Genomic DNA, 72,089 nt, shown 5'->3' with positions numbered 1-72,089 from the left:
TTTTCCTCGAGCATTGTGAGTATTCTCACTTTCTGTGGGGGTGACGCCACGCGTCCTTTGTAGCTGAAACTATTGTTGCTCACGAAATTGAAATGATGGTTTCTGAATGCCTGTTTTTGATTCGTGAGTTCAAACTTTCGAACCATCTCCAAATCTCGACCGTTGATGTTGAATCCATCTCGATCATACACGTCCTCGAACACTCATGCAAGTGCTTAAAAGTGGTTCGTTGTCTTTGTAGGTTTCATTCTCTTTGTCTTGAATTTTGAAACCTCATCGTCTTCTTCGCACCCTCACGATCTTCTTGCTCTCGAGCATTCTGCTTCAATGATTCAGTAAGTCTACTGACTCCTTTGCAAAGTTTACTTTTGTCTCTAGGTTTCTTTTTTCTCTAGAAACAACAATCAGACTTTTTAGTAATGGAGGGCGGTAGGGTTTCTTCTGAAATTCCTCCTGAACTTAACACTGGTAAAGGCGATATTGGTGATGAGGCCTTTGCCTCTGTCCCCTCTGAACAGTCGGATAGTGAGAAGAAAACCCTAACTGTCTCTGGTGTGACTTCACAGAAGTTAGCCAACAAAGAAAAGCAGAAGAAAATACTGAGGTTTCTTCTACCCTTCCTGAGTCTGGACCATCCAAGACTCCGAAGGCGACTGCTGAATCCTCTGGGCAGTCCAAACAACCTATCAAGTCCACTGATGGACCTGGCTCTATTGCCTCCTCCTTTACTGAGGAAAACCTTCCTTTAGCCGTCCAACGTTTTGACTTTCCTTCCTCGTACCAACTTAGGGCTCCCACTTTTGATGAGAGGGTTGATTCGATCCTTCCTGGCGAATTTTCCCTGTATATAGATACTCTGGAAAGCGGAGTTCGCTTTCCCTTCTTCAATACTTCGTTTTCTGCTATTCTAAATCATTGGGACATTTGTCCCGGAATGCTTCTTCCCAATAGCTGGCGTCTCATCGTCGGCTTCTTGGGTTTATGTTTTGAACTCGGCATCATACCTTCTCTTCCTCTTTTTGTACATTTTCATGTTCTTTCTCTTTCCCATCCTCCTAGGCTGGGTTGTGCTTTCCAAGTGCAACAAAGTTGAGCTTGACTGGTCGGGCAACATTCTTGCCAAGGGAACCTGCCCTTCCAATCACAAAGGGTGGCGCAAGCGGTATTTTTTATGCCGAGCGCCTCAATCAGATCTTAACTTCTCGACCACCTGGAAACTGTATACTTCTTACTCTGAGGGCAACTGGGTCCCTCAACTATCCAAAGAAGACAGAGCTGCTGTCAGGAAGATCAAGTCAATTCCATGGTATCAAGAGATACATGGGCATGAGATGAAATACAACTCCATTCTTTAATATTGGGGGCTGGCTCAACGTGAGCTTTCTAACTACCACGCTTCGCTTTCTTGAATGTACTGTGAACTTTTTCAAATTTCTGACTTTCGTCTTTCTTTGTAGTGCCTCCAAGAATGAATCCAGACAACCTTCTGGCGAAGGCTGCCAAGGCCGTTGTGACTGCAGAGCAACGGCCTCATCGAGCATTGACTGCAGCACAGGTGGCCTCTGTGCCACCTCTAGACCTTTCTTACAAGGGTATTAGAAACCTGAAGGCAGTGGTTGAGGCTTCGGGGAGAGGGAAGAAACCGATGGTGGAAGAGGTCAAAATTCCCTCTCCCGTCCGAACCAAAAGGAAGCATGACTCGGTCGATGCTTTTGCCCCGAAGAAATCCAAGAATAATAAGGATTCTGAGGAGATCTTCGTCCCGCAGTGGTCTTTGACGCGGACAGACCGAGTCACGTAGAATCCCGAGAAGGCTGTCGAGTGGAGCTCTCTCGGCCTTATGCCTGCTGACCGTCAGGCCTTTGAAACCCTGCAAGACTATGTTCTCGTTCGTCTTTCCACAAGGTATAAAGATTCTTGAGGTTTTCACTATTTGCTTTGTAATCTCTTCTAGGATCTTTGATAATTTTCCTGCCTTTCAAGAATGCTGTGTTAAGCTTCTATCAACACATGGAGGCATTGAGCCTAGTTGGTCATAGCGGCTCCTTGCTGCAGACCTGTGAAGAGAATTTGGCAAAGGCCAATTCTGAAGTAGACCAACTGAAGAAAGCAGCTGAAGTGTTAAAGGAGGAGAATGACGAGGCCATGAGTTCTTTGAGGAAAGAACTAGACTTGTCGATCAATCGTGCTGCTGCTGCTGAGCGCGAAGCCAAGAAGCAGAAAAATGAGGCTACCACACTCGGTGAGAGCCTCGAGCTTAAGGCCCTGGAGAACGAACGCCTAAAGAAGATGGAAGTTCCTAGCAAGCCCGAACATCTTTCACAAGATCTTCGGAGGGACTGCATTCGGAAGTATATGAACAGCGTTCCCTTCACTGATCTGATGGGCTCCTTCAACCTTCAAGCTTATCGAGAGGGGCAGAATGATGTTTGGAAAAAGATTCTTGAATCTAACCCTACCTTTGACACAACTCCCTTTCGTAGCGTGTGTCATAAGGAAATCTTCGAGAAGCTTGAGCTGCCTTTCCCCGATTGGGTTTTGAAAGAAGAGGATCCTTATCTAGCAGATCCAGACATCGAGAAGTATCTTGTTGATTCGCCGCCTCTTTCCGAAGAAACTCAAAAGCCTGCCTCAGACAACGATCCTTCGGCCGAGAATGTAAAAACCAATAGGAAGCTATCTTCTAGAACAATGCCTCCTTTTTCTTGAACTCTTCCAGTGATTGCCACAATACTTTCTCATATCGTACCCAAGGAATTGTATATTCCCTCACGTAAGAGATATTTAAGAATGAGATAAGTTATCATGTCGATTAACTTGTACCTTAATTGAAGATGACGCTCAGGACATCAGAGAGATGCGTTCGGTCAATTTGATTATTCCGAACCTTTTGTGACACTTGAACCTTATCTCCCAACTGCTCCTTCTTTATGACGAAGCTCAAATGTTTCCTTGTATTCGCGTACAAGTTGCTTTTCCCTAGGAATTGGAAATACTCTCTTTTTTAATACTGGTGAGACGGTTGGTATTTGGTAGTATCCTCGTATCAGGAGCACATTGTTCCACGTGGAAACCTAGGTCAGCCATCAAGTTTCGCATTTGAAGCGCCGTTATCTTTACCATTGATCCTGCATTTTTCGGAATTTGAAGCGTCTCTTCCATGCTATCCCTTGATTAACTTTGGGCCTTCAACCATCGCATCACTCCTTGAGGCTATTTAAGTTCCTCAAGGGGGCTTCATTTCTATCTTCGCTATCCACAAGCTATCCTTGTCTGCTAGATTTGCAAATTAGTATTTTGTCTTCCTTTGCTGTCTCTGTACTTTTGTCCTCCAACAATATCTTCTATCAGAACCTAAACAAGTAAGTTTTCTCACTTGTTATTCAGTTTTATCACAAACTTCTTTCTCTCCCTGAGTAATCTCCACAGTATTCATACTTGGGGTTTGCTCATTACGGAAGTTCCCCGCTGGGTATTCGCTGCTTCATCTGTTTGACAGAAATCTAGGGTTTTCCTTTTTCTGCTATATTTTGTTGGATTTCTCGTATTGATGATGATTGCTTTCATTTGTAGTGCCTCCAAGAATTAACTTGGATAATCTTAGGGCAAAATCTTGCAAGAAGACTGCTCCAGTGCTGACGAAGGTTGTTCCCTCTGAAATGACTATTTTTGGTGAATCTTCTAAACGTGGGGAGATTGTTGTTGGTGGATCTTCAGAACAGATTCCCACAGTTTCTGCTGGTACTTCTCCCACGCCTCCTTTGCCTAGAGAGACCGTTCAGTCTCCTAAGGGGGATGTGACTCCCTCCGTCGTTGCTCGCACTACTCAAACCCCTGCTGGCACTACGTTGGAGTCCTCTTCCATTATGAAGACCCTTCGGGCTTCTAAGGAAGATGTGGTCCCCGCAGTCATCGTTCGGACCTCCAAACCCAACTCTAGTGCTAGTTTGGCATCCTCCTCCAATCCTTCCAAGGAGGTTCTCCAGGAGGCCAAGGATTTTGCCACTAGGAAGCGCCCTCGGCTGGCCGATGATGTGTTCCATCCTTCCTGGTCGTTGAAGAGTTCTGACTTGGTGACAGGCAATTTTGACAAGGCGCTAGAATGGTGCACTGCTGTTCAAATGCCTACTGAGAGCAGAACCCTCTCTATGGTCCCAGATAGGGAACTTATGAAATCACTGGTGATGTAAGTTTCTCTTCATTACCTTTTGTTCTGAAGTTTTTTTCTTTTGCTCTTGACTAACTCTTAAGTTGTTGCAGGAGTCTTACTGGTAACTTCCACAACCAAGTGGAGGCAGCCTTTAGACTCAGTAGACTGAGTGATGAGCTTTCCAGGCTTCAGGAAGAATCCAAAGACAAAGATGCCGAGATTGCTCATCTTGGAAACCAAGCTTGGGAGATTGCCCGAGAGAAGAATTCCGAGAACGAGCGTCTTCGTTTGGATTTGGATGGTGCCAGGGAGAAGATCCGGCAGCTGGAGTGGGAAGTAGGAAAACTTTCAGCAGGGACGAAAGGGTCTGGAGCTGTGTCAACGTCCCAAAGGCAAGCTGTTATCCTTTTGCCCGAGTCCCTTTCAACTGATGTTCGCAAGGCTTGCATCTTCAAATATTTGCAGAGTAAGCCTTTTGTTGACATGCTGAACGCTTATAACTTGCAAGCATACCGGGATGGTGAGAACGAGGTATGGGAATCGATACTAAGGAGAAATCGTTATTTCAACACGACTCCCCACCGCGCCAATTATTATCCTGAAGTGTTTGCAAAGCTGGGACTTCCTCTTCCTGCCTGGGTCAAGGATGTGATGGACCTTCCACCTCCAGATCCGGATATAATGCATCATCTTGACGACTCTCCTCCTCTGTCTCCTCTTAGAGGATTCAGCTATGAAGAGCTTGCCTTGAATGCGAGTTTGATCAAAGATCAGGCTTCTTCCAGAAAAGCTGGATAAAGAGTATGGAATTGCGGAGGATTTTGTTTTCTCAGAATGCTTCGCAATCCCCGAGGGAAATAAACAAATGATAACATATGTTTTCCCGACTCTATTCTTCTTCTTCTTTTTGAATCTGTGTTGCTTCTGACAAAGATGCTTCGATCTTGTTTGAATTCTTGACGATCACCGATGATGACCTTCCTTTTTGACCAAACGAAGATTGTATCTCAACATTTGTTATCTCATATGTATATTTGATGTAAAGGTTGGCCCCTTCTGGTCGTTTAAAGGAATAAAGAATTAACTTCATCTTTGAACTTTATCAATCACTTGAGTCTTTGTTGCAGTAGGTCTTAGTTGTTTCAAAACAATGCCTTTACTTAGAGATTTCCGTAGAAATTCAATAAGTTTTGAGAAGGAACTCACTTGGTTTTAAACCGATGCCTTGTAGAATGTCCCACACGGGTTTTAAACCGATGCCTTTACTTAAGAATTTCCTGAGAAATTCAATAAGTTTGAGAAGGAACTCACTCGGGTTTTAATCCGATGCCTTGTAGAAGGTCCCACACGAGTTAAAAACCGATGCCTTTACTTAAGAATTTTGGGAGAAATTCAATAAGTTTGAGAAGGAACTCACTTGGGTTTTAATCCGATGCCTTGTAGAAGGTTCCGCACGGGTTTTAAACCTATGCCTTTTGATTTTGTCGTTGGATCCGATCTTGAGTGTTATATGATGCCCCCAATCAAAAGACAGTATGTTGAAAACTGAGAATTGTATTGATTGAGTTGAATTTTGTTACATCATGAATGAAAATGATAATCTCTTCAAGGATAATATTTCTTCAGGTGCCTGGCATTCCAGGAACGATCCAACTCTTTCTGGGTTGTCATGTTCTTTAGCTTATAAGCTCCCGAACCGACCGGTTTAATAACCATATATGGGCCTTCCCATGAAGGGTCCAATTTCCTCTGATGGCGTGGATTTGAAGTTAAGGTATTTCTCAATACCAAGTCTCCTGCTATGTATCGACGTTTCTTCACTCGGGAATTATAATGTGATGCTATCTTTCGTTGATAATGTTGAGTTCGTGCTATTGCTTTTGCACGAACTTCATCTAACAAGTCAAGGCTATCTAGCAATCCTTGTTCGTTTGCTTTTTCTTCGAACTCTCTTTCCCGTAGTGTTCCAGTCATTACCTCAACAGGTGCCAACTCTTCAGATCCATAAGCCAGTTTAAAAGGAGTTTCTCTTGTGGGTGTTCAAACCGTAGTACGATAGGCCCACAGTACGTTGTGCAATTCTTCGACCCATAAGGCTTTATCAGCTTCGAGTCTTCTTTTTATTCCCTCAACTAATGTTCGGTTTGTAACCTCTACTTGGCCATTGCTTTGGGGGTATGCCACTGACGACATGCAATGCTCGATCAAATAAGTTCATCAAAATTGTTCAAATTGTGGGTTATCGAATTGAGTGCCATGATCGGTCAAGATTATTTTTGGCATCCAGAACCGATATATGATTGACTCGAGCACGAACTTCTCCACCTTTCTTTCAGTGATGGTTGCCAAGGCGCTAGCCTCGACCCATTTGGTGAAGTAGTCAATCGCCACTATGAGATATTCCCTTCCGCTTGACGCCTTGGTGAATTTTCCCATTATATCGATTCCTCACATAGTGAAAGGGATGGGGTCTAGAATCGAAGTCAAGGTTTCAGCTGGGCGTTTAGATACCGTAGCATGGATTTGGCAATTGCTACACCAACGAACATATTCCATAGCAGCTTGTTGAAGCTTAGGCCAATATAAACTGAGCCTCAAAATTTTGTGTGCCAGGGCCCGACCGCCCATGTGAGCACCACAAATTCCTTCATGTACTTCGGCCAGAGCTAATTCCGATCCTTCGGGACCCAAGCATCTCAAAAGGTGTCTGGAATAAGATCTTCTGTATAGCCTTTCGTTCTGCATAATGAATCGTGCTAATCGCACCTTGATTAATCTTGCTTCTTTCGGATCTTCTGGCAGTTTATCATCTCTCAAATATTCTACAATCGGATCCATCCAGCAACGCTCTGCTTCAATATAGGATATCTCCTTTTCCCGATAACTTGGGAAAGTTACTTCTTCAATGTAGACCAAAGGGTCTAAATTCTTTTCTTTGGCATTGGCTAATCTTGATAGCTCATCTGCCATTGTATTTTCCTTTCTTGGAATCTGACATACTTTTAGATTCCTGAATTCTTTCTGCAATGCTTGCACAATCTCTTGATACTTTTGTAATCGGGGTTGTTTAACGCCATACTCCCCTTGTACTTGATTGACAATAAGCTGTGAATCACTAAAAATAGTCACATCTGCTATCGCCAATGCTTTTGACAATCGAAGTCCAGCTATTAGGACCTCGTACTCTGCCTCATTGTTACTTGCTTCGAATGCGAATCTTAATGCATATAGAATAATAAAACCTGCTGGACTTTTTAGAAGAATTCCAACTCCTGCTCCTTGCTTATTAAAACCATCCACGTATACCTCCCAAATGGTTGGAATAGTGGGTTCGGCAATTTCCTCCATCGGTGCAGTAGTCTCTACTACGAAATCGGCTAATGCTTGGGCTTTAATTGCCATTCGAGGCTTAAAGCTTACTTGGAACTCGTTGAGTTCGACCGACCAAGCTACCATTCTTCCAGAAAAATTAGGTTTACGAACTTTACAAAGGGGAAAAGTAGTAAATACCTCAATTGGATGAGCCTGAAAGTATGGCCATAGTTTTCTAGCTGCTATCATAAGAGCCAGAGCCTGTTTTTTGATCTGAGAGTACCGTGTCTCCACGTCAAGTAGTACATGGCTGACATAATAGATTGGCCACTGCTTTTTGTCTTTTTCCCAAATGAGTATTGCGCTTACCGCCGAAGGGGATGCTGCTAAATATAGCTGTAAGATTTCTCCCTTCTCGAGTCGAGACAATAGCGGTGGTCTTCCCAGTGTTTCCTTCAGATCTTCGAAAGCTTTCTGACACTCCTCAGTCCATTTTGCCTCCTTACTACCCCTCAAGTCTTTGAGTGCTTTGAAAAAAGGTAGGCACTTTTCTCTCGACTGTGAGATGAAACGATTTAATGCGGCTACTCTCCCCGTTAAGCATTGCACATCCCGAACAGTCTTGGGGGCTTCCATATCAATCAAAGCTTGCATTTTGGCTGGGTTAGCCTCAATACCTCTTTGTGATACCATAAAGCCCAAAAACTTGCCTGACAATACTCTGAAGGCGCACTTTTCAAGATTCAGCTTCATTTGATATTTTCGTAGTACTGAAAATACTTCTGCTAAATCTTCAATGTGCTTTGTTCTCACAGTGCTTTTCACTAGCATATCGTCAACATATGCTTCCACGTTTTTCCCGATCAAGTCTTTAAAGATTTTGTTGACGGCCCTCTGATAAGTAGCCCCTACATTTTTCAGGCCAAACGGCATGACTTTATAATAAAAACTTTCACGATCAGTCATGAAAGCCGTAAACTTCTCATCCTCCTTGTTCATGAGGATATGGTTGTATCTGGAGTATGCACCCATGAAACTTAATGTTTCATATCCTGCTGTTGCATCTATCAACAGATCAATCATGGGCAACAGGTTACAGTCTTTAGGGCAAGCTTTGTTGAGATCTGTGTAATCTGTACACATCCTCCACTTTCCATTCGCCTTTTTGACCATTACCACGTTGACCAACCAGATTAGGCATTCACTAGGTTCAATGAAACCATAGTTCTTCAACTTTTCAACCTCACCCCGAACGGCCTTGTACTTTTCTATGGAGAAATTTCTCCTCTTCTGAATTACTGGTTTCACCTTTGGATCTATCCAAAGTTTGTGCTCTGCTACTTGCCGATCAATTCCTAGCATGTCGTCAGCAGACCACGCAAACACATCGCTATTTTGTTGAAGAAAAAACTTCAACTCCTTTTTGAATTCTTCAAGCTGCTCAGATCCGATATAAGTAATTCTTTTTTCATCATCGGGATACATCTGGACTTGTTCAACTTTTCTACCGACTCGGGCCTCTACATTTTTGCCTCGTCTCGATCATCTCGTACTTCTATTGGTAACGCAGTTACCTTTCTTGGGCCCTCCTTATCCTTCAAATATGCTACATAGCATTGTCAAGAGATTCTTTGGTCAGATGAGACTTGAACGATCCCCATCTCTGTCGAGAATTTTACTTTTAGATGCTTTGTTGAAACAATAGCACCTAACTTAGATAAGGATGGCCTTCTGAGGATGACATTGTAAGCCGGAAGCTCTCGAACCACCAAGAAGTTTACCCGAACAGTAGCCTCCTTGGGGAAGCTTCCAATTGACAGGTCCAATTGTACCTATCCTTCCGCTATTGCGGACGATCTCGCAAAGCCATACAGATGTGTGGATGACGGCTCCATCAAGTCTTCATCCACTTTAAGCTTTTGATAAGCTGCATAAGATAAAAGGTCTGTAGCAGACCTGGTGTCAACTAACACCATATGTACTTCACGGCACACAATTTCTATCTTGATGACTATGGCATCATCATGAGGTAAACAGACGCCTCTTTTATCTTCCTCGCCGAAGGTGATCGAACCCTCACCATTCGGCCTTTTACGTGACCGAGTGGCATCGATCACCTCCTTACCTTTCTTAGATTTTGGAGCCTCCGTCGATTGTTCTGGACTAATCGAGCGGTCCCTTTTGTTACATGTGTCTCGTTGTTCCGCTCGTCTTCCTCTGACAAAATTGGACAAGTGTCACATCCCCCCAGCCGGTACCCTATCTGGCATACCCGAGAGTGTGATCCACAGCCCAAAAGATCAAGTTTAGGAACGATCATATCCATTTCGCACAATAACATAATCAAAAGCAAGAACAAATCATAATGTTCAAGTAATTTATAATAAAAGTCAAGAAAGGATCTCAGAAGGATCACTATAGAATATCAGAGTGCGGAATAACAAGATACCAATTCAAAAGACAACTGTAGAGTATAGCGGAAATATACCCTACAAACACATGCGGAAGGTAGATCGAAATCTAAATAAAGCTCTAAGCTAATACAAGTAAAGTAAAAGATAAGTCTAGAAGAATGTAGAGAAAACTATTCCACATCTTCAATCAGCTCTTCTTCTCCTTCAGTCTTCATCTTCTTCACCTTGCGCTTCCTCATATGGATCGTCAAAGAAATCCAAACCTGTAGAGAAGTCTAACAACAGATTGTACAAAAAAGGAATGAGTTTCGAAAGAAACTCAGTAAGGCAAGTTAATCCATAACAACATAAATAACATGGAAGCAAACCATAACAAGATGCAATGCAATATGAAACAAGTAATGTATGTATGCATCTAAACTCTATGTATGCTGGTCTCTATGGCAGACATGCTTTAAGTCATAGCACCGTACTTCTTTGGGTAAGTCCGCTCACATCCTCAACCATTTAAGATATCTTGGATTCTCTCACGGATCATTTCACCGGTCTTGAGCAGCCGGTTGGTAATGGGTAAAGTCCACATCAAACCATGGTAAGGGGTTAAGTCAACACACTCTCTCACAACCGTTTGGCATAAGTACCGGCGCATGTCAGGGAAAAGCCTAGCCCAATGCAAGTCATCTACTCAGTTACATCAACTTAGATCCAGATACTTCCATTCCTCGTCCCTGACGATCCTTTCCGGTATCCTTTCCACTAGAGTCCTAATAGTCCCTGACTATGGACTCATCAACCCTATTGGTTATCCACATATGGTAAACGGGAAGCTCTCATGTCCCCTCACGGATCATTTCACCGGTCTTGAGTGCCCATGAGCCCAAGTCTAGCCATATGCAACCCTCCAATAAATGGCCTCTTTCGAGTATCCACAATGTGATCCATGTCCTCTCACGGATCTTTTCACCGGTCTTGAGCGCCCACGAATCCCCATTGCTACCACGGGTCGTTCGGTCTCAATACCCTTCCGATTCGGGTCTGATATAACAGGGGTATATCCTAGCCAAACACTGCTAGACAACCCTAGGTATGACATCCATTGATTCGGGAAAGCGTCGATGGGCATCTTCAGAGAACATCCCATACTATTCCCTCGATGTCCAAGGACAGAAGTGTCAAAAGGACAACTTCCCAATCCCAAACCAAACTTAAGCAAACACATTCTCAGATCAGTCATAACATATACAACCAACAGTTCATCATATACAAGAGAATGTAAAAGCAAAATTAGATTAGGCAATAATAGGTAATTCATATAACATGAAAAATGAAAAAGATAACATAAACAAGTGCTACTGATCTCACAGTAAGAGATCAGAATTAAATTATAATAACAGTAAGTAATCTCATAGTTTCACAAAGTAGAAACCAGAGAACAAGCAATCTATGTAGTTAAGGAATTAATTGTCCTTACCTGATTATCGAAGAATATGATCCAAAACCGAAGAGAGCAACTCCAAACTTAGCAAATAGACTCCTAACAATCATAGATACAACATTAGGAAAGATGCCTAAAAGATCAGAGAGCAAACGAATCAATTCGGGCAAAAAACGAAGCTACTGACTCCTTTGGTCGAGTGCTTGGTAGACTGGCCCAGTCGACCAAGCAAGTCTGTACGGAATTGTACAGATTGCTTTGGCCATAACTTCCTCGTTTGAAGTCGGATTGATCCGAAATTCGAAGGGGAACTTCCTAGGATGTATTAGAATCATATGGGAAGATAAAATCATCAAGTCATGGGGAAAATATGGGTTCTTGATCTAACCCAAGAAATTAGGGTTTCAACCTTATGGTTCCCATAAAAAGGTTGAGATCACAGAATGAAAGAAAATTAAATAATTGGCCAAAGGCAATAAGAAAATCATAGGAAAACTAATTTAGGTTACTAGAAATATTACCCATGAGGTTTCCCTCGCATGGGAGGTTAACAAGAGTTTCCAGAACTCAAGCAAGGGTTAGGGTTTCAAGAAAATCTTCGGCTAGGGTTGAGATCATGATGATGATCATAGATCTCAAATAAATGAAGGAGATCACGAAGGGATGGTTGCAAGGATGCAGCATCAACTTCCTGATCTCAATCAAGAACAAGATCAAGAAAAGAGAATTAATAATTCAGAAGAGATACTAACCTTGAATTGTAAGAACAGAGAAGAGAGGCTTCAGATCTGCAGAGGAATCTTCGAAATCACCAGAGAGAGATTCGAAGAGGTCTTCTCACGTTCAAAAAGTGTTTAGGAGGCTGCCGTTACTAAGAAACTCGAAGTAGGGTTTAAATAAGAGTGAAAAACCCTAATATTACAATTTCTCGGATTTCACCTTCCTTTGGTCGAGTGCTTGGTCGAGTGGCCCACTCGACCAGTCAGTCGACCAAGGCAGAACAGCAAGGTTCAAACAGGGATTCGGAGGGCTATACAGGGTCAAATTGAATGAGGTTTTCTTCTACGAGTCAATCAAGAAGTCTAGTTTCGGGAAATATATTCGGATTGAGCACAGAAATTCATTAGGTATTTCAACTAATTCACCCCTCTTCGGTGCGTAGATTCAGAACAAAACTGATGGCTCTCATGGCAAGGCTAGGGGTAATCAAGATTCACCCTAGGAAAAGAGAAACAAAGAATGCACAATATGAAAAGGTGTTGGGAAGTTTCCAACAGATAAAAGAACATTAGGGTCTCAGATATGGTTACCTCTCAAAAGAGTTGGTTACCTCCCATGAGAGTTACCCATAATTAACTCTCACAAAAACAACAACCCAAGATAGATAAAGGAACATCTCATTAATATTTCAAAATCAAGAATGGAATTAGGAAGGGTCTACCAATGAGAGAAAAGAATGTAAATAAATTCAAAGGAAAGAAATCCTAATATCCCATGGGAAGACTAGGGAGAATAAAGATTCACCCTAGGGAATAAAGATAAAGAAATCATAATAAAGAAAGTCTTGGGGAGGATCCAATGAATTAATAGAAACTAGAAGGGTTGCCAATTGGTCCAAGGAAAAACAAGGATTAACTCCTCAATCATGAGGACACAAGGGAAGGTCATGGTAATAGTATGAGACCTTCCCCACAATCATAAAGATAGGTAGAAAATTCAGGGAAAGTATCATCAAGTTCGTTGGTGGAATCAAATTCAAGAATCATCGCCATATGGCTTCAAGAACATAGAGTGAATTGGGGAATTCACTCTAGGGCTAAAAGAATTAGAGAAGAGGTTATTACAGCAGTGTAATAACCTTCTCATAATCAGAATATCAGAAGTAGAGAAGAAAGAATGAATTAAAGAAGAAACGAATTGAATACCAACCTCGATGAAGAAATCTGAACAGATGTTTGAGGGTCTTCCTTGGCTTTGAAGGAGAGGATCTACGGCTCTTCCCACGTTCTCCAAAGGTTTAGAACATATTGGGATTGAAAAACATGGAGTTCCCCCTCTTTAAATAGCACACAGAGTCCAAGAATTACTAGGATTTCACCAAACTGACCAAACTGACCCTGTTGATTGATTGGTTGCCAAAGAGGAAGATCTAAGGTCCTTTCCATGTTCCATAGAGAGTTAGAAACCTAGTGGGATTGTTTACCACGAAATTAAAAGAAATAAAGCTTTTAAAAACCTTCAAAACAGAAAATTACCAAAATGCCATTGCCTAGACAGCTTGTTCAAAAATAGGGATTTAATGGGCCTAACTTCAATATTTTTGGATGGGCTTCTTTCAACGCATCATACTACTTAACTAGTATGGAGGGATGTCTTCAAACCAGGTCCAACTAAGCTTTAGGTCCATCAACCGAGTTCTTCTTCACTAGTGAGTAGTTCAATACCAAATCAATTAAGGTTTCCATAAGGAAACACCATCATCAATATCCATGGGTTTTGGGTCAAACACCATATCTTCTACTAAGATGGCCCACGAAGACATCATCCCTCATTTTGGGACATTGGATCAACCCTAAGAGAAAGGTCTGACATGGCTTCCTAAGATTTTCAAAGATAGTAAAACTGAAATCACGGTCAAACTTCAAAATCAACATTAACAAAACTGAAATCACGGTCCAACTTCAAAGTCAATAATTAAACTAACCCTTCTTTACCCAAAACAGATAGGGTGACCTGGCTAGGTTTGGGTCGGGTTTCACAACAAGTGCCCTTGAGATATCAATCACTCAATATCTGCCTTTAAATGTCTGCAATCATTGGTATAGTGACCGTAATCCTTGTGGAAACGGCAATACCTCTCTCGATCCTGCTCCCCAGGCTTGGTGGGAAGCTTTGGAGGCCACTTCAAGATATTCTGTTTCTTGATAATATTTAAAATATCAGCCCGAGGAGTATTTGATGGAGTATACTCACTTTTACCGAGAGATCTTTGGCGCCACGCCTGGTGAGGCTTCCCGACTCGATCACGAACATTCTGTTTTGGCTTCTGCTTGTTCTCAGGAGCCTTTTGCTCTTTTGTAAAGGCTTTATTATCCCCCTGGCGTGCGTCTAGGATCTCCGTAACCTCTGCCTACTTTTGGTATCTTTGCACTAGCTCAGCATAAGTGGTAGGCATATCTTGAAGTAATAACTCCAAGAGTCGTCGGTTAGTGAGTCCAGTGAACAAAGCAGTTTTAGCCACTTGCTCATCTAGATTCTCTATCTCCATTGTAACCCTGTTAAATCTTTTTAGGTATTCCCGAATCGATTCACTTTTCCCTTGTCTGATAGTGAACAAGGTCTCTTCGGTCTTTTTTATTTGGATTCCGCTTTGGAATCGCCCTATGAATTTGTGCGCCAATTTTTCAAAATCTATGATCTTTCCCGACGAGAGATTCGAAAACCATTTTTGTGTTGCTCCAGTCAAGGATGAACCGAAAACCTTGCAAAGGATTTCATCGGAATTACCCGCAACAGCCATAGTCTGCTGATAATAACTGATGTGAGCGGTGGGATCTCCAGAACCATCGAACGTGGAAAAAGTCAGCAAGTGGAAATTGTGAGGAAACTGATATTCAGCTATGGGGCCGGCAAACAGAGTTTTTCGAATGACCAAATAAATATCATCGGTTATCCTCCCTCTCACCAATTGTCTGAGCTTTTGATTTATATTGGCCAATTCTTGACCAATATGTGCTGACCGATCTCCGACGACACGATCATTCTCTTGAGCAGCACGATCATTCTCTCGAGCAACACGTCTAATAGTTGGTGAGTGAGTTCATACTCCTGCACCCAACCTTGTATTTGAATCGGTCGTATTTCCTTGCGGTCCTTCGAACTGATCGTCCCGCCTAGGAAGTTCTCCCGTTCTCCTAGGTTCTCTTTCTCGCCACCGATCGCCTTCCCGGAAGTTTTGACCGACATTCTGTTCATCTATCAGTCGTTGCTCCCGCCGTAATGTGCTCCTTTTTGCATCACAATGAACGGGCCCTTGCGGTGCCACCACTTGTTTGGTTAGCACATGAAGTGCCTGACTTACCTCCAACATCTGGAGTTTCAGTTGATCCAGTTGATACTGGAGTGGATTCGGAGGATTATTACCTCCTTGACCACCATCTTCCAGCACTTCATGGGGTCGACTTCCCTCTGGAATATCTGGATTATTTACTCCGGGAATTTGGACGCAAGCATCTCGTTGGGCCACAACAGCCACTGGCACTGCAGCTGCTGCCGATGATCTAGTCACCATGGCTTTCTTAAACGTTTCCCGCAAACGGCGCCAAATGATGCGTCCAAAATCTGCTCAACCCTTAGATCTCCTGAGAATGACCTGCAAAAACGAACGTCAGATGTGGCCCGACCGCTGGGATTGGGAGTCCACCTCTAAAGGCTAAGTCAGTTGATGAACTTAATCACAAACGGCTCTGCTAGAGCACATAGCTAAGGAATGAATAACGAGAATACGATTCAGATTGTATCCGTCCTCCTACCTTGTGAGTAGGTAATGTCTTATGTAGAGTGTACCTTCGAATCTCCTTCGTTGGATGTATTTGAGCCTTCTTCGGATAGTCGTTGGATCTTAACAGATAGATCCGTTGAGTGATAAATCTCTACTAGGTTGGACTAGTAGATGACTCCTTTGATAATACGATCGTCATATGGTAGTTATCCATATAATAGCGATGAGTGACAGCCGCCAAATGCTGCTAGCCGTCTCTAGGTTGATTAACCTAATCCGATCGTATCGAATTAGGGCGTGCTTGTGACTGAGTTAGTTTTCTTCCTCAGCAAGCTATCTCCCGGACCCGACTCGCTTGGAAGCGAGTCGATTCCTTTCGTCCCGACTGGAGTCGAGGATTGAACCAAGTTCAGTTATATTTTCCCATATCACACATCAAGCAGTCAAAGGTGATCCCTAAAAGCCCACGGTTAACACTTTGATCAGGTGGAAAGCACCGAATTTAAATTCAGTAAAGCTCAATGTTGATGGCTCCTTTTTCAAGGAGAAATTGGTATCAGGATATAGTGGAATAGCAAGGAACCATCAAGGGAACATGTTATTTTGCTTTGGGAGAGGCTGTAACTCGCATGATGGTTTCATTGTAGAAACTCTTGCCATGCGACAAGCACTAATCTAGGCAAAGGATTTTAAAGTAAAAACAATTGAAGTGGAAAGTAATAACCAAGCACTAATAGAAACACTGAAACACGACCCAGCAGATGCAGTATGGAAGGTTTTCCCTATTATCCGTGATATTCTAACGCTTGCAGACCACTTTGATGCCATTTCTTTCAGCCATATCCCCAGATAAGCCAATTTAGCGGCTGATGCATTGGCCAAAGAGGCTGCCTTAAGTCAAGAAGCCTTCCTAACTCTCAAAAATCGACCTTTGTATCTCACCTGGATCCTTCTTTATGACAACTTAAGTTGTGGTTGTAATCGTGGTTTTCATCTATAAATAAATAGAAGTTTGTTTTCTCGAAAATAAAATAAAAAAGTATATGCCCCATTTTGAGTATTTGCTCTTAGGGGAAAACCATTTCGATCGTCCGACCTGGATTAAGTTTATCAAAGAGGCTCATCTTATTGCGTCATGTGGAATCATTGTGATAATTCTTATCGTTGAATCGATAATACATGTATTGAATTTATCAATCTTATTTTAATGAAGTCTAATTTGGGGGGTGAGCTTTGATGCAATGGTCAATGGACCATAATTTTACCTTGCTTTGGGCATCAAAGCAAACTCTGTGAAATGACTGCTAAAACAATTGACTCTCAAATACTGCATGTGTGAAAGCCCTCAACGCTAGGTTTGATTATTTTTGGAACAAAAATTTTAATTAAAAAAATTAACAAAGTCTAATTTGGCACGCATTCCCATGTACATGATACAATTTTAATTGGTTATGGAACCTTGAGGGTCTACCGTATACATAATTTAAATCCCGAGGATCTTCCATATGGTATATATTTAAAACATTTTATGCTTATAAAAACCGGTCATTGCGATCATTTTTGCTCCTGTTCTCATGAGTCCATCCTGTGTTATGAGAAGTACTTGCTTATGTCTCTTCCATTCGACAAATCTACGAGTTTGCTTATAAAACAGGTCATTCTGATCATTTTCGCATTTGGTCTCACATTGTGATCAATCCTATGCAATAAGAAGCAATTCCTCATGTTTCTTCCATTCAACTGATCCATCAGTTCGTCACTACACCTGGTCCAGAGAAAATCGGACGACGCCAACAGGTAGCAAAACAAGGGCCTAGGGCTCATCCTTCCTTGGGCAGAAATCCCCATAACACAGCATTTTCCCACTTACTGTTCCAATTAATCCTGAAGGATAGCCACTTTTGTGTCCCACTGAATCTGAAGATTCATTTGCATTAACAATCAAGTTGGAAGCGTTCTGTGCTGAAGTCCAAAGACAATGTCCTTTTACAATCTTATAATTCTACCATTTTCATTTAGATAATGATATTACAACTGGAGAAGAAAGATGTAACACTGATATCACGGAAACTGAATTTACAAGTTTACTCGGATACCATTAATCCTTATCTTGACTCTTCCTTATCTCGTATAGAATACAAAGGGGACTGCAAGTAAATAAAGGGGAGTTTCAGTATGTTTTCTAACAATGTAGAACAGTATGAATAGGAAAATAAAGAAACAAAGAAAACAAAGTTGGTGGCGAAGGTCCCTCATCCAATTCGACCCCTCCCTCTCCAAAAAAAAAAACCTTCTTTTTCTCTCTTTCTCCTCTTCTTGCTCCCAAGAAAGAAAAGAAAAATTACTTTTCACGGTTATTATGTAATGAACCAGGCAAGAAAGGGTGAGGAGTCAAATTGAAGCTATGAGGAGGCATCCACAACATGAAAAGATAGTCATTTAGGACACCTTCTGCACTGCACTGAAAAGTAATCAAATTTTAATTCCATCCCAAATGAACTCAACTTAAGAGTAAAAGCAAGAGAACTTCCATGTTGGGACTTCCATGTTGGGAGCCAAAGACTAACCTTGGTGAGTTAGTGTCATTTCAGCACGCTTTTATCCTGTTGGCTTTCATACAAGCATGAGGGTTTCAGTTAAATTTTGTAAAAATAACATAACAGAGTGAACTCGCTGGGACTCACAAATGGGTCTTGGTGCAACAGTAATTCTGCTCTACTGTGACCAAGTGGTCATAGGTTCAAGTATGAAAACAACCTCTTGTGAAAGCAGTGATAAGGCTGCATACGTTATGATCCTCCGTGTCCTATAGTGGCAGCAGCCTTGTGCACTGGGCACATACATGTAACTGATATTATCGTAACAAATCGTATAACTATGAAGAAAAAAAAAGGCAGGTGCAAGGCTGGGCAGAGATTATCTTAGTACTACTAGAGCCTCTATATTTCCACTTTAGTTTTAGAAGCCAGTTAAGATTTTCTTTAGCTGCCTCCCCCGTGCCCCCCTCAACCCGATGGTTGTTTTGCTTCATTTTGTTTTATATGGGTTTTACACCCCCACCTTACTAGCATCCCAGCTTTTGGAGTTTCTCTTTCGTTACTTCAATATACCATCCATTCACCAGAAGAATTTGGAAACTGGAATGAAATAAACTAGTTTTAGTTTATGTTAACCTTGTATGCTGAAGACAGTTCTACTCCTGGCTTCTTCCTGCTTTGTTTCCCTAAATTCTATTTTCCCTTATTGGGCTTCTACGTATTCGCTTTCTTGTTCTCTCATATCCTACTGCTCCTCTATTATGGTTGTTCTTTTTGACCACCTGTTTAATCAACTTTTCTAGCAGTATAGGCTGGAACATCGTTTTGATCTCAATCACTCTCCCCCTCCATTCCTTTTTTTCTTTTAGGATTAATATCCTTACCCATAGGCACTTCAATAAACCCAGTTTGGTTTCATGACATTACCTACAGACTGAAACTAGAACCCATCTTCAGAATATTTTAGCTATACTGCTGCCAGGACCAAGTTCAAGGGACTAGGTTTATCTCCCATGATTTTCTGACCTTCCATCAATTGGATCCAGAAGAAATGATGCAACCCAGGGTTCAGGGTTAGATATCCTGGGTCTTCTAAAGTAGAACCAGCACACGATTAAGGGCCTTAAGTGTTTTGGCCAAGGAATTTAGAGGCCAATAATGCTGCTGGGAATGTTATTTCAGATCTAAAATGTATAGGATTTCAAATTTCAAATTTGAAACTCAAGTCCTAGGTGAACTGGGATTCGGCTAGGGTTTGGGGTGTGGGAAGGTATCCTGCAGTTCAGAGCTGATAATATCTCTATTCTGTAGTTTAGGGACTGTTCAGAGGAGGTCGGGGATGATGTGTAAAAGTTTGAGAATTTTCTGGAGTTTATTAATTCTGCAGCTTCTCAAGGAAGACCATGAAGTGCAGAAAATTTCAAAAACTCAAGAAAGAAGGCTGGTTTGGGAAAACAGAGGTTAGATCTTGGTTCAGCAGGCTTAGGCAATCCTAAAGAGGGTATAATGGGGATTTTTGGGGCTGGAATGAGGGATTCCTAGTTGAGGTGGGATCTGAAAACACGGGAAGGAGGAGATGGGGTTGGCTTCTAGGGTTTGAGAGAGGGGCTGGAGATGCTTGAAGGGGTTGGGGATGTCTTGGACTTACTTGCGAGTTGGTGTTTTGCTGGAATTCTGCCGATGTAAGCTTTAAGATGCTTGATTACTTGAGTTAATGCTGCTGGAATACTTTGAAGAAGATTAGATTACCGCTAGAATTTCTAAACTTGAGATTTACACCCCAGCCCTGGCCGTAGGGGTTTCCTTCCCCACCGCCCAAGCCGCTGTTTAGCTCAAATCAACCAATTTGCTTTATTCATAATTGAAAAGCTATTTATAGCCTGAATACAAGACTCTTTGACTTGACTTAGGATTCTTTAAATCATAAGGATCCCATTGTTGACTAACTATTGAACTTGGACTCTTAACTAATAGGGAATTGGACTCAAGGTGGGTCTTCTTTATAGTTTAGGATACTACACTTTACATAGACTCTTACTTAAATTAAACTCTTGCTAATTTAAACAAAACATGGACTCAAATAGGACTACTTTAAGGTAAGGTTTCCTAAGGTTAAGAAACCCTATCCTAACAACTCAACCCTAACTAAAATGAACTATGAGTTTGTAACTCTTAAACAATTAACTCAAACAGAAAAATAAAGATAGATCCCTGACCCTTGGATCAAGGGATTCTATCAAGACCCGTATCAAACCCCAAAAGGGGGGCTTGGAAGATGTTCAAATTGCCCCTGGGGTATTCCGCCAGCTTTGAATGCTTTGTTGGCTATAGTTTTTGGGCCCAATTTTAGGGAAGCCCAACCCAAGCTACATCAAGAAATCTGAGTGGTGAACCTCTACTAAGATTTCAAACTAGACCTGTTTGAAAGAGTATTATCCATCCAAACATGGTAGCTTCCCACCTTGCAGTGTTACAAGGCGATGATTACCCACCCAACCTGCATCAAACAAAAAAAAAAAAAAAAAGAGAACTCACCCTTCCCCCACCCCCCCCCCAAAAAAAATGAAAAACCGAGATCTCGACCGTCTCGGCGAGATATACAATTTTTTTGTATCAACTCAGTGGCTCATCTAGGTGGATTTTAGGGTCCCAATTGAGTTGAAACTTGGTACTTAGCCTATTTAAGGCCTTTTGAACATATTGTTGACCTTGGATTTGTCAGAAAACAACCCTATGTATGATTTCTAAGTCTACCCATAGTGTGAAACCGAAATGTTGAGGGATTAGGGAATGCAAAGTTATACAACATGTAATATAGAACCTTTAAGGCATATAAATGAAAAGCAAGCATATCAAATGTATCAGCAACCTTAGCGTTATCAAAATTCCATCCATATGAGTATCACAATTTCAATTTTCAAGAATAGAATAATAAAATTATACAACCATTAGAAGTTCTATATAAGTTATTAAATCAGAAGTTATAATACAAGTAGAGAATGATTGATCTTCTTTCGATGTTGTAGACGTGCCAAGAATAGTTGCAAGTGAAAATTCAGCCAAAATCCACAAAAAAGGGTAAAAATTGAGAGTTTCAGCGAGATCCAAGGCGAGAAATGGCGAGATACGGCGAGATATTGCGAGATATGACGAGATCTCGAGCGAGATATCCCAACTCTCTGCTCTCGACCTCCATCTCGTCTCGCCAATGTCAAAAAACGAGATCTCACCGAGATCTCTCACCATGATTGGGAGATCTAGAAACAAGGGTTTGTCGAAGAAGGGATTCAGTTTTTTCGGGGGTTTCGGGGGTGTTAGTGCTAAGCTTGGGATCGAAAGCTAGGCGAGGGGGTTAGGCTTCCTAAAGGGTATGGGATTGGGAATTATTGATGTTTAGGGTTTGGTGAGGAAGAGGAGGTGCTGCAGGGATGGGGAAAGGAGAAGAAAATGGGTGCAATAGTAGGGGAAGAAGAGCGGGGCTGGGGATGTTTACTTACTAGATCAGGAGGTTGTAACTGAAGGCTGAACGAAAAAGAAACAGTCAACCTAGATGCCATAGGCCCTTCCTATGTTGGAACTCCCAAGGATGCTATCCCAACCTCAAATCTCTTTCAATGAATTTTTTTATTCAACATAAAATGATTTGTTTACATGCATTGAGTGTATTATGGCCTACATTGAAGGACTCATACCTGGACTCAATTTTGAAAGCAAAACAAATAAAGACTTCCAAAATAATCACCTCTCCTACTCCAATTAGGACTCTTCCTTGTCTCAACCTAGAATGATTCAAATTACACAATAAGAGTAGGAATGGACTCCTAGTAAAATTTGGACAACTAAAGGAATCCCCCTTTAATTAGCACTCTTACCTAGACTTTACTCTTACTTAACCAGGACTAATTTAAATAACAAAATAAAAATAGGACTAGACTCCTATAAAATTCATCCTCTAACAAGACCAACTTGGACTGGACAAGGGCTGTTCAAAATGACCAAAATGCCCTTGTTGATCAAAAGAATACTCCATGTGGCCATAGGGTGCTGGGTTCCATAAATCTTCTGTCAGCCCTTGGGCCACTCTTGGGATGTCCTGGCACTTTACATCAATATGCCACACACACAGTCCATACAAGCCCTGTACACTCCTGTATTTAACTCAACCCATTGAAAGGATACTAATGCAACACAACCAGAAGTTACTGTCACGCTACAGTAGTATGAACAGTAACCTAGATGATAATTTCATATTTGGTGGGCCCCAAGTCCAGCTTGCATGGAAATAGATTCAAATTTGGTGGGCCAAAATTCCAGCTTGCAAGGAGATAAAATAGGAACTGTTTTGTGGGAGTTCTAGAGATAATTTAGAATTTTGTTATTTATAATTGGGATAATCATGTAATCAAAGTTTTTTATTTGGGTAGGATATCCAGGATAAGTTTTAGTTAATTTTAAATTCCTAAGAGTCCTAGTGGGATCAATCTTTTGTTAGTTTTAAATTACCAATCGTCCTATTATAGTTGTTTTCGTATCAAGTATGTTTGTTTTGTTATTTAAACACTTGTAATCAGCATATTGAGGATGGAATAGAAAAAATGAATTGAAGCTTGAGCTTTGTGCATTTGCAGCCTCCCCTTCTTCTCCTCTTCTCTTCTTCTTATGAGTTTTCTTCTCCCTCTTCCCCTTCTTCAAGACTAATTCTTTTAAGATTTCCCTTCTTCCCCCTATTTTCTTTATCCTTCTTTCTTCTCTATTCTGTCCCCCATTAATTGGTATCAGAGCCCAAACCTGGATAGATCTCTTCTTTATCTCATCGTTTGTTCAATCTTCTTTTCTCTCTTCCTTTGTTTTCTTCTCCTCCTTGAGATCTTTCTACTCTTCATCCTTTCTTTATTGCCCCTAATTTCTTTTCTCAGTATTTGTGAACAATGCTACAACAACCTATCAAATCCTTTTTTGTGGTGCCAATCGTGAGACAGATTTTTTCTATGAAACTCGAGGACGAGCTTTTTTTAAGAGAGGGAGAAATTGATGCAGCATAACCAGAAGTTACTGTTCACGCTACAGTAGTATGAACAGTAACCTAGATGATAATTTCATATTTGGTGGGCCCCAAGTCCAGCTTGCATGAATATAGATTCAAATTTGGTGGGCCGAAATTCCAGCTTGCAAGGAAATAAAATAGGAACTGTTTTGTGGGAGTTCTAGAGACAATTTAGAATTTTGTTATTTATTATTGGGATAATCATGTAAACAAAGTTTTTTATTTGGGTAGGATATCTAGGATAAGTTTTAGTTAGTTTTAAATTCCTAAGAGTCCTAGTAGGATCAGTTTTTTGTTAGTTTTAAATTACCAAGAGTCCTATTACAGTTGTTTTCGTATCAAGTATGTTTGTTTTGTTATTTAAACACTTGTAATCAGCTTATTGAGGATGGAATAGAAAAAATGAATTGAAGCTTGAGTTTTGTGCGTTTGCTACCCCCCTTCTTCTTCTCATGAGTTTTCTTCTCACTCTTCCCCTTCTTCAAGACTAATTCTTCTAAGATTTCCCTTCTTCCCTCCTTATCTTCTTTATCCTTCTTTCTTCTCTATTATGTCCCCCATTAGATACTATTGAGGTTTGAACAATATTAAATAGATGACCCAACAAGAAGGCACTTGGCTTAAAGTTCCCGGGAATTGTAATCTAGAGTCCCATTTAAGTTATGAATATGTTGACTTTCCACTTAAGCATAAACATGAAATTCCCAGCCATTTAAATCCTTTAAGTTGCAAACAACATACTATCCATAAAAAGTGGGAAATTGGCAATATTGTGGGTGAAAAAGTACATTTACAGAATATGAACAATGAACTCCCAAGCATTTAGGTGTCATATCCAGGATCTGAATGTTACTTAGTGTGATATGGATTTTCTGGAATGTGTGCAAGGGCCAGTAAGCTTAAGAGACAAGTGTTAGATACTTAGAAAGATGAACTACCTTTCTTGTCAGAAGTTACACTACCTTTGCCAAATCTGTATGAAGTTTGTCCTAAATCCCTCCCAGAATTGCACCAACCCAGCACTGGTATCTCCAAAAACTAAAAGTAGTAGTGCAGGATCACTAAAATCCTAAAAATATAAAGTCGCCCCAAGTACGAGCACATTCCATAAAGTCCAAAGTGAGTTACAATGATGATTAACTTGTCTCTGAACATAATTAATTGATTTTATGTTCTTCACCGGACCCAAAAAAATGCTCAAATAAGAACTCCAAAGCTACTGCACAAGAAGCCAAAACATGTATCAAAACTGACTCAAAATATACCGATTTTATAGGACTAAATAACTCAAGACAGCTTCATTTTATTGATTTCTTTTTATTCATATTTTCACAAAAAATCTCATAATGTATTTCTTACTGCCGATCAAGTTATTTGCCATGTTTCCCTTTTTCAACTTGAACCATGTCATTCCCATTTAGATGCAGCTCAATGCACACAATCATGCCATACTATGATGCTCTACTCTAGGCAGTTCGTACAATTGGTTGTTAGGAATTAGGATGCTTTCCATCTGTATCTTTTCAAGTTTCAGAAACCCATAACCCGAAACCAATCCACAAATGGAAAAGAGAAGAGGACAAAGAAGTTTTTCATCAATGGAGGTTTCGATTGACTAATTCTTGTTTACCATTGTTGACTATTATAGCATTTTCATTAATTCAAGCAATAGGGATCATGATCATACCAAGTAAGAAAAAAGCTAGTACAATCATAAGCACAAGCCGAAGAGAGGTAAACTGCATATGCTGTGGGCCTTGGATTTGTCTCTGAGATCCACCCACACGTCCAAATATCTGCAAAACGTTGCACAAGTTAGATTTCTCTGGAATCTATTATAACCACTTTAGACCTAGCAATTAAAACCTGTTAACGATAGCTATGAGATACATGACTCATACATACCCGCACAGTACACATCGATCATTTATAGTTTTTTAATGTCCCGAAGAGTTGTGATTTAAGTTTCCAATGTAGGTTTAGATTGCTTCTTTCTTTCTTTCTATTTTTTCCTTTATTTTTTCTATTCTCTTTAGTCTTGTCTTTAATACTTTCAATTAGCTTAGGTAGGATATTTTACCTTAGATGTAGCATCCCTTTTATATATATTTGTGATTTGTGAGGGGAGAGAGATTGCTAATTCTTTGTTCTTGTTTCTAGTTAACCAGAAAGTGTTACATGGTATAGCATGGTATCAGCAAGGACTGAAATGTCGCTTGGTGTCGCCGTGTCGGTGCTCGGCGCACAGGCGATACAGGCAACATTTCGGTCGACTTTTTGAGAAAAAATAAATCAAAATCGATGATTTATATGTGTGGCCGTGTGGGAGAGAGATGAAGTAAAACTGTAAAAGTTAAAAGGGGTTCGTTGGAGATTTTTGCAAAAAGAGAGAGAAGACGGTGCAGAGTTAACATGTGTAGAGAGAGATTTGCAGTGGGAGAGACCGAGAGCGGTGTAGAGAGAGAGATCTGCAATGGGAGAGACCGAGAGAGAGATCAGAGAAAGAGAGTGGGAGAGAGTCATGAGGGTGTCGAGAGAGAGAGATCTGCAATGGGAGAGACCGAGAAAGAGATCAGAGATCACAGGGATGAGAGAGAGCACGAGATTAACGGCTTCTTCAAGTCACCGTCACGCTATGGTTTCCGTCATCGGCTTCCATTCTGCAGAGAAAGAGAAAGGAAAGAAATAGAAGAGATCGCAGTCATCGGCCATTGCATAGATATTTTAACATTTTTAGATGAGAGAGAGAGTAGTTAATGCGGTTTTTTCAAATTTTAAATTTTTTTGATATTTTGAGAATTTATCGCAATATATCGACCTTTTGGCGATATATTGCTATATTTCGACTATTTATCGTCGATTTTAGAAAAAGTCATATCGCTCCGGGGTTTCGTGTCGCCCCCAACGACACCTCGATTTATCGCCGTGCGTCGGCAATATATCACCGACACACGGTACCATGGGTATTAGAGCATTAATAAAGAACACAGAAACAGCATCTTCTACAAGTTGTTTTGTGAGTCTTCTTCAAAGAAGCCTCTAGTACTACTTGAAGCTGTTTCATGCTGCACATTTGACTGCTGGTTCTCTACTGTTTGTGTTCTCCTATCAGTTAGACATTTTGCTTGTCAAAGCTATGAAGGAATAAGGATTGAATCTCATTATACAAAATATCTACTTGAAATATGTTTCTGGGCAGCTTTCCAGATTTTTTGAAGTTCAAGGTATTACCAGCTATTGATGCTGCTGCTGTTTTGAGAGTTTATTGTGATTAACTGAAGGAAGACACTACTCAATTTTGGTAGCAAATTGTTGTCCTGAATCCCAACAGTTACATGCTCTCTATTCTATACTTGTGGATGCTATGTTTTGAAGCCTTCATTGTGACTGCTAATTCTGATCAAGTTCACTGTCATTAAAGTACTTGATCAGTCTGCATCATTTCAAGGTTATTTTTCTCCCCAGGTACCATGGTACAAATACCTATTCAATCTTGTATAATATACAGTCTGTAGGTTTACAAAACCCACTCTTCCTGCTTTTCACAATCAAGAGTTAATTCTGCCGCTACCTATTCAGTCTTCCAGCTGTTGCAATCAAATGTTAATTCTGCTGCTATCATGTGGTTCTTCTTCAGATTTGTTGGTGATTGTAAGGCATTCCAGTTACTTGTTTTGGCTTCATGATGACTGGATCAAAACCTGCTGCTGTACTGCATCTTCAGATTAAGACTATCAAATTAAGTGGTGTCTAACCATCTCTTACGGGCTCAAGCAGTCAAACATTATTTTCATGTAAAGGAGAAGTTTCTCCTAAGTCCTAACCCTGTGATGTAACCCAGGGTTTAGGGTTAGCTTCCAAGATCTTCTAAAGTAGAACCAGCACTCAACTAGCGTTTCTTGGAGAGTTTCAGCTAGGATTTTAGAGGTCGATAAGGTGCTGGGAACGTTAACTCGTTTCTGAGATTTTATAGGATCTCAAATTTCAAAATTCGAAAGTTTCAAATCCTAGGTTGACTGGGATTCAGCTAGGGTTTAGGGTTGGGGAATGGGTGCTATCATGCAGATCAGAACTCTTACGCTACAAACCTGCAGTTCAGAAACAGATTCAGAGATGTAGGGGCTGAAGTATGGTGGGTGCTATGGTGTTGAGGACTTTCTGTAATGTTCAACTCTGCAGATTTGCTCCATGAAGAAGATGAATTGCAGATTTATTCTTTTTTAGAGAGTCCAGAAACATGGCAGCTTCAGGGTAACAATGTTAGGACTATGATCTATAAGTTTTGTGATTCTGATGAGGGTAAAAGGGGGTTCAAACAAGGCTGGGTTGAAGGTTTCCTAGTGGAAGTAGGAAGTGGAGCTGTGGACAAGGAGGGATGGGACGGGATTCTAAGGTTTGAGGAATGGCTGGGTCTTACTGGGGAATGAAGGGGAAGGTGCTGTAACTTACTTGAATAAGGCTGCAGTTGATGTTTGAATGCTGGAAGTAAGAACAACTTGAAAATTGCAGAAAACACTAGCTTAACCCAGCCACAGGTCACCCTCCCAGGGATCCCGTAAGAACAACTTGAAAATTGCAGAAAACACTAGCTTAACCCAGGCCACAGGTCATCCTCCCAGGGATCCCACGACTTCTCTCAAGACTTACTTCAACTCATAATTTTCATTAACTCAAACTGAGAATTACAATCTGGAAATAGTTTATTTGTAGCCCATAATTAAAAACTGACTCAAACTGGGATCTCCTTACACATGAGATCCAATTACGAATCAAACTGGACTCTATCAACACTTAAAAAAGGAATCAAATTACTACGAGATCCCAGCCCTTAGATTGGAATCTCTTTCAGACAAATTATTTGTGACTCAATAAACAACTTTTAAACCAAACTAGGACTTAACTAAAATAGAACTACTTTAAGATAAGGTTTCTAAAATTAAGGAACCCTATCCAAGTGACTCAACCCTAACTGAAACAGACTGTAACTCTTAAGCTATTGACTCAAACTGAAAAACAAAGATAGATCCTTGACCCTTGGATCGAGGGGATTCTATCAAGACCCATATTCGACTCCAAAGGGGGCTTGGAAAATGAACAAAATACCCCTGGGGTACTCAGCCAGCTTCGAATGCCCTATTGGATCAGTTTTTTGGGCCCAATTTCAAGGGGCCCGGCCTAGGATACATTAGCCTCCCCTTCTTTAAAACATTCAATGTGATTGTCATGTACTTCTAGGTCAACTCTCTGGAGGGCTTTCAAGTGGACTCGACCTTTCATCTTGTAGTGAGGAAGTAACAATGCATGGGTGCTTGCACCTTTCCTTAACAGTACCTTGGTGGACTTGGGCTAGTGGTAATGTAGTCTTCAATCCTAAGGGCCTGAGTATTAGGAGCCCTAGGAGGAACGGTGGAGTCAGTGGCCACGCCTTTGGAGCCCTTTTCTGTCTGCGCTTTGATCATCATTGTTGCTATGGCCCGTAGAAGGTTTATTGTTTCTCCTTCGAGAGGTGGGAGACTCAAGGGAGGTCTAGTTTCCCTAAAAATGGATGCTGGAAGGAGTCTGGTATCTGTGGGCAGCAATGCTCTTCCTATACTGTATAGAACCCCGGGAGGAATGGCTGCCTTGACTCCTTCCTTAGATGCTATGACCTTGTTAGGCTCTTCTATCACCTTCCCTGTAAGAAACTGTAGGATTGATGAAGAGGGTTCACCCTCTGGTTGTGGAGCCTTGGAGTGGGTGGTGGTGACTTGGTTGATCTCTTGGCTGGGTCCTTCAGGTTTAGGATCCACCAGGTGCTATGTTTTGGTATTGGAGTCCTTCTGACTTGTTTGAGGGTCTGCTTCTTCTTGATCTCTGTTGGTAGTTTCAAGGGTAATAGTACAATCTTCTGACCTTTGCACCAGAATTTACACTTGTTTTTCCTCTCCATGACGGTTACATCATTATCACACAGCTAGGGACTTCTAAAGTAATGTCAGTCAATCCCATAAGCATCACACCATATATCCTCTAAGAAAGAATGGATCCTAATGGGAACTAGACACCTACGAGTGACTTTTAACTCTTCATTGTCTACAAGGGAAACTCTGTGGGGTTAGAGATGCCTCTCTGTCTTAAAGTAGCTCTCTTTACAAATTCTTCAAACAACAAATTAAAGTTACTACCACTATTGTTATGCTCGTGAGTCAAATTCTTGTAAGATGAACCCACACCAACATATTTTGGGGGGCAACCCGAATGACCCGTTTTCGGAAATCTGTGGTGGAAGCATGGAACAAAATTCGATCTATATTTCGACCATATCGATCAAAATGTCTGCAAATTTTGAAATCAAAACGAAATACAATTGTAGGAACAAAAAGTGTACATATCATTTCGTATCGACCGATATATCGGTCGATACGAGTCGAAATATCGGCCCGATACCATATCGGGCCGAAATGTTACTTATGCAGGTTATAAAGTATCCAAACCAAGGCATTTTTCAACCTACCGAGAACATATCGTGATTTCGAGCCACATCGCCAAAGCTATTTCAACCTCATTTTGAGATTTTTGGAGACTTTGCTTTCATCCCCTTCTACACCTAATTTCTAGTACTCCATTTCCTTCAAACACTTGATTTGCTCCTCATTTGTGCATTTTCTCAAATCTTGCAAGGTGAGTAACCAACTTCCTCATTTTTTTATTTTTGTTTCATTTGTGCCTTAAATCATGTTAGATTGCTTCCAAATTTATGTATGTTTACTTTAGAGTGTTGATCTTTGAATTTGTAGTGTCAAAATTATTTTTTGATTCTTCCTACTATTAAATATTTACTAAATTATGTATATTGCTAAAAATGTATATGTATAGTACATGTATAAGCTTCAAATGAATGTATGTGAGAGTTGAGACACCATATTGCTGTGATGGTGTTGAATTAATTTTTTTTCTGTTAATTATGTAATTTTACTGTATTTAATATATATTTAAATAATTAAAAAAATATTTAAATATTAAAAAAAACTAATTAATTTCTGTTTTAAATTTTAAATAGCGGAGTATTAGTGGAAGCATGTATGCAATTTTTGGAGCATGTTGCGGATATTTTTAAGATTGTTTGTGTGTATTTTATATTTTAAAATTATTTTTATATTAAAAAATACTTATATAGTTATACATTTTATTTTATTTTTTTGTATTTAAAAATAGGAGGTTATTATTAGAAGCATGTATGTCATTTTTGGAGCATATTATGGAGCTTTTCAAGATACTTAGTGTGTGTTTCTTGTATTAGGCACTCTCTTTTAAAGATGTCAGACATAGCTTGGGAACATGGAAAGCCACTGACAGCTAATAGGAGGAAGAGCGAGTGTAATTATTGTAAGAAACAAATAGGAGGAGGTGGGGCCACTAGATTGAAGCTGCATCTAGCTGGTGGCAACAGGGATGTAACAGGGTGCCCAAAGGTGCCCGTAGAGGTCAAGAGGGCAATGGCCTCATATATTTAGTGGTGGAAAGCAAAAGAGGAAAGAGAAGAGAAGATAGAGGGATGAGTTCGAGGATGCCTGCAAAGATGACCTTCCAGATCCTGAGGATTATGGTAGGGATGAGCCAGGAGAGAGTGACCCTGATCCAGAGGCCGATCAGCTGAGGAGGGCGATGATGATGAGTAAGGAAGCAACAGAGGGGTCTGGGTTGTGGGTCCTCTAGAGAGCCAGTAGGTATGGGAGGCACAGGTGGCTCCCAAGTCCCTATGAGGAGGACTCAGAGTGTGAGGCAGGAGGCTCCTATCCCATGGGCCCCTACAAGGGGTCAAGCTTCGTCAGCACATCCTACAGATCCGGATCTTGAGATTCTTCGCAATGATCTGGCCCTATTTAGGAGGCCTGAGCAAAAGCAGAGGAAGTTGAATCCCTTATGGGAATGTGAAGGAAAAAGTGGGGATGGTTTTCTCCAAATGGGCCTATTACCATAATATTCCAGCACATACAGCCCAGGGGCCCTATTATAGAGATATGATTGAGGAGATAGGCAGGGCTGGGAGTGGTGTACAGGGCCCCACTCCATATGAGATATATAATGTGTATTTGCCTAAGCATAAAGAGGACTTAAATGAGTACATTAAGGGATTAAAGCCCGTATGGAATCATTATGGAGTGACTATGATGGCTGATGGTTGGACTGGTCCCACTAGACAGTCCATCATCAATTTCATGTTGAATTGTGATGGGAAGACAGTGTTCCTCGAGTTAGTAAATGTATCCGGTGAGAAGAAGGATGCAAAATACATTTAAAAATTATTGAAACAAGTGGTGAAGGAGGTTGGAGTGGAAAATGTGGTTCAAATTGTGACTAATAATGGCTCCAACTACAAAAAAGCTGGGTTGAAGATGCAAGAGAACTCCAGGTATTTAAACATATAGTATTAATTTTCATTTGTAAATACATATATTTACATTACACATACATGTACACTTTATAACTTTGTATTGATGGCTTGATGCCTTGATGGATGGACAGATATAGGCTCTTTTGGACTCCTTATGCTGCTCACTGCATTGACTTAATGTTGAAGGACATTGGAAAGGTCAAGCTTGTGAAGAAGACCGCGGAGCAAGCTCGACATGTTAGCACCTTCATATATAACCACACCTATGCATTAAGGATGATGAGGGACAATTGTCAGGGTAAGTTAGTGAGGCTAGGCATAACCAGATTTGCTACTAATTGGATAGCACTGCAGAGCTTTGAGAGTAGGAAGACTGGCCTTAGGAGTATGTTTGCATCAGAGGAGTGGTTTAACTGGGAGGGTTCTTCATCAGTGGGAGGAAGGAGAGCACAGTTGACCATACTCGATGAGACTTTCTGGCACAATGTGAGGATAGTGGTGAAGATGCTTGAGCCTGTGGTGAATGTGTTGAGGATGGTAGATCAGCAGAGAAAACCTACTATAGCACAAATATTTGCTGCAGTAGAGAGGATGAAGCAGCAAGTTGCTCAAGTCCACCCACGCGGCAACAAGAAAGTCCTTCAAATTATCGACATTAGATGGGAGTCTACGTTGCAGCATCCACTGCATAAGGCTGGTGAGTTGTTAAGTCTAGTATTTAATTTAATTTTCATTATGTTATCACACTATTAAGCATTAACTATTCCCATTTTATGACATACTCTTTCTTACACAGCATACTATTTAAATCCCAAGTACCATTACAAGGACAATCTTGGGATGAGGCAAGATTTGATGGATGCTATCCAAATTGTAGTGGAGAAGTTCAAACCGGATTCAGCTAAACAAGCAGTCATTCTTATGGAGGTGAGATAATGATTTGAATCATTTGATATTCACAATTCATATTTTTATACTAAGTCATTAACCTAGTAACTAGTTATTGTTTTTTCTCTTTATATATTAGATAAAGGCTTTGAAGGATGCCACTGGGAACTTCGGTCGTGCTGTGGCCATATCGGGACGGGAAACCGCCCCTGCAGGTAAGTTCATTCATTTATTTCATTATACATTTAATTACTATATTCTATCTTTAATTTAGTTATTTAAGTATCAAAATGACTTGGAGTCTATGTTTGTTGCAGCTGAGTGGTGGTTGCAATTTGGACGTGATTCACACAACTTGAGTAGGATTGCAAGCAAAGTGCTCTCCCAAACATGTTCTGCCACTGGTTGTGAGCGAAACTGGAGCACCTTCAGCCTCATTCACTCGAAGAGGCACAACCGATTGGGTGTGAAGCGTCTAGAGGACCTTGTCTACATACATTATAATATGAGACTGAGAGAGGATCATATTAGACAGGGGATGGACAGAGAGAGCACCAATATCGAGTTGGCCAACATATTTGAGATGGATGATGATGATAACCCAGTAGTTGACTGGATCAGGGACAGTGGAGAGCCGTTGCTGGATGAGGAGGGAGGTCGTCCCAGTAAACAGATTGCAAAGGAGATGGGGGCTGATGTGGATGACTATATGGCCCAGGAGGGAGGGCACATGCAAAGCCCGCCCGTCCCTTCGTGCCACACCCTAGTGCATCCACCTAGAGTGAGGATTTGATCTCTGGTCCGACACTGAGGATGAGGTGACTCAGGCCTCCGGCGATGACGACGATGGTGGTGACGATGACGATGGCGATGATGGTGATGATGGAGGGGATGAGGAGGGTGTGGGACCTCGTGATCAGGATTCAGCTGATCCTAGGGACAGACCACCACCAACAGTACGTGAGAGTCAAGGGGGGAGAACGACCACCAAGATTCACGAGCGAGAGTCAGTTCACCCACGCGACACAGGATTCAAACCATACTGGAACTGCATCTCGAGGCAAAAATGTTTCCTCTACATATTCGAGGAAGGGGAAGGGGAGACAGCACGGCTGGAGCACAGAGGACACGCCATCATATGGGTCCTACCGTCCACCCGATGCCGAGAGCTTGGTGGGATCTATGAGATCGATGAGCATTGATGATGTTAGAGACTCCTCCACCTCCAGAGGATCCGGATGGCATAGGCCTGCACAGTCCTCATATGATACTGTTGTGGAGAGTATTGGTTCTACCGAGAGTCGACTTATGGTTATGGACCATATGGTGTCCCTCCTGGCTATCAGATTCAAGGTCAGGCTAGTCAGCCACTAGTGGAGCCTTATGGTTATGGAGCAGCTTATGGAGCTTATGGTGTCCCTCCCACTGTCGATTATCGAAGTCAGCCACTGGGACCTTATTAGTATCCTTATCCTTCTCCTAGTCCTAAGATCCAGGGTGCTCTTTCATTTGTTGAGCAGATCTTCCACACTATTCCACAACCACAAGGCCCACCACCACCAGTTCCTTTGGAGATTCACAACTTCCCACCGTCAGGAAATCTTATGCATGTGGATGAGGCTACGTACAGAGATGCAGTTGTTGACTATGTCCAAAATTATATGGGGCAAACATCATGGGAGTTGTATTGTCATTTGTATGGGGTGCAGACGGAAGAGGGAGACCTTGAGGCTTGAATAGAATAGACTTGTAACTTGTAAGTAATAACATTCCCGCTTCTTCTCTGATTCATGTACTATATAGTAATATAGTATATACTTGGAATGTTGGATGTTACATTTTCAGTAGTTTTTTAGTAAACTAGTAGTTCTATAGTATTTATTATGCTTGAAATAGGTAGTATGCAAAAATCCAAATCAATTTGAGTGCATTTGAGGCTCGAAATTGACTTCTTACTTGAAAAAGGTCGGGCCTAATGTAGTGCCCGCCCGTCCCTTCGTGCCATACCCTAGTGCATCCATCCAGAGTGAGGATTTGATTGTCTGGTCCGACACTGAGGATGATGTGACTCAGGCTCCGGCAATGACAATAATGGTGATGATGATGACGATGATGATAATGGAGGGGATAAGGAGGGTGTTAGACCTCGTGATCAGGATTCAGCTAATCCTAGGGACAGACCACCAGCACTAGCAGTACGCGAGAGTCAGGGGGGAGGACGACCACCAAGATTCACAGGCGAGAGTCAGTTCACCCACATGACACAGGATTTAGACCATATTGGAGCTGCATCTCGAGGCGAAAATGTTTCCTCTACATATTCGAGGAAAGGGAAGGGGAGACAGCACAGCTATAGCACAAAGGACAAGCCATCATATGGGTTTTTCCGCCCGGCTAATGCCGAGAATTTGGTGGGATCTATGGCATCGATGAGCATTGATGATTCTGGAGACTCCTCCACCTCCAGAGGATTCAGATGGCATAGGCCTGCAAAGTCCTCATAAGATACTATTGTGGAGAGTATTGGTTCTACTAGGTCGACTTATGGAGCTTATGGTTATAGACCATATGGTGTCCCTCCTGGCTATCAGACTCAGGGTCAGCCACTAGTGGAGCCTTATAGTTGTGGAGCTTATGGAGCTTATGGTGTCCCTCCCACTGTCACCTATTGGAGTCAGCAAGTGGAACCTTATTGTCAATATAGACCTCCTTATGCTGACAGTCAGTGTGCTCCTTCATTTGTTGAGCAAATCTTCCACTCTATTCCACAGCCACCACCAGCCTTTCTATATGCAATTGAGTCGAGTTCCTTATTCCAGAGATTCACAACTTCCCACCGTCAAGAAACTTTAGGCATGTGGATGAGGCCATGTACAGAGCTGCAGTTCCTAACTACTTCGACAACTATATGGGGCAAACAATATGGGACTTGTATTGTCATTTGTATGGGCTGCAAACAAAAGAGGGAGACATGGAATAGAGTAGACTTGTAATTGGTAACATTCTCGCTTCTTCTCATATGCAGTATATACTTGGAAAGTTGGATGTTACATTTTCAATTGGTTTTTTGGTAAACTAGTGGTTCTATAGTGTTTATTATGCTTGAAATAGGTAGTATGCAATAAATCAAATCATTTTAAGTCCATATGAGGCCCAAAATTGAAGTTCCAAAATCCTAAAAAAAGTGTCCAGTTTCGACCGAAATTTGTTCCTTGATAACTAGCCATCGTTGGTTTGTTACATTCATTAATTGTTGCACCCAAACAACTTGGGTTTATCTCTTACATAAAAAAAAGCGACATGTTTTCCTATTTCCAGAATTTCCACAATATTAAAATTCTTAGGACAAATAATGACATTGAATATTCGGGTGGTAGCTTTCCCTCTTAGTATTCTGACCATAAGTTTATCCATCAAACTAGTTGTGTTGATACACCTCCTCAAAATAGGGTCGCAGAGTGCAAGAATAGGCATCTCTAGGGGTGGCATGGTCCCTTATGTTTACTATGCATGTGCCACCTTGATTTTGGGGTGATGTGGTTCAAACTGCCACCTATCTCATTAATAGGATGCCTTCACGTGTCTTAAACCAGCGTTATCCTCCTGAAGTTTCCTTAGGTACAGCCAATTTTTATTGTCCCCCAAGGTCTTTAGATGTGTTGCATTTGTTCACAACCAACATAGTAATGGTAGCTTGATCCTAAAGGGTTACAATGTATATTATTGGGTTATCCCCCTACACAAAAAGGTTATAAATGTTACTATCCTGAATCTCGTAGATATTTTGTGTCTATCGATGTTATTTTTCAGGAATAGGCTCCCTTTTTTCTCCTCCTCTTCTTCAAAGGGTGAGAATCTTAGTGAAAAAGCTCCGGTGTTCCTTAAGATTCCTGCTAAGGTTCCTACTGTTGAGTCTCCTTTGGCAAATTTTCCATTAGAAAATGGAGTTACTCGACAGGAACAGCCGGTGGATGATGTGCAGGGGGAGTCTAGGCCTCCTCTGGGGAATGATGTATAGAAGAGTCTAGGCCTCCTCTAGGGAATCTGTCTCTAATCTTGATGTGCCCATTGCATTAAGAAAACAACCACGTACTCACACCAAACACCCTATTTCTAACTATGCAATAACTTATTCATCATAAAGATGAACTAGGTATCAGAATCAAATGTTTCTGAACATTGTATGCATTAACTGCGTAAACAATTTCTTTAGCAATACTAATTTCATTTAAGAAAACAACTTTGTATTTATGTTGTTCACAAAAAATGGGGGAATTTCATGGACACCCCCAAAATAATTGGCGAAAAACAAAGACAACACAAAACTACGCCAAATTGGCAATGACACCCCAAAATGTTTCTTAAATTTGCAAAATAGTATATTCTGGTAGGAAAAAAAAATTATGCTAAGTCATGGTTAGGTAATATCATAATTCCTAAGTTGGCCTTAATCTCTGGTGACTTTACAATGTTTTCCGTAGTAAAATGAAATCCTAAATCTAATCTTATTTCCTCCTCCATGAGTTCCATCTTGTACCTCTGCTCGTCCTTTTATATTATAAGACAGAGAATAATACAACCAAGTGTAAATTCATCATTTCTTCTAACCAACTAATGGTTCTAACGGAGAAGGCGATGGCTGCTAATTTAGCATGGTTTTTGGGAGTTTGTGCTTTTCTCCAATTATCTTGGGGTGTCCTTGAAATAATCCCTTATTTTCTTTTTATGTTTTTTCTCATACTATAGAAAATATGACGCAAAGTGTCCTAATTTCGCTAACGGTAATAGACGTCTACTACCAGACATTATATCTTTGTAGGAGGTAATCTTTTAACTTGACATTATAAGAAACAAACAACTAATGCCAGGTCAAGTGTAGAAAAAAGTGCTGGGATATAGCCTGAACCATTGTTGAACTAATGTGGCTACAATCTTTTCTTCTTGAATCAAACTTTCCAATTGCCAAATCCGTAAAGATTTTCTGCGACAACAAAGCCGGTAACTACATTGCCAGCAATGCTATTTACCATAAGAGCACCAAGAACATTGAGATTAACTATCATTTTGTGTGGGACTGCTATCTGAAAGAAGAAAGTTTTACTCCTTTCATAGCTTCTACAAAGCAGCATGGTGACATCTTTACACAGTCCTGGTTTTGGCCCTATTTTCATAAATGAGTCTTTCAACTAGGCATAGGTGACTTGTATGCTCCAACTTGAGGGGAAGCACCGATGATGTGGCTATGGGTACACAACCATATGTATAAAAGACTTGTGACCTAAGTTTCTTCGATACACCCCCCTGTAATCAACGGGTCAAGTACCCCATAGGCTTAGATTGCTTAGATTTTTTTTTTTTTTTTTTATTTGCTTTGTTCTCCTTACTTATAATTATAATTTGTAAATCATCTTAGGATTAAATTTTCCCTAAGCAGCAGTTTCCTATTAACAATCTCTCCCTCCTCCACCTCTTATGGTTTCTGGCTTGCCTAACTGTTAGAGAACACAGAACTACAAAAAAAATCTATTCGTCACAACAAGGCAATGACTAAAAATGATGTAAATCAAACACTTGAAAATGAGTGTGAGGAGTAAAATATAAAGCAAAACTCAAGTACTAAATCAAACAACAGGAGAGTTTGAATTACCTGATGTGTTTTTAGCTTCCAGAAGTTATTCTTAAATCCTTTGCCTTTGGCCATAGACTCGTCACTATCCAAAAGTGTTTTCCTGTCTTCATCATCATCTGCTATTACAATCTTCCAAGAACCAAAGTTTGGAGTACTCCACGTTCTTCTATGACCATTTGATTTCTCCACTTCACAGCTTAAATCATCCATGGTTCCAGGAGACTCTCTTGCTTCTATTTCTACTACATAATTAGAATCTTGCTTCAGTGTCGCAACCTGTTTAAAATCTACTACACAATCTGGCTTTTCAATTCTGCAAGCAGGATCAATATGAAAATCTGCAACTCTTTTTCTCCTTTGGTCATTTCCCTCTTTAATAACTTGCGCAGTTCCTGGAGCTCTAGATAGAAATGAAGCTAAATCGTCACGTTCTTCCTCATCCAAGTTTACCCATCGAAGGGGTTGCTTCCCTTCCACATCGTGGGATTCTATTAATGCCTTCTCTACACGATGTATCTGTTCTTCTATGGCTGCAATAAATTGGTCATGCCTAGCTGTTGTATTATCTTCAGGACGATTTCCATAGCTCAACCTAACAGCCCTCTCAAACTCTTCCAACTGATACAGAAAAAACTCTTACAGTATAAGCATTACTGAAAGAAAAATCAATAAATAAATAACTGCAGGATATAAAAAGGAAACCGAAAGATTCTTTCCCACGGAAATAATAAACTAAAATGAATACACAGAATAACATAGGCCCAAAAAATAAAATCAAAAACCAACCTGCCATTTTGCTGTGCCTAAACTGATTTGCAGCTCCCTACGTAGCTCCTCAAAATCCTCTGGTCCTATATCATCTGTTCTCTGCCTGAACCAAGTCCTGTATACCGATTCCATTCTAAAAAGAAAAACCAAAATTAATAAGCAAAACATTAAAAAATCAACCAATAAATCTCTAACAAGGAAAACCAAATACCAGAATTCTTCAAATGGCCAAGAACAACAACCCAGAATTAGAGAAAGGAAATAAAACCCATCAATCATAGAAAACAATGCAGCAAAAATGACAAAAAAACCAAATAACTAGAAACCAACTCAAAATTCTTCCTACCCACGTCACTAAACACCTTCAAAATGAAAAGAGTGAAACGAAAAACACCCCAAAATAAAAAACCATACATGTCGGTGGACTCCTGAACCTCCTCAGCAGCAGAGAAGAACGTATCTTTCTCCCAGAGATCGAAACTGTTAGCAACCATCATCTTGACAACAACAGAAAAAAAATCCACCCGAGAGGGCAAAAAATGGAGGAAACCAAACTCAAATCTGTCTGAAATCACAAGAAATATATGTCCTAGCCCCACAAACTAAGACACTCCTTGCGTTTCTAAGAGAGTTTTAAGGGAGAAGAAAGCAGAGGAGACGTAGAAGAAAACCCCTCTTCACTTTCCCCCCAGCCGTCCCTTCTCTCCCTCCGTCTCTCTCTGTCGCTTCACCTCTTTTCACCCTTGCTTCTTCTATCTTTTATGAATTCCCTTTAGGCAGGTAGAGACGATAAAAGCAAAGCCGACATCAAACCAGGCTTTGGCGGGGGCAAGAGGGACAAGGTGGGCTGCTCCATTCATACCGTCCACCATCCCCACCACACCACTACCACAGCTAACGTCGTCCGGAGGCCGAACAACTTTCCTTTTCATGTGGGCCCGTCCAAACATTCCCAATAATGTCGTAATAATCTGTTGGTCAATTTAATTTCTTTCTTGTTTTGGGTAAATTGGTCAATTTATATTAATCTCTAGAGTGGGCCTGTATGGTAATTGAATTTAAATTTCTAGATTCATGAAGAAGAGATTTATACCCATGAAGAAGAGATTTATACCCATTTGGTTGTTGTGAATTGTTGGATTTATGAAATATAGAGATTCATATTTTTCACTCTATTTCGCCCTAATTATAAAAATCTTAATATTTGCATTCACGAAACTTACCTTGAGGGAACTCTACGAAGTTCGACAAAACAACAGTGGTAGTTTTGGGTTTCAATTGAGGAACACTAGGGTTTTTTAAACAAAAATAGCAACGAAATGTAGGTCATTGCCTGCATCTTTTTCATCTCCTTCTTGTCTTCGTTCTTCTTCATCTTTGTTCTGTTTGTCACATCTTCTTTCTATTTCTTCACATCATTGATAGCTACTCGAGCTAGTGAATCAGCAATAACCTTTACCTGAGTTCAAGGTATGATTTTTACTTCGTGAAGATTTGTAAATTAGTTTTGGTTTTATATCTCTTCAATCTTTATGTTATAATCTAATCAACATGTCTTATTTTTCTATCATGAGGACTAACAACGTTGCTAAAGCCCTTTTTAGGGATTGATTTCTCTATAAACTTCCTTTTATTATCTTCTCTTTTTTCTTCTTCTTCATTTTTTTTTTTTTTCATTTTTTATCCTAAAGTCATGGCCAGTCCATTTTTTTGCGTTGATATTTTGAAGTTAGGCCCTATCCTGATTTCAATTTTAGCAACTCCAAGCATGAGTGCTCCCATTAGTTGTAATCCTTCCTTCTAGGCATGGGTTTCTATTTTTGCAAATGAACCAATTACCCTGCTACAAGATCTTGCCAAGATAAGTGTATTAGAATTATAAGTTCCTAAATGCACCATAGTCCCTTGTCTTACTGATAAAATAGTAGAGAGAATAGAAGACTAATTGGTCTCCCTTTGTTAAATAATGATAGTTGAAGAGAGAAAGAAACAAGAAGAGAGAGAGAGAGAGAGAGAGAGAGAGAGAGAGAGAGAGAGAGAGAGAGAGAGAGAGAGAGAGAGAGAGAGAACAAGTATAGTATTCACATCAATTTACAAAGAGTCGTGTATATGGCTTTATATAGAATAGAGTCCTTCTTCATCAGTGTTGTGAAATCTAGCCCTAACCCTAACCCGAAAACCCTGTTGTTTGTATGTCCGAAGACCTGAAATGAAGGAATAAGGCAACTATGGGCCATCTCAATGGAATACATGGTGTTTGACCCAAAACCCATTGAAATTGATGATGGTGTTCCATACTTGGAAATTTTGTCCAAGTTAGAGAAGAAAATGTACATTGATGAAGGAGAGACTGGTTGTTAGACCTAAAGCTTAGTTGGACATGGTTTGAAGGCATCCCTCATGCTAGGTAAGTTGTTTCATGAGTTATGAGAAGCCCATTCAAAAATATTGAGGTTTGGACCTTGAATTCCCTATTTTCGGCTTGCTATTAGCATTGGTCGACTAGGCTAGTCGACCAATAGTGAAAGTAAGGTCAAAATTGTAAAACTCTGATTTTTTTTAAGGGTTTTTGTTCTATTTAAAGGGGAACTCCGTGTTTTTCACTCATTATCAACTCTAAGCCTCTGGAGAACGTGGGAAGAACCCTAAAACCTCTTCTTCGAAGCCAAGGAAGATCTCCAAGCATCACTTGAGTTTCTTCATCGAATCTTCTTCTACAAAAGTTAGTAATCGTTTTGTTTCTTCTTTGATCTATTCTCTCTTCTATTCTTCTAATCTCTTGATTATGAGGAAGGTATTACACTACTGTAATGGCATTTTCTCTGATCCTCTTAGCCTTGGAGTGAATTGTAAAATCCAGCCTTATCCTAACCCTGACCCGGCCCCGATTTTGTATTGTTGTAGGTCCGAAGACCCGGAGTGGAGGTAGAAGAGACTTGTGGACCTTCATAGTCGAAGATTCCGTGTTTGATCCAGAGCCTACGGACATTGACAGTGTTGCCCCTTACTTGAGCACATTGTCAGTATTTAGTGAAAATCTGTGCCTCGAAGAAGATTGAATTAGTTGAAGCACCTAATGAACTCCCGTGTTCAATCCGAAGGTATTTCTTAAAACTAGACTTGTTGATTGACTTTGTAGGAGAAAACCCATTTCATTTCGGATTAGTCTAGCCTTCCAAATCCATACTCTAAGTCTCCTGTCAGCCTTGGTCGACTGCTTGGTCGACTGACCAGTTGTCCAGCCAGTCGACCAGCAGTTGTTAATTTCGAAAAATCATAAAAATCTTGACCCCATTTTGACCCTACCTTTTTGGAACTTGTGAAAGAAGGTCTACTCTAATCTTTGGCACTCCAGAGAACGAGGAGTGACATTCCCTAAGCCATCTCTTGGTGTTTGTGAAGATTATTGGCTCCAATCATTGGCTTTCCATTTCAATCATCACTTCAAGGTATGGTTTCTTTTATCCTCCTTCTAATCTACTCAATCTCCTATTAATTTCTACTCTTGGGACCATGGCTGAAGTGCTGCAACCTTGCAAACACTTGGCCATGAGCTTCCCCTTTCATTTCCATCAATCTCACTTCATTCTTGCTATGATTATGATTACTTACATTGCAATTCCATGATTTCTTTCATTTCAACCTATTCTTTAATTCAAACTAATGTGTAAATGTATACTAGGTTTGAATTACTATTGATTCATGATTCTAAATTAATTCTTATCACTCCCTTAATTGATTCCCCATCATTTCTTGCTATCGCAATCAATTCCAATTCAATTCTTGATGTCTAGCATATAGAACATAGGGTTTCGATTTGGGTATTCATATTTGGACCGTTGGATCGTGATAAAACTTAGTGTGTAGTGTCCTCATATTGCCATGATCATCCCCTCTAAGTTTTATATCGTTCGGAGCACCGGAAGATTAGTTTCGGGCCAAATCTCCATTTCTGCCCGTTACTGTTTGCTTTGGTCCACTGACAGTCGACCAACCAGTCGACCAAGATATGAAAGCAACTCTGTCCTTGGCCGATTTGCTTCGTTTGACCTCCGATTCGATTGTTTTCTTCTCTAATGTTGCTTATGTATTGTCTAGGGTACAAACACTGACTTTTGGGCTATTCTTGGTGATTCTTGGTATTATTTCCGATTCGATTAAGGTAAGGATGGTTGTTACCCCAAGTACACTGATTATGCGAATCTACTTCTACTTTGGAAACTTAGTAGATATACTTCATTAGTGTATTCCTTAGCCATGTATGACTGTTGTATGCACTTTATATCAGTAATATTATGTTACACGTCATTCGGAATATCATGCTTAATTATTCTTTATGATTACATATATGTTATATTATGCCTCTGTTTATATAATGAATTATTGATCATGTATGATATGATGAGATTGAGCTTGTGAATGACTAAGTATGACTTGGGATTAGGAAGTGTCCTACCGACACTTCTGTCTTTGGACATCGGAGGGAATAGTATGGGATGTTCTCCGAAGGTGTCCACCGACGCTTTCCCGGATCATTGGATGACATACATAGGATTGTCTAGATGTATGGCTAGGACTATCCTTGTTGTATCAGACCCGAATCGGAAGGGTATTGAGACCGAATAACCCGTGGTAATTGTGAAATCCAGCCCAAACCTAGCCATGACACCCTAATTGTTTTGGGTGAAGAAAGGTTAGTTTAATGTTTGACCTTGAAATTGGACCTTGATAACAGTGTTACTACCCTTTGAAAGCCTTAGGAAGTCATGTCAAACCTCTCCTTAGGTTAAATCCAAGGTCCCGAAGTGAAGGAAGAAGTCTTTGAGGGCCCTCTCTGTCACATCCACCCAGCCGGTACCCCATCTGGCATACCCGGGAATGTGATCCACAGTCCAAGGATCAAGAATCGAGGGACCATGCCTCCTACATACATGATAACATAATCATGAACATTAATAATCAAGGTAAAAACAACTAATACTAGATATCATGAATAAGATAAGATTCAATAAATCAAAGTGCGGAAAAGCAGATAATATCAAGGTGTAAATGTGATCATAAAGGTGAGAGAATGTATGATAATCACCCTCTCAAAGCAGCGGAAATGAAATATGGTTAAGTTAATTACAATCCCAAGTATATAAAGATAATCCAAAACAAGTTAGTTACATGACCAAAGGTTCCATAAATAGACCAGGGAAATGGAGCACTAAGCTAGGGTTTCTTCTGTCCTAATAATGGTCTCCTCAATGGTGTGGATGAAGAAAGCCCAGCTCTGCCGCTCCCGCACTATCATGGGGCTAACCCTGGTGCGAATAGTAATCCTCCTCGGCACCAACACTCTGATCTTCACCGAAGATACCACCCGGAGGGTAGTATGCGGGATCAAAGTCCGTCTCGAAGGGGGTGCCATCATAATCTTCAGTACTTGTAGGATAATCTAAAAACATTTGTACAAAAGGATTGAATTCGAAGAACTCAGCAAGGCAGTTATTCCATAATTAAAATCATACATATACAAACATAACATAATGCGATGTGATATGGAACATATGATGCAAATATGACTCTAACTCTATGAATGCTAGTCTCTATGGTAGACATGCTTTAAATCATAGCACCATACTTCTTTGGGTGGTCAGTCACTCCCCCTCAATCATACAAGATATCTTGGGTCTTCCAGGGAAGTTAGATAAAGTCATCTCAAAAACCATGGTAAGGGAATCGGTCACCGCTCTGTCACATCACCGTTTGGTATAAGTACTGGCGCATGTCACAGTAAAGCCTAGCCCAATGCAAGTCATCTACTCAGTCGTATCAAGTCAGATCCAGATACGTCCATTCCTCGCCCCCGGCGATCATTTCCAATATCCTTCACACTAGAGTCAGTGAAATCCCAAATTTCGGACTCATCAACCCTATTGGTCATCCACAAATAGTAAACGGGAAGCTCTCATGTCCTCTCATGGATTGGTTATCGATCTTGAGCGCCCGTGAGCCCAAGTCTAGCCATTTGCAACCCTACCAATTGTAAAATCCGGCCTTATCCTAACCCTGACCCGGCTCGGATTTTGTACTGTTGCAGGTCCGAAGACCCGAAGTGGTGGTAGAAGAGACTTGTGGGCCCTCTTAGTTGATGATTCGATGCTAGAAGCGGAGCCTATGGACATTGACGATGATGCCCCTGACTTGAGCACATTGTCGGTGTTGAGTGAGAATCTGCTCATCGACGAAGATTGATTTAGTTGAAGACCTTCCCGGAATCCCATGATCAATCCGAAGGTATTTTCTGAAACTAGACTTGTTGATTGACTTGTAGGAGAAAACCCCACTCGATTTGACCCTGTATAGCCTTCCAAATCCACTCCCCGAAGTTGTTGTCATAGCTTGGTCGAGTGCCAGTCGATCGACGATCGACCAGACAGTCGACCAAGAGTCATGAAATCCGAATATTCATGAAATCTCTTCCCATTTTGCCCCTACCTTCTTGGAACTCGTGAATGAGGACCTAACCTAATCATTGGCACTCCAGAGCTCAAGGTTGGACACTCTCTTGGGCTATTCTTTGAAGTTTGGGAAGATCTTGACTCTAATCATTAGTATATGTGTTAATCATCAATCCAAGGTATGATTCTTTCTATCCTCTTCTAATCTATTCATTTCCCTATCATTGATAATCTTGAGACCATGGCTGAAGTGCTGCAATCTTGCAAACACTCAACCATGAGTTTCCCCTCTCCAATTCCTTAAACATCTTCACTCATGATATGCTATGATTCAATTAAGATTAATTTCACTTCATCACTTTGATTCTATCCAATCTAGCCTAATTGATTCAAATCTGATATATAATTGCATGATAAGCTTATACTATATTGAAATTAAGACTCTAACTCAATTCTTATCCTTTATTTGATTGATTCCTACCATCCTTTACAATTTCTATAAATTCCATTTTGATTCTTGAGGATTACCATATAGAACCTAATATTTCGAATTGAGCATTTTCAATTGAACCGTTGGATCTTCATGAAAATTGGTGTGCAATATCCTCTTATTGTTATAAACATGCCCTCCAAATTTCATGTCAATCGGAACAGTGGAAGGGCAGCTTCTGATCACATTTCCCTTGCTGCCCAGAAGTTAACTAGTCTTGGTCGACTACCAAGACGCTTGGTCGACTGATAGTCGACCAAGCCAGTCAACCAAGAGTTGTTAAAGCCCTGTTTTCAGCCGAATTGATCCGTTTGAACCCCGATTTGAATGTTTTCTTCTCTGATGTTGCTTGTATGTTATCTAGGGTGTCAACACTGACTTTGGAACCATTCTTGGTGATCCTTGGATTTAATTACAACTTGATTAAGGTAAGGACAGTCGTTAACTTAAGTATGTTAATTACATCAACATGCTTACATTATGGGAAGTTAATGATTATGTTAATACGAGTATTTCCTTTACCATACATGACTGTTAAATGTTTCTTATCAGTAATACAATGTCATATATTATTTAGAACATCATGTTCAATTATGCTTTATGAATTTAAATATGATCAATCATGTTATGATATACATTGTTTATATGATGAATTATTGATTCGAGTATGATATGATGAGATTGAGTACGTATGACTTGGGATTGGGAGGTGTCCTTTTGACACTTCTGTCCTTGGGCATCGGAGGGAATAGTATGGGATGTTCTCCGATGGTGTCTATCGACACTTTCCCGGGTCATTGGGTGACATATATAGGGTTGTCTAGGTGTATGGTTAGGATATTTTCCTTGTCATATCAGACCCGAATCGGAAGGGTATTGAGACCGAACGACCCGTGGTAGAATATGAGCGAGAGTACTCAAGACCGGTATCCACTCCGTGAGAGGGCTTGAACTATATTGCGGATACCCGAAAGGGGCCATTTATTGGTAGGGTTGCATATGGATAGACCTGGGCTCACGGGCGCTCAAGACCGGTAACCAATCCGTGAGAGGACGTGAGAGCTTCCCGTTTACTATATGTGGACGACCAATAGGGTTGGTGAGTCCGGTGAGTAATATCCGTGACTCTAGTGTGAAGGATACCGAAAAGGATCGCCGGGGGCGAGGAATGGATGTATCTGGATCTGACATGATATGACTGAGTAGATGACTTGCATTGGGCTAGGCTTTACCGTGACATGCGCCTGTACTTATACCAAATGGTGATGTGAGAGAGCGGTGACTGATTCCCCAACCATGGTTTATGAGATGACCTTACCGAACTTCCTCGAGCAGACCCAAGATATCTTATGATTGAGGGGGAGTGATTGACGACCCAAAGGAGTATGGTGCTACGGCTTAAAGCATGTCTACCTTAGAGACCAGCATACTTAATATAGAATCATATTTCATTTTGCCTCATATCATATTTCATCGTATGTGAATTATATCGAATGGAATGTGTATTATGAAACGACTTGCCTTGATGAGTTCTTTTGAACTCATTCCTTTTTGTGCAATTTGTTAGATTTTCCTGCAGGTACTGACGATCTTGATGGCGCGTCCTACGACCAGAGCTATGATCCCGCATACTACCTTGCGGGTGATGGCTACTATGAGAGTCAGGATTGCGGTGCCGAGGAGGATTATAGTTCGTTCCAGGGTTAGCCCCACTCTTGTGAGGGAGCGGCCACGTTGGGTTCACTTCATCCATACCTACGAGGAAGTCTTCATTAGGATAGAAGAAACCTATGTGTAGGCTCCATTTCCCTAGATGATTGTAATCATTGGGATCTTCTCTCTCCAGTTTTTATGGATTTATTTATGATACTGTCTGTAACTAAACTTGATTTACTACCGCTTCCGCTATTTGTGAAGGAGTGACTTCTGATCACTCCTTCTCTTTGAGATGTTATCACTTTGAAGTTGATATTTAAATGTTTCCGCACTCTGATTATCTATGTTGTCTTATTCTTTTGATCCATCTATTGTTTCTGTATACATTGATTATTTTGTTCATGATTATGTTATCGTGTATGTGGGAGGCATGGCCGCTCGATCTGGATCTTCGGGTTGTGGATCACATCCGGGTATGCCCAGATAGGATACCGGCTGGGTGGATGTGACACCAATAAATGGCCCCTTTCGGGTATCCATAGCATGGTTTATGTCCTCTACCGGATTGGTTACCGGCCTAGAGCGCCCATCAAACCATACACTACCACGGGTCATTCGGTCTCAATGCCCTTCTGATTCGGGTCTGACACGACAATGACAATCCTAGCCACCTAACTAGACAATCCTATGTATGTCATCCAATAACCCGGGAAAGTGTCGATAGGCACCTTAGGAGAACATCCCATACTGTTCCCTCCGATGCCCAAGGACAGAAGTGTCAATAGGACACTCCCCAAATCCCAAGTTATACGTAGGCAATCACATATTCAAATTCATCATTTCTCATGCATCCAATACATCTTCATAATAAAAGTTACATCATGCTATTGAAATGAATCATCATAGACATAAGTAATCAATAAATTTAACATGACAAGAGTATAAGAATTCCGATGCTACTATCCTAACACATGTATAACAGTCTTACGATAATTAAAAGAACTCAAGAGATTCTATTCTTTAAGTAAGAACACAATTCATAAGTTGATGGCCTATATTGTTTATGGAGATAACCATCCTTACCTTGGGTTGAGTTGATGATGAATTGAGAATACCAAGAAATGGTCCAAAAGAATTGTTAAAACCCTAAACAAACATCAATAATAAGTTAGAGAAGAAATCGGAAAGATCGGATGTGAAATGGGTCTAAACTGGCTAAAGTTGCTGTCAGCAACAACTTTGGTTGATGGTCTTTGGTTGATGGCATCGACCAAAGATGATCGACCAAAATTCTCTTCGGGACAGAATAGTGGATTTTGGGGGTTTTCATCCGAAATTGGTTTTCGGGTGTTCGGATCAATCTGAAACTTGGAGGAATGCTTAAGAACAGTATGAGGACACTATAAATCAAGAAAATAACATAATCCAATGGTCTAAATAGAAAGCCCCAATTTGAGCTATCAAGTTCAAGTGACAAGCATTATGGCATGGTTTGGGATTGATTGCATTGACATAGAAATGGCATGAAATAGCTAGGGGAACTTATAGAAATTCGTTTGGAATCAAATAATAGTGATAGACATGAACATAGCATACCATACAACTTAGTTTTGTACAAAATGACATGATGTTGAGAGGAAAATCAAGAAATACATATGCTAGGCTTGAGATGGGGGCATAGCATCAATAGATGGCTAAGGAAATCATTAGTTAAGCATGAGTGGACACTTGGAGTGATGGTTGCAAGGTTGCAGCACCATCTCCAATGTCTCAACAGCAAGAGAGGAATAGAAAAGAATAGAAAAAGGTAGAATAAAGAGTGGAATGATGATTCATACCTTGATGTTGAAGATGGAGGCAAGAATGAATGATAAACAATGTGTTTTTGGTGGAGTACCCTTCACATATACCTAGGAGTTGCTTTGGGAAGCTCTCCCCACGTTTTGAGGAGTGAAAATGATTGCAATAGGGCTCAAGGCTCGAGGTTATAATAATTAGAAAAGAGAACATTCCATGGAATCATTAACTTGGCTGACTGGGAAACTTTGGTTGATGGTCTTTGGTCGATGGCATCGACCAAAATATTTTTTCAGCAGAAAAACAGGTTTAGTTCAACAACTTCAAGTGGGGTTTTGAAAGGCTATACAAGGTCAAATTGAGTGAGGTTTTCTTTTACAATTCAATCAAGAAGTCTAGTTTCGGGGAATACCTTCGGATTGTGCATGGGAGGTCATTAAGTAGTTCAACTAAATCAATCTTCTCTGATGCGCAGACTTTCCTTAAACACTGACAATGCATTTAAGCAAGTGGTATCATCGTCAATGTCCATGGGCTCGGTCTCCGCATCATAGTTATCAATCAGAAGGGTCCACAAATCTCTTCTACCACCGCTTTGGGTCTTCAGGCCTAAATACAACAGTGGATCCGGGTTAGGGTCAGGGCTAGAATAGGGCTGGATATTACACTCTCTATAGAAGACATGGTGTGTGACCTGAAACCCATGGATATTGTTGATGGTGCTCCATATTTGGAAGCATTGTCAGTGTTTAGTGAGAAACTGCGCATCAAAGAGGGGTGAATTATTTGAAGTACCTAATGAACTCCTGTGCTCAATCCGAAGGTATTTCTGGAAACTAGACTTCTTGATTGACTTGTAGTAAAAAACCCCACTCAATTTGACCCTGTATAGCCCTCCGAATCCCTGTCCGAAGTTGCTGAACTGTGCATTGGTCGACTGGTTGGTTGATTGGGGCCAATAGACCAATCAATCGACCAATAGGGCCAGAAATCCGAGAAAATCTTCAATTGAGGGTTTTTAGCTCTCTATTTAAGTGAACTTCGTGTTTCTTAGTATCCTCTGCCTCCAAAACACTTTGAGAACGTGGGAAGACTCGTTTGAAACTCTCTTCGATGATTTTACAGATTCCTCTGCAGATCTGAAGCCTCTCATCTCTGATCTGCCAATTCAAGGTTTGTATTTCTTCTGATCTTTCTCCAATCTTGTTCTTGATTGAGATCAAGAAAAAGATGCTACATTTTTGCAATCATCTATTCCATGATCTCATTCTATTCTTTGAGATCTATGATCATCATCGTGATCTCAACCCTAGCCCTGAATATTCTTCTTGAAACCTTAATCCTCGTACAATCTTTTGGAACCCTTGGGTAACCTTCCATGTGAGGGTAACCACATGAGTTATATTTATGTTAATCTAAACTTTTTCAATGATTTTCTTGTTATCTAATTGCTAAGCAATTATTCCCTTTCATCTTTTGACCCTAGCCTTTTCATGAGAGCCTTAAGGTTGAAACCCTAATTTCTTGGTTCAAATCATGAACCCATCTTTAGACCTTGACTTGATTATTTGACCTTCCTTTATAGTTCTAATATGTTCTAGGAAGTTCCCCTTCAAATTTTGGATCAATCGGACTTCAAACGAAGAAGTTATGACCAATCTAGTTTCTGTAGTTCCGTACTGATTCGGTTGGTCAACTGGGTCAGTAGACCAATCAATCGACCAATGAAGGCAGTAGTCTCAATTTTGCTATGTTTCTACTCCTATCTCTTGGATTTACTTCTTATGACCTATACATGTTTTGTCATGCTTGTTTAGGTGATTTTGGAACTGTTCTCTGATCTCTTACTTGAAGATTATAAGTTCGAATTACGAGGTGAGTATTCCACTCACAATATGCATATTTACATACCTTGTTATGATATGATTCGAATGCATGATTTAGCTACTGTTGAATTACTTTCTTTATATTATGTTACCTCTGCAATTACAGTAGGACGTTAATATTGTGATTTACATATTGGAATGAATCATGAATGATGTTGAATGCGATTTGGACTATGGTGTGACATGTATGATTGTGAATGATCTGAGATGTGATTGATTAAGTATGGTTTGGGATTGAGAGGTGTCCTTTTGACACTTCTATCCTTGGACATTATCGGAAATAGTATGGGATGATTTCGGGGTTGCCCATTGATGCTTTCCCGAATCATTGGTTGTCATACCTAGGGTTGTCTAGCAGTGTTTGGCTAGGATGTCTCCGTTATATCAGACCCGATTTGGAAGGGTATTGAGACCGAATGACCCGTGGCAGTGATGGGGATTCACAAGCGCTCAAGACCAGTAACCAACCCGTGAGAGGACGGGAATCACATTGTGGGGGCCATTTATGGGTAGGGTTGCATATGGATAGACTTGGTCTATGGGCGCTCAAGACCGGTGAATTACATCCGTGAGAGGACATGAGAGCTTCCCGTTTACTATATGTCGATGACCTATAGGGTTGATGAGTCCGTAGTCCGAGAGGGAATACGCTGACTCTAGTGTGAAGGATATCGGAAAGGATCCCGAGAGGGGAGGAATGGATGTATCTGGAGCTGAGTTGATGTAATTGAGTAGATGACTTGCATTGGGCTAGGCTTAACCCTGACATGCGCCAGTACTTAGACCAGTGGTGATGTGAGAGAGCGGTGACTTAACCCCCAGCCATGGATTTGTCTGAGAGGGATGCTGGACCCATTACCAACTGATGATGAGTGACTGAGACTTTCCCAAAGAAGTATGGTGCTATGACTTAAAGCATGTTTGCCAATAGAGACCAGCATACATAGAGTTTAGATGCATACATACATAATCTGTTTCATATTGCATTGCATCTTGTTATGATCTGCTGTATGTTATTTATGTTGTTATGATTTAACTTGCCTTGCTGAGTTCATTCAAACTCACTCCTTTTTGTTAGATTATTCTACAGGTACTGGATACTATGAAGGACAGTACGATGAAGCGCAAACCGATGAAGCGTACTACATGCAAGGTACTAGCGACTATGAAGATAACCCTGATGATTCCTCGGGCGATCAAGTTGCATACTACGATTAGACATAACGTAGAGTTGGAACATCTCTGTTGGATTGATGAAGTCCATTACTTTGAAGATGTTATCTATAGGATAGAAAACTCGTAGTTCAGTTTGATTTTCTTTCCTTACTTTTCTTTAGAATTGGTGTAATTCTTTTTAGACTTACGTACTACATTTCCGCTGTAGCTGTGGAGTGAGTTTCCGCCTCACTCTACTTTTTTTTGATGTGATTACATCTGGTATCATTTCCGCACTCTGATTATATTGATATTTAATTCCTGATTAGATCTTTTGTTTATAATATTATACTTGATTTTATCTGTTCATGATTATGTTATTGCATATGTGGAAGAATGATTTCCTCGATATTTGATCTTCGGGGCTGTGGATCACACACCCGGGTATGCCAGTTAGGGTACCGGCTGGGGGGATGTGACAGAGTGGTATCAGAGCCCAAAGTTCAAGGAAACCCTAACCACAAAAAACAATAACAAAACATTCCTGAGTCATAGATCCAGAAGTGACTCATCTACTCTTAGAAGTGAATAATAGAACACTTGGATTAGAAACTTGTTTAATGAAGCATAACTAGTTATTTGAATAATGCACAATAATTATATTTTAACTAATGTCATATAATGCAATAAAGGGAAAGTGCATAATACACAATAATAAAGAGAAACAAAAAGAACTTCATTAATTTTAAGAAAAGTTTACAACGACTACATTTGGAAAAGCATAAAGGGAAATCCTAAGTACAATCTATCTAAGTGATCTCCTCTAATTTCTAAATGCTCTGAAGTCCTCAGCCATCTGTGCAATCTGTGACTCTATCCGATCCTGCCGTGACTCCATGGCACTGTACATTTGTTCCTGTCTGACTTCCATCCTCTCTAACATGGAAGTCATCGATCTCATCTAAGCACCTAAATCTTAAGTCTCTGGGACTGAATGTGAAGGGCCTTCTGTCTCAAAGTGTGGTGATCTGGGAATCTCAGGATACTCAGGATCAGCCTCATGCATCTTTGTGTCCTCCGTTGCCTGATCATCAGAATCTAGACCAGCATCACCCTCATCTGCTGGAACTTGAGCCTCATCCTCATCCTCATCTGTCTCCTCCTCACCCTCTGGACTTGGAGATCTCACAATCTGTGTAAGTCTCATCTGCCTGATAGTCCTCGTCCCAATAGTGTACCCCAATGCCCTCGTGACTGAATCTGCTCCCTCTAGATCCACCCCGAAGTGCTGGAAGACTAATGTCAGTAATCTCTTGAATCATTGATTGTAACACCTAGGACTGTCTATAAGTGTTTGGCTAGGATGTCCTCGTTATATCAGACCCGAATCGGAAAGGTATTGAGACCGAATTACCCATGGCAGCAATGGGGATTCACGGACGCTCAAGACCGATAACCAACCGTGAGAGGACGGGAATCACATTGTGGGGGCCATTTATTGGAGGGTTGCATATGGATAGACTTGGGCTCATGGTCGCTCAAGATCGGTAACCAACCTGTGAGGGGACGTGAGAGCTTCCCGTCTACTATTTTTGGATGACTAATAGGGTTGATGAGTCCGTATTTCGAGTAGGTTGTAGCCATAGGATACGTTGACTCTAGTGTGAAGGATACGGAACCGAGTTGGTAGGTGCCATAGGGGAAGTATCCGGATCTAACTTGATACAATTGAGTAGATGACTTGCATTGGGCTAGGCTTTGCCGTGACATGCGCCAATACTTATACCAATGGTGATGTGAGAAAGCGATGACCTGATCCCCAACCATGGTTTTTGATGAGGACTTTACCCAATTACCCCGGCAGACCCAAGATATCATGTATGATTGAGGGGGAGTGACAGAAGACTTAAAGAAGTATGGTGCTATGGCTTAAAGCATGTCTACCTTAGAGACTAGCATACTCACAGTTAGAATCATATTGCATTATTGTCTCATGTCATCTTGCATCATATTGTGACTTGCATCTTATGATTTGTGTATTGTAGAACGACTCGCCTTGCTGAGTTCTTTGAACTCATTTCCTTTTGTGCAATTGTTTTTGTTAGACTTATCTACAGGTACCGAGGACATTGATGGCTCCTACTACGAGGCGGTGCAGGATCCCTCTTACTACGGTGAAGGTCCTGGCTATTACAAAGATTACGGTGAAGTTATCAAGGGTGATTACCCTTAGTACTAGGGTTAGCCCGACCTTGTTTTGGGAGAGGCCGTGCTTGGTTTCTTTTGTGTACACATACGAGGACACCTTATACAAGATGGAGGAGACCCTAGCTTAGGCCCTTTTCTGTCACTCTGAAACTTGGACATGTTGTATTAACTTTTATGGATTTACTCTTTAATATTGGAATTGTAACTTAACTAATTAACCACTTCCTGCTGGTTTTGAGAAGAAGTGACTTCTGATCACTCTCTCTATTTTGAGAATTACCTTTTTATGTACTTGATACCTTATAATTTTTCGCACTCTTATTTGATTATCTTTTCTTATCCATTTTGATCTAGTTATTACTTGCTTAAAACATTGATTATATTGTTCATGATTATGTTATCGTGTATGTGGGAGGCATGGCTGCTCGATCCTTGATCCTCGGGCTGTGGATCACATTCCCGGGTATGCCAGCTAGGATATCGGCTGGGTGGATGTGACATGAATACCCCATCTGTCACATCCCGCCAAATCCACCCAGCCTATACCCTAGCTGGATTACTCGGGGGAGTGATCCACAGCCCAAAAGATCAAGTTTAGGAACGATCATATCCATTTAACACAATAACATAATCGAAAGCAAGAACAAATTATTGTATTCTAATAAGTTAATAATTAAATTCAAGAAAGGATCTTAGAAGGATCACTAAGAATATCAGAGTGCGGAATAACAAGATACCAAATCAAAAGACAACTGTGGAGTATAGCGGAAATATACTCCACAAATATATGCGGAAGGTAGATCAAAATCTAAGTAAAGCTCTAAGCTATTATAAGCAAAATAAAAGTCTGGAAGAAATGAGAGAATCCAATCCACATCTTTAGTCGGTTCTTATTCTTCTTCAATCTTTATCTTCTTCACCTTTGGGTTATGCTCTTGAAGCTTCAGATCAGTATCTAGCGCACGATCCCATTGGCGAATAAAACAATGCCGGCTGCCGTCAATAGGAGCCGTCAGTGTAGTCCAAATCCGGGTGTTGGCTGCCTCGCTGTTCATTACCTTGTCCAAGGATATCCGGAGCTGTACCATGTACGGAAAGGTCCTCCGTACTGGGGCATGAGTTCTCATTCGATCCTGCAATGTCATCTAAAAACAAGTCCCCCGAAGGGTAAGCTCAAAAGAACTTAGCAAGTAATCCAAACACAATAAGCATCTTCACATGCATTCACAAGCAAACATATATGCAATGATATGAAACAATATATGCAAATATGCTTCTAACTCTATATATGTATGCTGGTCTTTATTGGCAGACATGCTTTAATTCATAGCACCATACTTCTTTGGGTAGGTCTCATCACACAACGCCGTTTGGTAGTGGGTAGGAACACCTTCCGGACAACCTTGGCTGGGGTTAAAGTCACCGCTCTCTCACATCACCATTTGGTATAAGTATTGGCGCATGTCAGGGTTAAGCCTAGCCAAATGCAAGTCTTCTACTTAGTTATATCAACTTAGGTCCAGATACGTCCATTCCTCGCCCCTGGCGATCCTTTCCAGTATCCTTCACACTAGAGTCCTAATAGTCCCTGACTACAGACTCATCAACCTTATTTGTTATCCACATGTGGTATACGGGAAGCTCTCATGTCCTGTCACGGGTTGGTTACCGGTCTTGAGCGACCATGAGCCCAAGTCTATCCATATGCAACCCTCCAATAAATGGCCCCCACAATGTGATTCCCGTCCTCTCACGGGTTGGTTACCGGTCTTGAGCGCCCGTGAATCCCATTGTTACCAAGGGTCGTTCAGTCTAATACCCTTCCGATTCGGGTCTGATATAACGGGGACATCCTAGTCAAACATTGCTAGATAGCCCTAGGTATGACAATCAATGATTCGGGAAAGCGTCAATGGGCAACCCCGGAAACATCCCATACTATTTCCGATAATGTCCAAGGACAGAAGTGTCAAAAGGACACCTCTCAATCCCAAACCATACCTAATCAATCACATCACAATCATACATGTCACACCATAGTCCAAATCACATTCAACATCATTCATGATTCATTCCAATATGTAAATCACAATATTAACAACCTACTGTAATTGCAGAGGTAACATAATATAAAGAAAGTAAATCAACAGTAGCTAAATCATGCATTTAAATCATATCATAGCAAGGTATGTAAATATGCATATTGTGAGTGGAATACTCACCTCGTAATCCGAACTTATAATCTTCAAGTAAGAGATTAGAGAACAGTTCCAAAATCACCTAAACAAGCTTGACAAAACATGTATAGGTCATAAGAAGTAAAACCAAGAGATGGAGTCGAAACAGAGCAAAATTGAGACTACTGCCTTCATTGGTCGATTGATTGGTCTACTGACCTAGTCGAGCAATCAGTTGACCAACCGAGTCAGGACGGAACTGCAGAAACTAGATTGGTCATAACTTCTTCGTTTGAAGTCCGATTGATCCGAAATTCGAAGGGGAACTTCCTAGAACATATTAGAACTATAAAGGAAGGTCAAATCATCAAGTCAAGGTCAAAAGATGGGTTCATGATTTGAACCAAGAAATTAGGGTTTCAACCTTAAGGCTCTCATGAAAAGGCTAGGGTCACAAGATGAAAGGGAATAATTGCTTAGCAATTAGATAACAAGAAAATCATTGAAAAAGTTTAGATTAACATAAATATAACTCATGTGGTTACCCTCACATGGAAGGTTACCGAAGGGTTCCAAAAGATCGTATGAGGATTAAGGTTTTGAGAAGAATATTCAGGGCTAGGGTTGAGATCACGATGATGATCATAGATCTCAAAGAATAGAATGAGATCATGGAATTGATGGTTGCAGGAATGCAGCATATTCTTCCTGATCTCAATCAAGAACAAGATTGGAGAAAGAATAAGCAATAATACAGAAGAAATACAAAACTTGAATTGGCAGATCAGAGATGAGAGGCTTCAGGTCTGCAGAGGAATCTTCGAAATCACCGAAGAGAGTTTCAAACGAATCTTCCCACGTTCTCAAAGTGTTTAGGAGGCAGAGGATACTAAGAAACACGAAGTTCACTTAAATAGAGAGCTAAAACCCTAAATTGAAGATTTTCTCGGATTTCTTGCCCTATTGGTCGATTGATTGGTCTACTGGCCCCAATCGACCAACCAGTAGACCAATGCACAGTTCAACAACTTTGGACAGGGATTTGGAGGGCTATACAGGGTCAAATTGAGTGGGGTTTTCTCCTGCAAGTCAATCAAGAAGTCTAGTTTCCAGAAATACCTTCGAATTGAGCATGGGAGTTCATTAGGTATTTCAAATAATTTACCACTCTTCGATGCGCAGTTTCTCACTAAACACTGACAATGCTTCCAAGTATGGAGCACCATCAACAATATCCATGGGTTTCGGGTCACACACCATGTCTTCTATAGAGAGGGCCCACAAAGACTTCTTCCTTCACTTCGGGACCTTGGATTTACCCTAAGGAAAGGTTTGAGATGACTTCCTATGGCTTTCAAAGGGTAGTAACACTGTTATCAAGGTCCAACTTCAAGGTCAAACATTAAACTAACCTTTCTTCACCCAAAATAGATAGGGTGTCCTAGCTAGGTTTGGGCTGGATTTCACACCATTCACTCTATGTTCTTGAAGCCATATGGTGATGTTCTATGTAATTGATCTTTCTTGAAATCTTGATTACACTTTCCTTAATTTTCTACCTATCTTGTGATTGTGGGAAATGTCTCACACCATTGTTACAACCTTTCTTTATATCCCCATAATTGTTGGGTGGTTCTCTTTTCCTTTTTACCTTGAGAATCTGCTATTAGTTGATTTTGAAGGGAAATTCTTGGGTAACCCTCATGAAAGGGTATCCAATTGAGAACCATGATTTATCTTTTATTTGTTGGATCCTCCCCAGCTCCTTTCTTGATTATGAATTTCTATTCTTCTTTCCCTAGAGTGAATCATTATTCTCTCTAGTCTTTCCATGAGATCCATGGACTATCTCCCATTCGAATTTCGGAACAATAGGACTTCAAACAAAGAAGTTATGACCGATTTAGGGTTTTCTACCCCGTATTGTTCGTTGGGTCAACTGGTTGGTCGACTGGACCAGGCTGCCAACCAAGCTGCCCAAGCTAACAGTAACTTGTTTTTTCGTCCGATTTGATCCGTTTGACTTCTAATCTTTTAGGGCTTATTCCTAGTGATTGTTATATGCTTGTTTAGGGTTTATTTGCTAGTCTTGGACCTTTCCTCTTATTTCTCCAGAATTCTTCAAAGATTGTTTAAGGTAAGGGCAGTTGATCCCTAATAACCTAATATACATATCTACTTACAACTGAATTGGATTACATGATCATACTACTGTTGTATTAGCTTTCTTATAATTATATTGTTGCCATAATTTCTTCAACTACAGTATCACTTGTTTATGTGATTCAATTATTATTTCAGTCATGTATGAATGATTATTTACTTATGTTTTGTGTTATCAGTTGTGCTTATGAATGATTGATTTGGGATTGTGATTGCTTAGGTTGTGTCACATCCCGCCCAAATACAACCAACCTATACCCTATCTGGGTTACCCGGGGGAGTGATCCACAGCCCAAAAGATCAAGTTTAGGAACGATCATATCCATTTAGCACAATAACATAATCAAAAGCAAGAACAAATCATTGTATTCTAATAAGTTAACAATAAAAGTCAAGAAAGGATCACATAATGATCACTAAAGAATATCAGAGTGCGGAATAACAAGATACCAAATCAAAAGACAACTGTAGAGTATAGCGGAAATATACCCCACAACATATGCGGAAGGTAGATCGAAATCTAAAGCAAGCTCTAAGCTACTATAAGTAAAATAAAAGTCTAGAAGAAACAAGAGAATCTAATCTATATCTTCAGTCGGCTCTTCTTCTTCTTCAGTCTTCATCTTCTTCACTTTAGGGTCATGCTCTTGAAGCTTCAGATCAGCATCTAGCGCACGATCCCATCGACGAATAAGACGATGCCGGCTGCCATCAATAGGAGCCATCAATGCAGCCTAAATCCGAGTGTTGGCTGCCTCGCTGTTCATTACCTTGTCCAAGTACATCCGGAGCTGTACCATGTACGAAAAGGTTCTCCGTGCTGGTGTACGGGTTCTCTTTCGTACTTGCAATGTCATCTAAAAACAAGTCCCCCGAAGGGTAAGCTCAAAAGAACTTATCAAGTAATCCAAACACAATAAGCATCTTCACATGCATTCACAAACAAACATATATGAAATGATATGAAACAATATATGCAAATATGCTTCTAACTTTATATATGTATACTGGTCTCTATTGGCAGACAAGCTTTAAGTCATAGCACCATACTTCTTTGGGTAGGTCTCATCTCACAACGCCGGTTGGCAAAGGGTCCTTCATCCATCTTGGAAAATCCATGGCTGGGGGTTAAGTCACCGCTCTCTCACATAACCGTTTGGTCTAAGTATTGGCGCATGTCAAGGTAAAGCCTAGCCCAATGCAAGTCTTCTACTTAGTCATATCAACTCAGATCCAGATACGTCCATTCCTCGCCCCTGGCGATCCTTTCCGGTATCCTTCACACTAGAGTCAGCATAGTCCCAGACTACGGACTCATCAACCCTATAGGTCATCCACATATAGTAAACGGGAAGCTCTCATGTCCTCTCACGGGTTGGTTACCGGTCTTAAGTGCCCATGAGCCCAAGTCTATCCATATGCAACCCTACCCATAAATGGCCCCCACAATGTGATTCATGTCCCCTCACGGGTTGGTTACCGGTCTTGAGCGCCCATGAATCCCCATTGCTACCACGGGTCGTTCGGTCTCAATACCCTTCCGAATCGGGTCTGATATAACAGGGAATATCCTAGCCAAACACTGCTAGACAAGTCCTAGGTATGACAACCAATAATATGGGAAAGTGTCAAAGGGCAACATTGGAAATATCCCATACTATTCCCAATGATGTCCAAGGACAGAAATGTCAAAAGGACATTCCCCAATCCCAAATCATACCTAAACAATCACAATCACGATTCAGTCATATCATCCACGACAGATATCTCATCAAATAGAAGAGTATAATAAGACAAGATTAAATGAATAAGAAACATACATGAATAAGTATTCATTCATGATCAAGTACATAAAGTAAATAAGGAAATAAGATCCTATTGTACTTACAGCATTCATATCATAATGGAAACTAACATAATAGTAGCTAAATCATGCATTCATGTCATAATACATAAAGACATGTAAATAGGCATATTGTGAGTTGGAATACTCACCTCGTAATCCGAACTTATAGTCTTCAAATAAGAGATCAGAGAACAGATCCAAAATCACCTAAACAAGCTTGACAAAACATGTATAGGTCATAAGAAGTGATTCCAAAAAATTGGAGTCGAAATGGATCAAAAACATAGTTGGTGTCACTGCGGGTTGATTGGCTGGGTTGAGTGCTCCAGTTGACCCAGGCAATCTGCCCAAGAGCAAATCCGAAAATAAAAAGAGAATCTTGATCTGAAACCTATGCTACACAAACCGGAATGCGACGAAACTTGGAGGGATTGTCTAACACAGTAGTCTAAGACTAAAAAGCATAATTTAGACATCAAATCACCATTAAAACCATTACTTACTAATTTGGAATCATAGTTTCTATTTTGGAAAACAAGACTTTCTAATTTGGAAAACAACATGGTTTTCATTGAAAACAAGCTATGAATGAAAGAGATGAACTAGAGATGATGAGACCTCATTCTAGTATATGAACACAGTAAATCAAGAGTAAGAATGATCATAGAGATGCATCTAATATGCTAGAAGAAATCAAAATAAGAACATGATCATAGTTTAAGAAGAAATCATGAAAATCATGTAGAGAATGAATATGAAATCATAGCATATAGAATGAGAAGAGATTGTAGAAGATATGATTGCAGAGATGCAATATCTTCCTCATAATCTCAGATCAGAGAAGAGAATGATCATAGTAAGAATGAATCAATTGCATAATAGATTGAATACTAACCTTTGATTAAAGAACAAGAGAGAGAAAGCTTGAGAGTTGAATGTAGATCTTCTTCCACACCAAAGGAGGCTTGGAGATGAGTTTCCTTTGTTCTCTAGGTGTTTTGGAGGCTAGGGATACTAAAAACACGAAGTTATGAGGTATATATAGCAATAAAGACCTAAACAGAAGATTCTGCTCCAATTCTGTTTGCTTGGGTCGAGTGGGTGGGTAGCATGGCCCAGTCGACCCAGCCAGTCGACCCAGGCTGACAGCATAGCCTAAAACAGGGATTTGAGGGCCTTTCTCTTATCGGAATCAAACGAAATTTTCTACACAACAACTATAACTTACCTAGCATAGGAAAATGGCTTTAAATCATATCTAACCATGCTCTAAGATCATCAACCAATCTTCTCTTCATCAAGGTGCATTCTCTTTTCTAAATCAACCAAGCTCTTCAAGTATGGAATTCCATCATCAACTTTCTATGGGTTTTCGAATTTACACTAAGGGAGAGGTCTGACTTGACTTCCTAGGACCTTCTAAACATATCAACACCATACTCAAGGTCCAACTTCAAGGTCAAACATCAAACAACTTCTTCTTCATCCAAAACAAATAGGGTGTCTAATTTAGGTTTTGGGCTGGATTTCACAGGTTGTGATTGAGGAATGGGGAATGCCCTTTCGGCGTTTTTGTCTTTGGACACCAGTGGAGGTGGCATGGGACATTTTCCTATGGTGCCCCTTGGTGCTTTCCTGATTACTAGTTGACATACCTAGGGCACGTCTAGAAGTGTTTTTTTGTCTAGGATGTCCCTATTAGATCAGATCCGATCAATTGAGACTGAGCATCCCGTGGCAGCAATGAGGATTTGTGGGCCCTCAAGACCGGTAACCAACTCGTGAGAGGATATGGATCACATTGTTGGGGCCATTCATTGGTAGGGTTGCAGTGGTAAACGTGGGCACATGGGTGCTCAAGACCGGTATCTAACCCGTGAGAGGACATGAGAGATACCTGTTACTATTTGTGGATGACCAATAGGGTTGATGAGTCCGTAGTCCAAGTTGGTTGTAACCATAGGATATGCTGACTCTAGGGAGAAGGATACTGGAGATGATCTCGAGAGGGGAGGAATGGAAGTATCTGTGTCACATCCACCCAGCCGGTATCCCATCAAGCATACCCGGGTATGTGATCCATAGTCCCGGAGATCAAGTATCGAGCAACCATGCCTCCCACATACACGATAACACAATCATGAACGATAATAATCATGGTTTAAGCATATAATAAAGAATCATGAATAAGATAAAACAGATAATCAGAGTGCGGAATAAAGGTGATACCAAGATATATATAATCCAAAAAGGAAAGAGAGAGAGAGAGAGAGAGAGAGAGAGAGAGAGAGAGAGAGAGAGAGAGAGAGAGATCAAAAGTCACTCCCTCACATAGTAGTGGAAAGTAGTCAAATCTAGTTAAGTTACAAAACCAACTTCTAAAGAGTATATCAAGAAGATTAAATTACAGATCTGGTCTTAATAAGAATTCAATATGTAACATTAAACAAATGTTTCTTTGGTCACATAAAACACATCCTCATAAGTATAAATATCTGAAGTCTAGTATAGCTGCTCCAACACCAGTGTCAGGCAAATCTGGCGTGCCAGCATAGTCCTCTTCGGTACCCTCACAATAATCTTCATGGTAGCCACTACCCTAAGGGTAGTGTGGCTCATCATAGGGTGATTCGAAGGACGTGCCATCGGACTCTTCAAAACTTGTGGAATAGTCTAACAAAACAAATGCACAGAAAGGAATGAGTTCAAAGGAACTTAGCAAGGCAGTTAATCCATAATGTATAAACCATATGATACAAGTCATAACATGATGCAAATGATATGAGACAAATGATGCAATTATGATTCTAACTCTACATATGCTAGTCTCTATGGTACACATGCTTTAAGTCATAGCACCATACTTCCTTGGGTAGGTCTCAAATCGCTCTTCCCTCAACCATCAGGTATCTTGGGTTATCCGGTGTGAATTGGGTCCTGCATTCATCTCGGAAAATTCCATGGCTGGGGTTTAGGTCACCACTCTCTCACATCACCATTGGTATAAGTATTGGAGCATGTCACGATAAAGCCTAGCCCAGTGCAAGTCATCTACTCAGTCATACCATGTCAGAACCAGATATGTCCATTCCTCGCCTCGGGCAATCCTTTCCAGTATCCTTCACACTAGAGTCACGGATATTACTCATCGGACTCATCAACCCCATTGGTCATCAACAAATAGTAGACGGGAAGCTCTCATGTCCTCTCACGTCCTCTCACGGATATGACTCACTGATCTTCGAGCGCCCGTGAGCCCAAGTCTAACTACTTGCAACCCTACCAACAATGGCCCCTTTCGGGTATCCGTAATATGATCTATGTCCTCTCACGGGTTGGTTACCGATCTTGAGCGCCCATCATACCATACTACTACCACGGGTTGTTCGGTCTCAATACCCTTCCAATTCGGGTTTGATATGACAAGGACATCCTAGCCATACACCTAGACAAGCCCTATATATGTAATCCAATAATTCGGGAAAGCGTCGATGGACACCTTCGGAGAACATCCCATACTATTCCCTCCGATGTCCAAGGACAGAAATGTCAATAGGACATTCCTCAATCCCAAATTATACTTATCCAATCACATTCTCAATTCATCATATCACAAATACATGATACATCATCATATTGAAAGTCGTGTCATAACATCGCATAATTCAAGTGTAATGTAAATAACAATAATTAAATAGACATAAGATACAAGAGTAATTAAACATGTTACTACTGTTAAAAGACAACTACAGTAGTCATATGATGTCTAAATAGAATTGATAAGGAAATCATATCAAGTTGCCAATCATCATTGAATAAACACATAGTCCATATCATATGGGTATAATTGTCCTTACCTTAATCGAATCGGGAATAATAGCAAATACCAGTTAGAATAGTCCCCAACTTAGTGCTTTTGTAAAACCCAGCCCTAACCTTGACCCGGGAACCTTGTTATTTGTAGGTCCAGTGACCCGAAGTAAAGTAAGAAGTCAGCTTTGGGTCATCCCAGTAGAGGACTTGGTGTCTGGCTTTGAATCCATGAAAGTTGATGATGAAGTTCTATTTATGGAAACTGAATCCTGATGAAGATCTGATTAGTTGATGGACTTGGAGTGCTCTCTATCTTGGTTTGAAGGCATTTCTACCCATTAGGTAAGTCACTTGACTTGTGTGCAAAACCCCTTTAGGATTGGATTTGATCTGGGCCTTCAATTCCCTGTTTTGGTCTTGCTGTCAGCATTGGTCGACTGATTGGTCGACTGGTCCAGTCGACCAATCCACTCGACCAATGAGTGCTGTCTTTGGCAATTAGGTTGTTCTTGCTCTATTTAAGTCCAATCTCGAGTCCACTTCGTATTTGCTGCCTCCAAACTCTCTGGAACGAACCAAAGACCTCTGCAAGTCATCTCCCTTGCATCCTTGGTGTTTTCTTGACGGATCTTCGTCGAAACTCTTCTTTTTGCATCAAAAGGTATGTCTACTCTCTTTTCTTCTCCTCCATCTTTGTTTTTCTTTCCTTTTTGAGTTGAGACAGTAGAAGAGATGCTGCATTCTCTGTTGCAAACATCTCTGAACATGTTCTCATGATCATCCTAAGGATTTGAGGCTAGAACAATGATCTTAACCATGATCATTGTAAGCTTTTGAAGGAATCATGATCAAACCATGATCTAATCTTTGTTAAACTTCTGATTTGAATTCTGATCTCCTTGGATCTTCTATGATTGATCATGTTAGTAGTTAATCGCTGTGTTTTCTTTTCATGATCTATGATCTATCAATCTCTAGCTGTTCTCTTCTACCATACTATGTGTTCTTCATGAATCATGATAGTTACATATATGGTAGGTTTTATTTCCTTATTTAGATTTATGCTTCTAAGCCTTGTTCCTTGAAGATCTAAGTATGTTTTCATGATACCATTACCTGAAGCAATGATCCATCCTCCTATTGTGCTTGTCTTTGATTTCTATTTCGAATTCATCAAGATCCATGGTTGATCTAATTATGGTAACTTTTTGTTTCCTAATTTGGATCTTGATATCTTGATTTGATTGGTGTTTTGAGGTCCCCTATATGTTAGATTACTGCTGTTGTAGTTTACCCCTTGATTAGTACCCTTTTGAACCACCAAATTCGGATTTCATATCTTAAAACTCTGTTTTTTTTAGGCTACTGTCTGCATTGGTCGACTGATTGGTCGACTGGACCAGTCGACCAATCCACTCGACCAATGAGTACAGCAACTCCAGAATTGGTCTGTGTTGGATGTTTTGGTATCTTTTCTGTTAGGGATCTTTCCTAATATGTTGTATATACTTGTTTAGGACCTTCTTCTCAAGTTTGCCAAGATCTTACTTGATTTCTTAGGATTCCTTTGCGAGTTATAAAAGGTAAGGATGGTTATTTCCTTAATTACATAGATAGCATGAATCTAGTTTCTATATTTGAATATCATAGATATGATTCCTAAATTAGATTCTTACAATGATATACTACTGTTGCATAACTTTGATTACAGTAGCATTACTTATTCATATTGAATTGACTCATGTATGATTTACTTACCAATTATATACAAGGTGATTGCAATTATTGATTTCTTTCCATATATGAGGTTACCATATATGTGATGATATGAATTGATGCATGTGTATGCTTAAGTATGGTTTGGAAAGGAGAGGTGTCCTTTTGACACTTCTGTCCTTGGACTACTACGGGAATATTATGGGATGTTTCCGGAGATGCCCTCTGGACACCTTCCTAAACTGTTGGATGACATATCTAGGATTTGTCTAGTAGTGTTTGGCTAGGATGTCCTGTTATGTCAGACCCTAATCGGAGGGGTATTGAGACCGAACGACCCGTGGTAGCAATGGGGATTCATGGGCGCTCAAGACCGGTAACCAACCCGTGAGAGGACGGGAATCACATTGTGGGGGCCATTTATTGGTAGGGTTGCATATGGTTAGACTTGGGCTCACGGGCGCTTAAGACCGGTAACCAACCCGTGAGAGGACGTGAGAGCTTCCCGTTTACCATATGTGGATGATCAATAGGGTTGATGAGTCCGTAGTCAGGGACTATGAGGACTCTAGTGTGAAGGATACCGGAAAGGATCGTCGGGGGACGAGGAATGGAAGTATCTGGATCCGACTTGATGTAACTAAGTAGAAGACTTGCATTTGGCTAGGTTTTACCCACGACATGCGCCAAGTACTTATACCAAATGGTTGTGAGAGAGTGTGTTGACTTAACCCCCTGCCATGGTTTGTCCTGAGGGATGAAGGACCCATTACCAATCGGCTGCTCAAGACCGGTGAAATGATCCGTGAGAGAATCCAAGATATCTTAAATGGTTGAGGATGTGAGTGGACTTTCCTAAAGAAGTACGGTGCTATGACTTAAAGCATGTCTGCCAATAGAGACCAGCATACATAGAGTTAGATTCATTCATTCATTGCTTGTCTCATATCATATTGCATTTATGGGTGTTCTGGAATCTTGCCATTTATGTTATTATGGATTTTAACTGCCTTACTGAGTTTCTTTGAAACTCATTCCTTTATTGTACAATGTTTATTAGACTATCCTGCAGGTACTGAGTGTTATGACGGTCCCTATGAAGAAGCGCAAGGCGAAGAGGCATATCTCCAGGAAGGTGATTGCGGTTACCACAATTACTCTGAAGATCCCGCGAGTGGTTATGCTCCGTACGATGCTTAGTCCGACCATTGAGTGGAAGCGTCCTTGTGCTATTTTTGAGATTTACACTTATAAGGATGTTGTCTATAAAGTGGAGAACAATTTAGTTACCCAATGTACTTGCTACTGGGATTAGATTTTGTCTAGTTTATTCTTTTAGAGCTACTTTTCCGCTGGTTGTAAAGTGGGATTTTTGCCTCACTTTACTTATCTGTTTGACACTCTGATTATATCTATTATTCTGATTCATTTATGATTCATTCTTTCTTTATTGGATCTATGGTTTATCTTCCGCACTTTTATTATGATTGTTCATGATTATGTTATTGTTTATGTGGGAGGTTGATCACTCGATACCTGATCTTCGGGCTGTGGATCACACTCTCGGGTATGCCAGATAGGGTACCGGCTGGGAGGGCGTGACAGCTTGAATCCTAGACTACATATATGCAACATTAGAGAAGGAAACAATCAAATCGGAGATCAAACAGAGTGAAACGAGCAAATGTTGAGTTGTTGTTTTCCTTTGGTCCACTGACTGGTCAACTGACCAGTCGACCAAGAGGATCAGTAACGGGCAGCATAGGGAAATTGGGCCCGAAACCGATCTTCCGGGTCTCGGATCAATCTGAAACTTGGAGGGAATGATCATAGGAATATAAGGACACTATACAATGAAAATTATCATGATCCAATGGTCCAATTAGGAATACCCAAATTGAAACCCTATGCTCTATATGCTAAACATCAAGAATTGAAATGGAATTTGTTGCAATGGCAAGGAATGATGGGGAATCAGTTAAGGAAGTGATAATAACTATACTAGAATCATAAAGCAATAGTAAATCTGTGAGATCCCACCTATTCCTAACCTTGCTGTTGTACTAAATGCATATATACCATATGCATTGTTCGATTTATTCTCTGCTGTATGAGTTGCCGAGTTTCGTTTGGTAAAAGTTTACCCCGAAGCTGATCTATTCTCTCCACGATTTCTTCTAGTGCCTTCTATCTCCCTTTGATAGGAGGATGATCTTAAATCATTCCCATGACTGATCCTTCTATCCCTGTTGTTCTAGAGTGGATCTCCATACACTCTATAACCTTGTAAATTCTCCACATGATGATTTCAAAGAGAAATCAAGTGTGATCTTCATGATTTGTTATTCCTTCTAATTGTTTCAAGCTTTTCATCTCCTATTCTTCAATCAAAGATTTGTAATCTCTCTTGTGTTGTATTGATCTACTCTTGCTATGATTTATTCTTTGAGATTGAGATTATGAAGTAGATGTTGCATCCTTGCAACATATTGATCCTTGCAACCATCTCTTCTACAATCTCCTTTCATTCTTAAAGTTTTATGATCTTCATATTAATCTTCGCCATGATCCTTGTGAAATCTTCATGAAGCCATGATCATACTTTCCATTTGATTTCAAAGCATGTCAGATTTACTCCTTGTTTTCTCACAAAAAGACTTATTGTTATTTGTTTTCCGTGGACTTTGGGAAAAGGAAGCCAAGATAATAGGAAAGTACCCCTGCCTTTTTGAAACCAAGTTCTCTCCCAATTTCGAGGACGAAATTATTTTAAGGGGGGGAGAATGTGAAATCCAGCCCAAACCTAGCCAGGTCACCCTATCTGTTTTGGGTAAAGAAGGGTTAGTTTAAATGTTTGACCTTAAAGTTGGACCTTGATTTGATCTTAGCTTGTTGCTTGTAGACCCTTTTGGTTGACGATTTGGTATCGGAACCCAAGCCCATGGACATTGTCGATGATGCCCCTCACTTGAGAGCATTGTCAGTGTTAGTTTTGAATCTGCGCACTGAAGAGGGGTGAATTAGTTGAAATACCTAATGAACTCCTGTGCCCAATATGAATATATTTTCCGAAACTAGACTTCTTGATGGACTTGTAGGAGAAAATCTCACTCAATTTGACCCCATATAACCTTCCAAATCCCTGTCCGAAGTTGCTGAACTATGTCTGTCAAATCCTGCTTGCGCATCGAAGAAGATGAGCCTAGTTGGTGAACTTAATGAACTCCAATTCTTGATCCGAAGGTATTTCTGGAAACTAGACTTCTTGATTGACTCGTAGAAGAAAACCTCACTCAATTTGACCTTGTATAGCCCTTCGAATCCCTGTTTGAACCTTGCTGTCCTGATTGGTCGACTCATTGGTCGACTGGACCAGTAGACCAACCCAATCGACCAATGGTGTCTGAATTTACCAATTTGGTCCTGTCTCCTCTATTTAAGTCAAATCTCGGGATTACTTCGCCTCCTATGCCTCCTAAGCCTCTGGAATGAGTTAGAACCCTAATCTAATCAATTCCCTTGCATTCCTTGGTGATCTCTCACAAGACTTGAAGTAATCTTCTTCCTCTCGCATTAAAGGTATGTCTACTCTCTTTTCTTTCTTCTCCATCTCTGATTTTCTTTCTTTAATCTGTTCTTGGCTGAGATCTGGAAGAAGATGATGCACTCTTGCAACCATCCACTCCATGATCTCATCTTGTTCCTTGAGATCTATGATCATCATCATGATCTCAACCCCAGCCAATGGAATCTTTGAAAACCCTAACCCTAATCCTTTGAAACCCTAACCGGGTGATTATCTCGAGAACCTTTTTGGTAACCTCCCATGTGAGGGAAACCTCATGGGTAATGTGGAGGTTGATCTAAATTCAATATTCTTTAATTCTTCTTGTTGTAATTGGCCAATCATCAATTCCCTCCCTCCTGTGATCTTAACCTTTTTATGGGAACCATAAGGGTTAAACCCTAATTTCTTGGGTTAGATCAAGAACCCATCTTTTGACCATGACTATCTTCCCATAATGTTTCTATTAACCTAAACAAGATTTTCTTATTATGTTCTTGATTGCAACCATTCCCTTTCTTCCTATGATCATAACCTTTTCATGAGAGCCATAAAGGTTGAAACCCTAATTTCTTGGGTTAAATCAAGAACCCATATTTTTACCATGACTTGATGATTTTATCTTCCCATATGATTCTAATACATCCTAAGAAGTTCCCCTTCGAATTTCGGATCAATTCGACTTCAAACGAAGAAGTTATGGCCAAAACAGTTTTCACTATTCCGTACTGACTCGATTGGTCGACTGGGTCAGTAGACCAAGGCAATCGACCAATGAGGTCAGTAGCTTCAATTTTCGCTCGATTTGATTCGTTTGCTCTCTGATCTTTTAGGTATCTTTCCTAATGTTATATCTATGCTTGTTAGGGGTTTATTTGCCATGTTTGGTGTCTCTCTCTTTGATCTTTGGATTATCTTCGGCGATAATCAGGTAAGGACAGTTGATTCCTTAACTACATAGATTGCTTGTTCTCTGGTTTCTACTTTATGAAACTATGAGATTACCTACTGTTATTGTATTTTAATTCTGATCTCCTACTGTGGGAACAGTATCACTTATTTATATCATATTTTCATTGTTTATGTTATATGAATTACTTATTACTGCTTAATCTGATGTTGCTTTTACATTCTCTTTTATATGATGAACTACTGGTTGTGTATGTCATGACTGATCTGAGAATGTGTTTGCTTAAGTTTGGTTTGGGATTGGGAAGTGTCCTTTTGACACTTCTGTCCTTGGACATTATCGGAAATAGTATGGGATGTTTCCGGGGTTGCCCATCGACACTTTCCCGAATCAATGGTTGTCATACCAAGGGATGTCTAGCAGTGTTTGGCTAGGATACACCCCTGTTATATCAGACCCGATTCGGAAGGGTATTGAGACCGAACGACCCGTGGTAGCAATGGGGATTCACGGGCGCTCAAGACCGGTAACCAACCCGTGAGAGGACGGGAATCACATTGTGGGGGCCATTTATTGGAGGGTTGCATATGGCTAGACTTGGGCTCATGGGCGCTCAAGACCGGTAACCAACCCGTGAGAGGACATGAGAACTTCCCGTTTACCATATGTGGATAACCAATAGGGTTGATGAGTCCGTAGTCCGAGTTGGTCGGTGCCATAGGATACGCTGACTCTAGTGCGAAGGATACCGGAAAGGATCGTCAGGGACGAGGAATGGACGTATCTGGAACTGAGTTGATATAACTGACTAGATGACTTTCATTGGGCTAGGCTTTTCCCTGACATGCGCCGGTACTTATGCCAAACGGTTGTGAGAGAGTGTGTTGACTTAACCCCTTACCATGGAAATTGTCCGAGAAGGATGCAGGACCCATTACCAATCGGTCGCCCGAGATATCTTAAATGGTTGGAGGGAATCCAAGATATCTTAAATGGTTGAGGATGTGAGCGGACCTACCCAAAGAAGTACGGTGCTATGACTTAAAGCATGTCTGCCATAGAGACCAGCATACATAGAGTTAGATGCATTCATACATTATCTGTTTCATATTGCATTGCATCTTGTTATGGTTTGCCACATGTTACCTATGATGTTATGGATTAACTTGCCTTACTGAGTTTCTTTCGAAACTCATTTCATTTTTTGTA

The 72,089-nt window shown here is 40.6% G+C and overlaps 1 protein-coding gene across 2 annotated transcripts; it reads right to left on the bottom strand.

Annotated features, from left to right (window-relative positions):
- Positions 1-16,926: 16,926 nt before the first annotated feature.
- On the bottom strand, positions 16,927-39,925 carry LOC149012378 (Syntaxin/t-SNARE family protein). Of its 2 annotated transcripts, none has more exons than XM_089160280.1 (5): positions 39,467-39,924; positions 39,071-39,185; positions 38,303-38,902; positions 25,081-25,189; positions 16,927-17,959 (listed from the first exon to the last, which is right to left on the bottom strand). In XM_089160280.1, the coding sequence occupies exons 1-5, from the start codon at positions 39,547-39,549 to the stop codon at positions 17,934-17,936; spliced, it is 933 nt and encodes a 310-aa protein (XP_089016406.1). In that variant the 5' UTR covers positions 39,550-39,924; the 3' UTR covers positions 16,927-17,933. The 2 variants fall into 2 exon arrangements, with proteins under 2 accessions (XP_089016406.1, XP_089016405.1); XM_089160279.1 differs by lacking the exon at positions 16,927-17,959 and adding an exon at positions 20,969-24,612 and having other exon boundaries at positions 39,467-39,925.
- Between the last annotated feature and the right edge of the window lie 32,164 nt (positions 39,926-72,089).

Source organism: Hakea prostrata, chromosome 6 (genome assembly GCF_041222555.1).
Source record: "Hakea prostrata isolate BN-2017 chromosome 6, UWA_Hpros_2, whole genome shotgun sequence".
Classification (NCBI taxonomy): Eukaryota; Viridiplantae; Streptophyta; class Magnoliopsida; order Proteales; family Proteaceae; genus Hakea; species Hakea prostrata.
Note: the sequence above shows the minus strand (reverse complement) of the source record. Positions and strands in the feature narration are given on the sequence as shown.

Bases quoted from the DNA above. Each gene is read 5' to 3' on its own strand.
- LOC149012378 (XM_089160279.1), bottom strand. From the start codon at position 39,549: ATGATGGTTGCTAACAGTTTCGATCTCTGGGAGAAAGATACGTTCTTC. The intron at 25,190-38,302 runs GTAATTCAAACT...AACGTTTTGCAG, and splicing joins GGAAGCTAAAAACACATCAG to ATATTTGGACGTGTGGGTGG. The intron at 24,613-25,080 runs GTATGATCATGA...CTTCTTGTGCAG, and splicing joins ACTAGCTTTTTTCTTACTTG to TAGCTTTGGAGTTCTTATTT.